This window comes from Saimiri boliviensis, chromosome 2 (genome assembly GCF_048565385.1).
Source record: "Saimiri boliviensis isolate mSaiBol1 chromosome 2, mSaiBol1.pri, whole genome shotgun sequence".
NCBI lineage: Eukaryota > Metazoa > Chordata > Mammalia > Primates > Cebidae > Saimiri > Saimiri boliviensis.
The window spans coordinates 191,210,150-191,275,625 of NC_133450.1; the positions used below are offsets into that span (position 1 = coordinate 191,210,150).

At 43.9% G+C, this 65,476-nt stretch overlaps 1 protein-coding gene across 3 annotated transcripts; it reads left to right on the forward strand.

Moving 5' to 3' along the window:
- Positions 1-15,513: 15,513 nt before the first annotated feature.
- On the forward strand, positions 15,514-54,985 carry ANP32B (acidic nuclear phosphoprotein 32 family member B). Of its 3 annotated transcripts, none has more exons than XM_074395082.1 (7): positions 15,514-15,578; positions 33,837-33,986; positions 37,473-37,595; positions 43,618-43,807; positions 50,768-50,886; positions 52,186-52,237; positions 54,537-54,985. In XM_074395082.1, exons 1-7 carry the CDS (start codon positions 15,531-15,533, stop codon positions 54,602-54,604), a joined length of 750 nt encoding a protein of 249 aa, XP_074251183.1. In that variant the 5' UTR covers positions 15,514-15,530; the 3' UTR covers positions 54,605-54,985. The 3 variants fall into 3 exon arrangements, with proteins under 3 accessions (XP_074251183.1, XP_039331052.2, XP_074251184.1); XM_039475118.2 differs by lacking the exon at positions 15,514-15,578 and adding an exon at positions 19,795-20,204; XM_074395083.1 differs by lacking the exon at positions 15,514-15,578 and adding an exon at positions 21,024-21,281.
- The last annotated feature ends 10,491 nt before the right edge of the window (positions 54,986-65,476 follow it).

A 65,476-nucleotide genomic window follows, 5' to 3' on the forward strand; every position in this document is an offset into this window, starting at 1 on the left:
ATTTAGCAGATCACCAATGTCATTAAAGTTGACTTTGATGTGAGATGGCTGCCAACAATTCCCAGAGCTACATAAGTCCTTGTCCATATCCAGATAGACAAAGGTCATTTCTAGAAGCCTCTCTCTCGGGAGCCCCTAGAGAATCTCTGTTTATCTAAACTGAGTCATATGCCTACGGTGGCTATGTGGGGCCTTGCCCTGTACCCCTTTCCCTGCAGATACTCCTGCCCTTCAGCTGCAGGGGATATTCCTGCTCTCAGCCTCAGGAAACCATTTCATGTTTTCCTAGGGTGCAGCCTGAGGCCAGTGACAGGCTGATGGGGAATACACTTCAACTTAGGACAACTCTGAAGGGCTATCCCAGCTCCTGACCTCCTAGTGGGACCTGATAAAGCTTCATTGTGACTATCCAGCAACTATTTTGCTAGTCAGCTTCTTTCTACACCCAACCCTGTCGTCTTCATTTCCCCACAGCTGTATGTCCTGAGAACACTTTTCAATAAACAATCTGCATGCCATGCACAGTAGTGCTGCCTATACTAGGTACAGATGCAATCCTGTACCAGCTACTCAGGAGGCTGAGGTGGAAGGATTGCTTGAGCCCAGGCATTCAAGTCCAGCCTAGGCAACACAGCAAGACCCTATCTCAATATTTTTAAAAAAATGAAATAAGAAAAAATAACCCTGTCTCAATATTTTAAAAAATGAATTAAGAAAAAATAAAAATAAAAACCTTTCTGCATGCACCTTCCCATCTTAAATTCTGTTTCTGAGGAACACAACCTAAGGCAGTGCTCACTTCTGAATAAGTGTGACAAGATGTGGGACTATGCTGATAAATTAGGATTAATTGCACACTCCATCCTAGAGTTGGAATCAACCTCTGTTGCTTAGAAATTAGCATTATAGTCTAGCATGTCATAGCTGGAAGAGTTTCAAAGATCATGCAGTCCCTCTCCTTTAGTTGATAGAAGACACGGAGAGGGGATGAAACCCACCTAAGTTACATAGTTAAACCAGGACCCAGACCCAGATGTCTTCATTCCAGAGCAGAGTTATTTCCACTGTAACCCATTTCCCATTTTTGGTCATTAAGCAGAAACGGCAATCTATCTGTCTCAAGGTGACAGGACTGCCTGGCTAATGGACCTCAACATTCTCACAAATAGGTGGTAGCCAATCTCTGCACCCCATTCCTTTCAGCAGCCTAGAATGCCTAATTTATAGAGATGTTTTTTATTCTGTTCATGTTTTTAAAATATTTTTTGAAACAGTAATGTGTTCATATGGTTCAAAAAGTATTTTTAAGTATAAAAAGTTATGCACTAAAAAGTTTCACTCCTACTTCTTCCCCATCCCACCTACTCCCCTCCCACAGGTGATTTTTCTTAATTCAGCTTTTATGAACCATAATAAGAACTTTGAAGTCAATTGTTCTGATTAACAGTCTGGAGGAGTGGAGATACTGAGATGTAGAGAACCTCAGTGAAAAAGGAAATACTGACCAAGTCCAAATTCAGTGTTCTTTCCATAATATCACTATGCTTTTAAAAAAAGACCCGAGGTTTGTGGTGAGAGCTTAGATACCAGAAGTAGGATGAAAGGTATAAGTTAGCCTGGAAGGCAGGCTAAGCTATTGAGCCAGGGCTCCTAAAATTCCCTGACTGGACATAGCCTGCAGAGGGGCTGATTGGCCCAAGCTGTGAAGAGAAGAGGAACTCAACAGGCAGGTGTCTGCATTGAAATAGGACTTGATTCCTCCTGCATCTTCATGTAATGCAGCTAGTCTGTCACAAAGCCTTGTCAAGTCTTCTTGTGAAATATTTACCCTATTTGTCCCTCGTTTTCTCTTGTCACAACAAAAAACATACTCTAGACTTCAGCCACTTCACACATGGGTTATTGCAACAGGCTTTTTTTTTTTGAGAGGAAGTCCCACTCTGTCGCCCAGACTGGAGTGAAGTGGCGTGATCTCAGTTCACTGCAACTTCCACCTCCCAGGTTCAAGCAATTCTCCTGCCTCAGCCTCCTGAGTAGCTAAGATTACAGGCGCCTGCCACCATGACCAGCTAATTGTTATATTTTTAATAGAGATGATAGGGTTTCACCACGTTGGCCAGGCTAGTCTCAAACTCCTGACTTCAAGTGATCTGCCCGCCTCAGCCTCCCAAAGTGCTGGGATTATAGGCGTTGAGCCACTGCGCCCAGCCGCCACAAGCTTTTAATTGGTCTTCTGGTACAGAAATAGCTTTAACCTAAATGAGCATGTATTGTATCCAGTTGCCATTTATAGCTTATGTGTAAATTATGCTGGTCCTTTAAAAAGCCTAGTTGTTTCAACTTCCAACTCCATGTAGTGACAACAACTCCATTAGCATGTTAGTTAAAAGGGCCAAAGAAGGCTTGCTGCAGCTCAGAAACAAGGCTGGTCACCAGAAAGATGAGACTTGCTCAGCAAATGGATAAACAAATTGTGGTGGCCAGCGGCGGTGATTCATGCCTGTAATCCCAGCACTTTGGAAGGTCGAGGTGGGCAGATGACCGGAGGTTAGGAGTTCGAGACCAGCCTGGACAAAATAGCAAAACCCCTACTAAAAATACAAAAAAAGAAAAAATAGCTGGGTGTGGTGGTACACACCTGTTATCCCAGCTACTCAGAAGCCTGAGGCAGGAGAATTGCATGAACCCAGGAGACAGAGGTTGCAGTGAGCCAAGATTGCACCTCGGCACTCCAGCCTAGGTGACAAGAGCAAAACTCTGTCTCAAAAAATAAAAATAAAAAATTGTGGTATATTCATACACAGGAATACTAATCAGTAAAAAGAAATGAGGCCAGGCACAGTGGCTCACACCTGTAATCATGTGGTTTGGGACTGAGGTGGGAGGATCACTTGAGGCCAGTAGTTTGAGACCAACCTGGACAACATGGTGGGACCCTGTCACTACAAAAGAGAGAGAGAGAGAGAGAGAGAGAGAGAGAGAGAGAGGAGGGAGAGAGGGAAGGAGGGAAGGCAGGCAGGCAGGCAGACAGGCAGGAAGGAAGGAAGGAACCTAATAATGCACCCAATAAACCGAGATAAATCTCGAAACATCATGTTGAGTAAAAGAAGTCAGATATAAGAGAATACGTGCAGTGTGATTCCATTCATATGAAGTTCAAGAAAAGGTAAAAATGATCTATAGGGGGCCAGATGCAGTGGTTCACACCTGTAATCCCAGGACTTTGGGAGGCTGAGATGGGAGGATGGCCTGAGGTTAGCAGTTCGAGACCAGCCTGCCAACATGCTGAAACCCTGTTTCTACTCAAAAAAGCCAATTATGGCAGCAGGCGTCTGTAATCCCAGCTACTTGGGAGGCTGAAGCAGGAGAACTGCTTGAACCCTGAAGGCAGAGGTTGCAGTGAACCAAGATTGCACCACTGCATTCCAGCCTGAGTGGCAGAGCAAGACCCTGTCTCACATAATAATAATAATAATAATAATAATAATAATAACCTATAGGGATATAATTTAGAATAAGGGTTGCCTCTGATAGGCATTGGAAGGAACACAGGGAGATGCTTTAGCAGTACTGTCTGTCTTGACTGAGGGCTTGGTTATACAGGTGTGTACTTTTGTCGAAACTCATCAACTGTATGCTTGAGATCTGTGCATTTTACCGTAACTATTCCCCAATGAGAGGGGAGAAAGAAAGAGTCCAAGCGCAGTGGCTCATACCTATAATCCCAACACTTTGGGTGGCCAAGGTCGGAGGGTTGCTTAAGCCCAGAAGTTCAAGACCAGCCTGGGCAACATAGGGAGACCCCCATTTCTACAAAATAATAACAATAATAATAATAAAATTGGCCAGGCATGGTGGCATGCACCTGTAGTTCCAGCCACTTGAGAGGCTGAGGTGGGAGGACTGCTTGACCCAAGAGTTCAAGGTTGCAGTGAGCTATGATCACATCACTTTACTCCAGGCTGGGCCACAGAGTGAGACCCTGTCTCAAATTTTAAAAAAAAAAAAGCCTGGGTGCGGTGGCTAACACCTATAATCCCAGCACTTTGGGAGACTGAGGCAAGTGGATCACTTCAGGACAGGAGTTCAAGACCAGCCTGACCAATATGGTGAAACCCTGTCTCTACTAAAATTACAAAAATTAGCCATAAAGGCACCTGTAGTCCCAGCTACTTAGGAGGCTGAGACAGGAGAATTGCTTGAACCCAGGTGGCAGAGGTTGCAGTGAGCTGAGATTGTGCCACTGCACTCCAGCCTGGGTGACAGAGTGAGACTCCATCTCAAAATAATAATAATTTAAAAAAATTTTTTTAAAAAAAAATCCCAGATGTCAGTTAAAAACAGCAGCTTCCTAGTAGTCTCCTATTGTCTCTCAATTCCTTACTAAAAACATCTGAAGATAATGGAAAATTAGGAATCCCCAGCACCATAAAAATCTGAAAGAAATCTGATGCCAGAATCTTGTCAGCATTTCTGTTCTCTGTTCTTCTAATGTGCACGTTGCAGCTGTATTAAGAAAAACTGACCCAATTTAGAGTACACATTATGCTTACCTGAATTTTATGAGTGGATGCCTGAGAAAAGGAAGGAATGCCCTTGGCTGCTCACACACCATCTGTCCTCTGCCCCTCTGAGACATTAGCCTGATGGGAACAGATCACTAAGGAGGCAGAGCACCTTTTCCCAGCACCTACACCCGAGGTCAGGACCCTCCTTTGCTAGCTTGCTTGCTTTTTCAACTTAAATCTCATTTGCTTCTGAGTAATACATGGGCAGAGTTTTAAATGTCAGATATAACTACTCCAGTCTGGTCCAGGTGTGGTGGCTCACACCTGTAATCCCAGCACTTTGGGAGCTGAGGCGGGTGTATCACTTGAGGTCAGGAGTTCAAGACCAGCCTGGCCAACATGGTGAAACCCCACCTCCACTAAAAATACAAAAATTAGCCAGGCATGATGGCACATGCCTGTAATCCCAGCTACTGGTGAGGTTGAGGTGGGAGGATTGCTAGAGCCCAGGAAGCAGGGGTTGCAGTGAGCTGAGATTGTGCCACTGCACTCCAGTTTGAGTGACAAGAGAAAGACTCCATCTCAAAAAAAAAAAGTCTGTTACCCAAAACAACAGGCCCCTGCCTCAGCCTTTCCCACCACACTTGTCATTCTCCAGACAGTGCTCCAGAGACTGTTCTTTTAGCGATTGCTTCTGGTGTTTACCTCCTTTTATATAAATACTACGACTATATTACCCTTTTTAAAAAATTTGACATTAACTATTGACTTCATACTATGAAAAATAAGACTATCTCTCTTCATCCTTACTCTCACACACTTTTGACTCCCCTCCTTTCGGCAGTGGTTACTTATGTTAATGTGACTCTGCATGTAGTGTTTACAGGTGATTTTAAGACCTACACATAACATACTATAATTATATTTCTTTGTACAACTTTTCATTTTTCCTGGCGTTAAGCATAACCCTTTTGTCTTCCTTTGGCCTAATTTGCTACATTTGTCAGAGCTGTAAAACTCCTCTCTCTTCTCAGTGTGGCTTACACAGGTGGGATTCTTGATTGTTATTTCCTGACATCCCCCCACCACCCCACCCCTGGCCACCCTGAGAACCTTCTGTCCTCTGGTTCCCATCTGCACGAAATTCTTCTCCAGGCCAGCTGTACAGCTACCATTGTGGGAATGTATTCTCCAGGAGCTTCCTGAAAAAAGGTACATGGAGGGTCAATATTCTGACACCCCGAAGGTATGAAAATGTCTTTATTGTATTCTCTCTCTTCAATGATAATTTGGCTGCAGAAGTTCTAAGATGATAACTTTCTTCACAATTTGGAAGAAGGTGTCAGTTGCTCCACTGTCTTCTAGTTTCCAATGTTCTACTAAGAAGGCTCATGCCATTTTGAATTCTAGTCCTTGGATTATGGCTTTCCCTCCCCACCTTAGGACACTTTTAGGATCTCTAGTTTTCCATAACTTCATTATGATAGGTCTTGGTGGACCATTTCGATCTGGAATCTCAAAGGAATAGCGTTGTATTATTGCTTGATAATTTCATTACTGTCAGCTATGGGTACTAAAAATACTGACATTTGAGGGTTCCTCAATGAAAATGCCACCCTGCCTCCTGATCACCCTAGGGGAATCCCACTAGTCTTTAAGACCTACCAGTGGACACAGAGTTCCCACAGAGAAGCACTTTTTAGTGCCTCTCTCATAAATATAAATGGATAATTAAGGATACTCATATACTCAGGAAAGACTCTACAATGAGAGCCAGAACTGTGTGTTACTAAAAATAAATCTGGAGTCTGGGTGGTGCGGTGACTCACGCCTGTAATCCCAGCATTTTGGGAGGCCGAGGCAGGTGGATCACCTGAGGTTAGGAGTTCGAGAACAGCCTGGCCAACATGGTGAAACCCCATCTCTTCTAAAAATACAAAAAAAAAAAAAAAAAAAAAAAAAAAAAATTAGCCAGGAGTGGTGGCACATGCCTGTAATCTGAGTTACTCTGGAAGCTGAGGCAGGAGAATGGCTTGAACCCAGGAGGCAGAAGTTGCAGTGAGCCGAGATTGCACCACTGCACTCCAGCCTGGGATACAAATGCAAAAACTCTGTTTCAAAAATAAACAAATAAATAGAGACCTGGAGAAAATGGAGACAATTCAGAGGTCAGAATAAAACTTAATGGGCCAGGCATGGTGGCTCCTGCCTCTAATCCCAGAGCTTTGGGAGGCTGAGGTGCGAGGATCACTTGAGGCCAGGATTTAGATACTAGTCTGGGAGAAACCAGCCTGCGCAACATAGTGCGACTCTATCTCTACAAAAAAATTAAAAATAAAGAAAAATTAGCCTGGTGTGGTGGCTACTCTAGAGGCTGAAGCAGGAGGATTTCTTGAGCCTAGGAGTTTGAGGCTGCATTTAGCTATGACCATGCCACTACACTGTAGCCTGGGTCAAAGCAAGACTGTGTCTCTCAAAAAATGAATACAAGATATATATATTTAATGTACATGTTAAATATAAATATATTTATGTATGTATATTTTTGTATATATGTTTACATACATAAATACATCTGTGTACATATTTAAAGATATTAAAATATGTTCACCTGAGCTCCATATGCTTGAAAGAAAGAAGATGTTAAGCAGGCCGGGCACGGTGGCTACGCCTATAATCCCAGCACTTTGGGAGGCTGAGGCGGGTGGATCATGAGGTCAAGAGATCGAGACAATCCTGGTCAAAATGGTGAAACCCTGTCTCTACTAAAAATACAAAAATTAGCTGGGTATGGTGGCACATGCCTGTAGTCCCAGCTCCTCGGGAGGCTGAGGCAGGAGAATTGCTTGAACCCAAGAGGCGGAGGTTGTGGTGAGCCAAGATCACGCCATTGCACTCCAGCCTGGATAATAAGAGCAAAACTCCGTCTCAAAAAAAAAAAAAAAAAAAAAAAGATGTTAAAATATGTTATGTTAATGGGATAAAAACAGCATGTTAGGAAAAATAAACATTAAAAAGAATAAGAAAGAGCCTTTGGAAATTAAAAATGATAGCTAAAAAAACCCAAATGTGGTTATCTTATTTTTTCTTAAACTAGTCACTTTCCCCAGAAAAGACTCCTCCAATCTCCTGCCTCTGGAGATTAGTCATTAGCCTTTGGGAGCCAGCTGGGTAAGGGGATTGGAGGAGTATGTCACCATTAGGATGTAGACTTCCAGTTCATCCCTGCCATTCTGTCTTCCCTGTCTCTCTTGAACTCTGATTAGTCAGATGTTGGACCTCCTGGACCGATTCTCTAGTTTTATATGTATTTTTTCTTTAGTATATTTCTTTATCTTTTTGTGCTACTTTCTGGGCAGATTTCCTCAATTATATCTTTAAATCCTTTTAGTGATTTGGGAGGGTGTGAAGATAAGCATATCAGTTCAATTTACTATGACAAACTAGAAATCCTTCTGAAACCATTCTACATCTTGGCTGATAGTATGTTCTTTTGGAGAAAGAGAGATAAGAAATGGGCCTGGGGAATTATATAATGGGTAGGACTAGTGGAGGCACTAGGCAATCTGAAAGATATGGTCTCCACTTCTGCATCCACAGCCACCCTCATCCAGGCCTGGTGTCCCTGAGTCCAGAGCCTCTCTGAGCCCATTTCTCCAGAAAGTAAATTTCTACTCTTCCGCCATTTGTCCACTGGTTTAGCATTTTCTAAAGTCTCCCAGAGGTACCGATATAGCCACAGACAGAAAAATAAATGAACAGAGAAGGAGGTTCAGAAATAGACTTACAGCTGAGCGTAGTAGCTCATGCCTGTAATCCCAGCACTTTGGGAAGCTGAGGCAGGTGGATGACTTGAGGTCAGGAGCTCGAGACCAGTCTGGCCAATATGGTGAAACCCATCTCTACTAAAAATACAAAAATTAGCCGGGTGTGCTAGCACATACCTGTAATCCCAGCTACTTGGGAGGCTGAGGAAGCAGAATCACTTGAACCTGGGGGCAGAGATGCAGTGAGCCAAGATCGTACCACTGCACTCCAGCCTGGGCAAAAGAGTGAGAAAAGAAGGGGGGCGGGGGCGGGGACAGAGGGATGGAGGGAGGGAGAAAGGAAGAAAGGAAGGAAAAAGAAAGAAGGAAAGGGGCCGGGCGCGGTGGCTCAAGCCTGTAATCCCAGCACTTTGGGAGGCCGAGGCGGGTGGATCACAAGGTCGAGAGATTGAGACCATCCTGGTCAACATGGTGAAACCCCGTCTCTACTAAAAATACAAAAAATTAGCTGGGCATGGTGGCACGTGCCTGTAATCCCAGCTACTCAGGAGGCTGAGGCAGGAGAATTGCTTGAACCCAGGAGGCGGAGGTTGCGGTGAGCCGAGATCACGCCATTGCACTCCACTCCAGCCTGGGTAACAAGAGTGAAACTCCGTCTCAAAAAAAAAAAAAAAAAAAAAAAAAGAAGGAAAGAAAGAAAGGAAAGAGACTTAAAATATGTAAGGATTTAGTATGTGATAAAGGTCACATTTCATGTTCATTGGGGGAAAAGATGGTTATTTAAGAAATGGTATTGGGCTAACTAGCTAGCCATTAAAATAAAGAAAATGAGATCTTTACTTCAAACCATATATTAAAAATCCAAGTAGGCTGGGCGCAGAGGCTTATGCCTGTAATCCCAGCACTTTGGGAGGCTGAGGCAGGTGGATCACCTGAGATCAAGCGTTCAAGACTAGCCTGGCCAACACAGTGAAACCCCTCTCTACAAAAACACACAAAAAATTAGTCAGGCACGATGGCAGGTGCCTGTAATCCCAGCTACTTGGGAGGCTGAGGTGGGAGAATCACTTCAACCTGGGAGGCACAGATTGCAGTGAGCCGAGATTGCACCATGGCATTCCAGCCTGGGTGACAGAGCGAGACTCCTGTCTCAGGGAAAAAAAAAAAAAAAAGTCCAAGTAGATTAAAAACTTCACATAAAAAATGAAACCAGAAGTACCAGAAGAAACTATAGGTGAATACTGATATAATCTTGGAGTGAGGAAGGTCTTTCTAATCATGACATAAGAGCATTAACCATAAAGATTGGTTTGATCCTAAATAAAAATGTAAATTTTTTTTTTTTTTTTTGAGACGGAGTTTCACTCTCTCGCCAGGCACCAGGCTGGAGTGCAGTGGCGTGATCTCGGCTCACTGCAATCTCCTCCTCCCAGATTCAAGCAATTCTCCTGCCTCAGCCTCCCGAGTAACTGGGACTACAGGCACACGCCACCATGCCCAGCTAATTTTTGTATTTTTTTAGTAGAGACGGGGTTTCACCATGTTGGCCAGGATGGTCTCGATCTCTTGACCTCGTGATCCACCCGCCTCGGCCTCCCAAAGTGCTGGGGTTACAGGCGTGAGCCACTGCGCCCAGCCAAAAATGTAAAATTTTTACCTGAACTGAAGCTTAGAAAGATTGGAGGAAAGGAAAAAAAAATGTAAATTTTTTCTTCATCTCCCACTGTGTGTGTGTGTGGGGTGTGTGTGTGTGTGTGTGTGTGTGTATGTTTACACCTATACATGGAGAGATATCTCTATCCCATAAACATTGTAAAAGCACCAAAAAACCCACAAAAAAAACCAAAAAACAAAAAATGGGGAACATAGTTTGGACATGTATATGTCAGACTAAGGGTTAACATTCTTAATATATAAAGAGGATTTATTAATAAATAATTGTAAAACACCAATAAGATACGAACATGCAACTTACAAAGAAGTACAGATGGCTTAAAAATACCTGAAAGACTATTTAGCTCTATTTGTTATAAAAAGAAGTACAAATTAAAATAACCAAAGGGGATATTTGCAACTTACCTAATGAGAAAGTTTCTCAGTTTTATTGGGATACAGTTATATATGCATTCACCCTTCTAAAGTATACAATTCAGTGATTTTTTTGTACATTCATACAGTTGTGCAGCCATCACCACTACCAAATGCCAGAGCATTTCCCTTCTCCCAAAAAGAAGCCCCATGCTCATTAGCAGTCACTCCCCACAGCTCCCAGCCCTTGGCAACCACTAATCTGCCTCTATGGTTTCGCCTATTTTGGACACTTCATATAGAAGGAATCATACAATATGTGGCCTTTTAGGTCTGGTTTGTTTCAGTTAGCATAATATTTTCTTTTTCTTTCTTTTTTTTTTTTTAAGATGGGGTTTCACCATAATGGCCAGGCTGGTCTTGAACTCCTGACCTCAGGTGATCCACCCACCTCAGCCTCCCAAAGTGCTAGGATTACAAGCATGAGCCACCGCGCCCGGCGTCAGTTAGCATAGTATTTTCAAAGTTCATCTATGTTGTAGCATGTATCAACACTTCATTCCTTTTTATACAATAGTATTCTATTGTGTGTGTGTATATATATATTTGTTTCCCATTTGCTGCTGTAACAAATTACCACAAATTTAGTAGCTTAAAAACAACACAAATTTATTATCTTACAGTTCTGTAGGTTAGAAACCTGAAACAGGTATTACTGAGCTAACACCAAGGTATTGTCAGAGCTGTGTTCCTTTTTGGAGGCTCCAAGGAAGATGCTTTTTCCTTCCCTTTTCCATGTTGTAAAAGCCATCCACATTCCTGGGTTTATGGCTCCCTTCCTCCATCTTCAAGGTCAGCATTCAAGTCCTTCTCACACCACTACTGCCTTCTTTTCTGTAGTCAAAATTTCCTCGTTCCGTCTTTTGTTTTCCTCTTAACTTTTAAGCACCTTGTGATTACAATGGCCTATGTGGATAATCCAGGATAATCTCCCCATCTCAAGATCCTTAATCACATCTGCAAAGTCCCTTGGGGGCCATGATTTTGCCTACCACACAGATACACCACATTTTGTTTATGCATTCATCGGTTGATGGATTTGGGTTATTTCTACTTTGGAAGTATTACAAATAATGCTGCTATGAATATTCCTTTACGAGTTTCGGTGTGGATTTATGTTTTCAATTCTTTTGGGTATTTGCCTAGGCTTAGAATTGCTGGGTCATATGGTAGCAATATGTTTAACTTTTTTTTTTTTTTTTTTTTTTTTGAGATAGAAGTCTTGCTCTGTCACCAGGCTGGAGTGCAGTGGTGCACTCAATCTCAGCTCACTGCAATCTCCGTCTCCTGGGTTCAAGCGATTCCCCTGCCTCAGCCTCCCAAGTAGATGGACTACAGGCATGCACCACCACACTGGGCTAAGATTTTGTATTTTAGCAGATACAGGGTTTCAACCTGTTTGCCAGGATGATCTCAATCTCCTGACCTCGTGATCCGCCCGCCTCAGCCTCCCAAAGGGCTGGGATTAGAGGCGTGAGCTACTGTGCCCAGCCAACTTTTTTTTTTTTTTTTTTTTTTTTTTTGAGACAGAGTGTCGCTCTTGTTACCCAGGCTGGAGTGCAATGGCGCCATCTCGGCTCACTGCAACCTCCGCCTCCTGGGTTCAAGCAATTCTCCTGCCTCAGCCTCCTGAGTAGCTGGGATTACAGGCACGCACCACCATGCCCAGCTAATTTTTTTGTATTTTTAGTAGAGACGGGGTTTCACCACATTGACCAGGATGGTCTCGATCTCTCGACCTCGTGATCCACCTGCCTCGGCCTCCCAAAGTGCTGGGATTACAGGCTTGAGCCACCGCGCCCGGCCCAGCCAACTTTTTTTAAAGTGTACAATTCAGTGGTTTTTAGTATACTTACAAAGTTGTACAACCAAACAACCACCACAATCTAATTTTGGAATGTTTTCATCATTCCAGAAAGAAACCCCATACCCGTTAGCAATCACTCTCCATCGTCCCTTCCCTCAACCTCTGGTAACCACAAATATGCTTTGTCTCTGTCTACCTTTTCTGGACATTTTACATAAATGGAACCACATAGTATGTGGCCTTCATGTCTGGCTTCTTTCACTTAGCATAATGTTTTTAAGGTTTACCCATGTTCATTCCTTTTCATGGCCAAATAATATTCTATTGTATGGATAACCACATTTTGTTTATTCATTCATCGCTAATGGATATGTGGGTTGTTTCCATTTTATGCCTATTAAGACTAATGCTGTGATAAACATTCATGTGCCAATTTTTTGTGGTCAAATATTTTCATTTTCTTGGGCATATATATATACCTAGGAGCAAAATTGCTGGCTCATATGTAATTCCATGTTTAATTTTTTCTTTTTCTATGAACCTGATATTGTAAACAAAACAATTTTCAAATTGTTTTCCAAAGAAATTGTTGGCTGGCTGCGGTGGCTCATGCCTATAATCCCAACACTTTGGGAGGCCGAGGTGGGTGGATCACCCGAGGACAGGAGTTCTAGACTAGCCTGGCCAACGTGGTGAAACCCTGTCTCTACTAAAAACACAAAAATTAGCCGAGTGTGGTGGTAGGCGCCTGTAATCCCAGCTACTTGGGAGACTGAGGCAGAAGAATCACTTGAACCTTGGAGGCAAAGGTTGCAGTGACCCAAGATCTAAAGAGGATGCACCACTTTCATTCTCATTGGCAATGCACAAGGGTGTGAGGTGATATGTCATTGTGGTTTTGATTAACATTTCCCTAATGATGATGTTGAGCATCTTTTCATGTGCTTATTGGCCATATGTATATCTTCTTTGGAGAGCTGTGTATTCAAATTCTTTGCCCATTGTGTTTTGAGAAAGAGTCTCGATGTTGCCCAGGCTGGAGTGCAGTGGTGCAATTTTGGCTCACTGCAACCTCCGCCTCTCAGGTTCAAGTGATTTTCCCACCTCAGCCTCACAGGTGCACACCACCACACCCAGCTGATTTTTGTATTTTGAGTAGAGACAGCCAGCGTTTCACCACATTGGCCAGGCTGGTTCTTCAACTCCTGACCTGAAGTGATATGCCTGCCTCAGCCTCCCAAAGTGCTGGGATTACAGACATGAGTCATTGTGCCCACCCTGTAATAATTCTTTGTACTTCTGAAGACAAGTGTCATCAGATATATGATTTGCAAGTATTTTCTCCCACCTCATGCATGTGCTTCTTTTCAGTTTCTTCATGGAGTCATTTGAAAAACAAAATTTTACATTTTGATGAAGTCCAATTAATCTATTTTTTTTTTTTGGTGTCCTATCTAAAAAAACTGCCTAATCCAAGGTCACCTTCCTTTTTCTTCTGAGTCTTAGTTTTAGCTCTTATGTCTAGGTCTATGACCCATCTTGAATTAATTTTTATAAATGGTGTCCAACATCATTCTCTTGCTTGCAGACAGCTAATTGTCCCATGTCATTTGTTGAAAAGACTATTCTTTCCCTCATTGAACTGCCTTGGCACCCTAGTTGAAAACTAACTGACAACAATTTTTTAAAGGTAATACCTAGTTTAGCCAAGAGTGAGGGGGAAGTCTTGTACACTGCTAACAGGAATATAAAGCAGTAGCCTTTGAAGGGCAATTTGGCTACATATATGCCAGTTTGAAATGTGCACACTCTCATTCAGGAATTGCACTTCTAGGAATTTATTCCAAGGAGCTAAATGCATTCAACAATGTTATATATAATGGTAAACAACTGGAAGTAATCTAAATGTCTATCGGTAGGAGACCAGGTGAGTAAATTATTCTCCAATCCCTTCAATAAAATGTGATGCAGCCTTTAAAAATAATGAAGTGGCCAGGTGTGGTGGCTCACACCTGTAATCCAAGCACTTTGGAGGCCAAGGCGGGTGGATCACCTGAGGTTGGGAGTTCAAGACCAGCCTGACCAACATGGTGAAACCCCATCTATAAAAAAAAATAATAAATGAATAAAAATAATGAAGTATATCTAACTTACTGACTTTGAGCAACCTCTGTAACTATTGCTTAGTGAAAATTTAAAATGTATTAAAAATGATTTATAGAATTCCATTTATGTAAAATTGCGTATCATATACATGCACCTATTAGCTTGGAAAGTATTCATAAAAATGTTAACAGTAGTCCCTCTAGGTAATAGGATTTTGGCTGGCTTCTATTTTCTTATTTATACTTTTTTGCCTTGCATGAATTTGCTACATGAATATGTATTGTCTTTTGCTCAGAAAAAGAAATTTTCATTTTGTAGAAGACTATCTTCAAGGAATATATATTGTAGATTATTCAATGACATGGAAATATGTCTATAATACATTGTTAACTAAAAAGCAGGTTATACTATCCCACTTTTGAAAAATATTTTTAACTGTAACATATATTTCCTAGGTATTATACTTTATTCACTTCTATTTCTGAAATTATCTCTTATAATTGATATGAATATTTGATGTAGTAGCTTCCCCCTCCCTCCCTCCTGAGAAGCTCTTACTAATGAGATGATGCTTCTCACTTTCTGAGACTTGAGAAAATGCCATGTGTGTAGAGACAAGACTGGAGGAATAGATACCAAAACATGAACAGTGCTTGGCCCTTTAAAAAAGCCTTAGATGTAAATTTTTATCTTCTTCTCTCTAAGTATAGTTTCCAAGTTTTCTAAAGTACATGCATAGATAAACATACAAAGAAGCCAGGAGCCTAGATACCCTTATTTTCAAGGATAAGGATATTTGGTACTTTTAGCCTTTATCACAATAAGAGACTAGCAAATTTGGGACCACGTAAGCCATCTTAGTACAGTGTCTACAGTGAGAGAGGAGTAAAGCAGAGGCCCACAGAGGGGTGCCTGGCTGGACAGGAGCAGGTAAGGCAAGCTGGAGAACAGATGGCAGAGTTCATTCAGCAGGAGCTGAACTCTTGGATCAGTCTCAGTTCTGTCTGGACAAGGAAATCCCTGTGAGGTATGAGAGGGAGGGTCCAGATGGTAGGGATGCTGACTAATTATGGTGACGGGCACTTCGATAGTTTCCAGTCTAGCTCAGGAGCATGTTCCAAGTTCCTCAACAGAGACCAAGGACTGTGTGAAACAGAAAATGAGCCTGACTATTTGAGACTTTAAAACGTATTTACCCTTCAGCCAAACAGGTAACACATGGAACAGAGATGGAGAACTGATGGCCACAGCAGAATGTTCCTAGCCCTGGAGGAGACCAGCAGACTCTGGGATGCTGCTTGGGTAAGGAAGGGACTCAGGCTTGCAGTGACTGTGGCTGGGGCACAGAGAAAAGTGACAGGCACAGCTCCTCCCACGTGATCGGGTCCAACCCTCCATAGTTCTAAGATGAGTAACCTGAGGCCCAGAGACGCTATGTGGTTTGCCCTAAAGCACACAGCCAGTAAGTGGTGGAGTGGGATTCTCATCTCACTGAAGTTGTTCTCCAAAAAGGGAACACCACTGAAGAAAGTTATATTAATACAGATTTATCATAATGGTAGATGGAAAAAGCAAGTTTCTAAAAAAATCTTCAATCTGATCCCAACACTTAAAAACAATATGTATAGTATATAAAAAAATTGCAAGGACATACAACTTAATGATGGTTGTATCTCAGTGGCAAGAACTTCTAAATTTATTTTCTATTTTTTAATTTTCCCTGCACAATGAGCAAGTAAATTTTTTTTCAGGCCATGTAGGGGAAAGTAACTGACAGCAAGTAAATCTTTTCAAAGCAGGAAAATATATATATATTTTTTTCAGAAGCAGTTGTGAGGACTAGTGGATCAAAGTAATGAGAATGAATTACAGTGAGCCCTTAATGACAGAGAAATCTAGCTTCTTAGTAGTTACGTGAATTTCAGCAAACCTACTTGGTTTTGCTGAGTCTGTTTCCTAAACACTAAAAGAAGGTGGATTATTCGTCCTGTCCCGGGGAGCTGTTGCTAGGATTAACTGAGAAGCAGTGTACACAAAAGTCCCATGCATGGTACTTGGCATAAGGATGGTGCTTAATAAATATTAGACCTGACTCTTGGTAGTCATAGCTTTTCCTTGCCACCCCAGGAAGGGCCTAGCACCTCCAGCTGGTTCAGATAGCAGAAAGGAACCTGGGCAGGTGCCGGTTACTGGGCCTAGAGCTTCCTGTACGACTGACACATTCCCCTCCTCTGTTTTGACCATGTGGATACTAAGGGAATCTCCCCCTTTAACCCATTTTCACTTATTTGCCTCACCCTCTCCCCTTGTCTCAATAACCTCAGCTGCCTAAATGGCATTCTTTTAGTACATGTGACTTTATTTTCAACATAACACACATTTGCAAAGCATCTACTATATTCTAAAGATGGACCCAAAGTCCTCCTCTCCATTCCTATCATGCAGAAATACTTGTCTGAGTTGTAATTAAGTTAGATCCTTCAACAACTACCATTAGTTGCCAAACTGCAATTATAGAGGCACACACAGTAAGTTGTGGAAACTCCAGGGAGGGGAAGAGCTATGTTCTTACCAGTGTATGTACACATGTATGGAAGAGGACAGGAAGAACGGAAGTGTTTAAGAGTAATGATTTCCTCACCCTATATTATACATCAGCTTCATATACTGTCATTACTAAAATGTGCCCATTCTGTTAAGCTGGTTTCAGAGCCAGTTAAATCAATGACCGAGTAGAGTTGTTCCCTCTCATCTTCAGAGTTATTAAAGTCTGTCCACAGCCACAAAGTTTGCAGGGAAGGCTTAGGTCAGCTGATCTGACAAGTAACATGCTGTTGCTGAGGTAGGTGGGTAGGATGCAGGTCCAAGGAATTACAAACTGGCTCAGAGTGTTCTGCTCAGACATTTTAGAGCTTTTTGGAATACATAGCCATTCTGATTAACAGGCAGTTTTAAGACTCAAGGGGTGCCAAAACCTGGCATTATTTGATATTTTTATTACTTACTGGTCAAACATTAACATCAATGCAAGTAAAAAGAAATTCATTCATAGTTTGGTCCAGCTGTTTTTACATTTCCTTATTCTCTTCCAGCTCTTGTTGAAATCCATAAATCCATGGACATAACTGCAGATTAGATACAACTGAATATTCTACCTCTTTCTCACACACAGATGCATACACAGAGTAATGTTAAGTGCAGCAATATACAAAACCCAGGCCCTGTGGCAACAGCCCCTTCAGGCCTGTAGACTGACAGTCCCGTAGAAAATGTTGGCAGGGCAATGAGACACACCCTGTTCTGCCTGTGTTATTTATGCCTCTGGCAGTGAAGCCCCTGACAAAGAAGCATGTCACTGGAACACATGCTCTTTGTTCACAGAGGTGCATGCCAGCACCGGCTGCGTAAGAAAGGACAGTGCTGTGTCTGTAGTCTCTCTTCCTTTGGCTCTTTTGCCTTCTATTTGCAGCACATTGTGGCTATGTTTATTAATTACTTAGTAGCTTAATACTATAAAACACGCATCTATCCTGTGAGCTATGTACCATGGGGAAAGAGTCCTTCATATCCTCCAGTGGGCCATAGAGGACAGAGTCTCAAGATTTGCCCTGATGCTAAGGATTAATACTACCTCCTCTAGGAGCCGCCAGGTTACCGATCTCTAGCACAGAGCTACCACATTTAAGACTCCTTCAGCACCCTCCACGGCTTTTCCTGCAAGAGGACACCTGGATGCTGTTTAGTATGAAAATCCCTCTGCAACTGTTTCCAACCTAGGGCACCAAAGCAGCCCCCCACCATGCTATGACTCCACTCTAGCCAGACTGATGATGTAGCAGAAAATGGTGGGCTATGGAGTCAGACCCATCTGGGTCTAAATTCTACTCGCTTCTTGCTGGACATGCAGCTTAAGGTTCCTGAGCCTAAGCTCCTCATCTGTAAAATGATCAAATTATCACCTATTTCAGAAAGTTGTCTGAGAATTAGAGAAATAGTATCAAGCCTCTTGGCCGGGCGTGGTGGCTCACACCTGTAATCCAAGCACTTTGGAGGCCAAGGCGGGTGGGTGGATCACCTGAGGTCGGGAGTTCAAGACCAGCCTGACCAACATGGTGAAACCCCATCTTAAAAAATTTTTTTAATTAAAAAAAAAAAAAAAAAAAGGCCCTTGAAGCAGATGCTCAATAATTGCTTGTTGGCTCATGAACCCGATTTGGTAGTTTTTGTAAAAGCCCTCACTGCATAGCCCTGTGGTTCTCATAACCTTAGCTACAGACCTCTTGTAACGTCTTGAGAACATCTATCTCCATTTTCCCTTGTCATAAAGAGGGCTGCTGAGACAACAGGAGTCAGGAACTACATACTAGAAAGTTTTTCTTTTCCCATATTCTTTCTAAAACTTTCACCTTCAAATGTTAACTCAGTATTTTTAAAATTGATACATAATTGGCTTACAACTAAGTTTGGGTTCTTTGCCACTAAATAAACTTAGGTAAAATAGAAAGGGGGCACTTTCTTAACTTCCATAAAACTTTAGGCTAATGTATAGAAGAATTTCATTTTTCTCTATTAAATTCTTAAGTTTTTGGTGCTTCTTGTCAGTACAATCTTCTCAGATTGTATTTTATTTGACACGTTATGTATTTACTTATTTTATGATGAATATAACGTTACTCCTCGGTGGTCTGCAAAGCACAGTCACCCAGAACTGGTACTCTAACCCCTGGGACCCTCTGAGCCAGACCATGACAAAGGCTGCCTGCCAGGTTTCAACGAAACTTAGACCACCAAGAATTTACACACCTCACAGGGGTGCCCTAAGGAATAAATGAGATAAAAAGTCTGCCGGGGTGAGGGAACCCAGAGGCCCTATTAGAAATGCTAATTGTTTCCTTCTCTACCTTCTTATTAAAATGTTAGAAAACCAGGAGACTAACTCTCCTGAACGGGTGGGGATGCTGGGCTGCTCTGTGGCTTAGCAAGCGGCCCCAGCTGCCCTACTGGGGCCAGCCGACCGCGATTCCGTCCCGAAATCCCGCGGTGGCCGTGGCGGGGGGGGTTCCTCGGCGGCACTCTGGACGCCACTCTGCCAAGGAGGCAGCGGGGTTCGCCTGTTGGCCCCAGACTGTGTGGGAGGCACAAGGTGAACCTCAAAGCCTCTGTCCCGGGCTTCACATCTCGCGCCTCCGCGGGCGTCGGGCCGGCCCCATGAACCTCCGCAGATGGACTGGGCTTTAGGGATCCCCGAAGCCGGACTGCAAGGCCTCTCGCCAGCCCTTGCCGCTCACCTCCCGGCCGGAGCCACAGACTCAGCTCCGGGGGCTGCGAGGTGAGGCCCGGGTGTGAAGGGAGTCTCAGCTCGGCGGGGGGCGGGGAAACCCCCCCAGAGGAAGGTCTTACATCAGCCGCCCACGTGCAATCGGAGGGAAGGAGGGAGGAAGTCACTCCTTTCCCGGGGCTGCGCCTTTCCCCCAGCCTCCGCCCCGCCCGCCGCGCGTCTCCCCGCCCCGTCTTTGGTGCAGTCGCGGCCGCCGAGCCGAGCGGCGCCGCGCGGTGCCGAGTGGAGCCGAGCAGCTGCCGCGCCGCGTCGCCGGTTTAAGCGCAGTGCGGGCCGCGGCCGGGGGCGGCAGTAGAGAGCCCAGTGCTGCGCTCCAGCCCCCTTTTCCCTCCATGGTTTCTCTCCGCTCCCGTGAGTAACTTGGCTCCGGGGGCTCCGCTCGCCTGCCCGCACGCCGCCAGCCGCCCAGGACCGCGCCGCCGGCCTCCGCCGCGAGCAAACCCTTCCGACGGCCCTCGCTGCGCAGGCCGGGACGCCTCTCCCCCCTCCGCCCCCGCCGCGGAAAGTTAAGTTTGAAGAGGGGGGAAGAGGGGAACATGGACATGAAGAGGAGGATCCACCTGGAGCTGAGGAACCGGACCCCGGCAGCAGTAAGCAGAGCCCCCTCCGGGCGCCCTCTCCCCCGATGACTTGCATGTAATGGTGGCCACCTGCGAGCCCGGGCCGAGGGTTCGCCGGCCCCGGCGCGGGGAAGAGCGCAGCTCGTGTGCTCGGACTGGGAAGGCGGGCGGGCGGGCGGGCGGGCGCGGAGGGGGGAGCGCGCGCGCGGGGATTAACTCTTTGCCGCCCGCGGGCCCCCGGGGCGGCCGGGGGAAGGCAGCGGTGTGGGGGAAAGCAAACTTTGCGCGCCTCGCCCGCCAGGGTCTTTCCCTGGAGGGAGCGCGTGTGCGAGTGGCCGGCGGCGAGGGAGGGAGGCGGGGGTTGTGTAACGCTGGGAGCCATGTTTGCAGCCTCCCGGGATGCGCGACCGGGCGGAGGCCGGGCCTGCCGAGGAGCTGCGCGGCCAGCGCCGCCTGAGCCAGGCCGGGTTCCGCGCGCCCCAGGCCGGCCGGGGAAGGGGCGGGGGCTCCTCCGGCCGGGGCTCGCAGTGGGCGCCGGCCCAGCCGAGGGCAGCGGCCGTGGGCAGAGGAGGGGGCTTTTTTCCTTTGAAGGGAGCGAGAAGCCCCCTCAGACGCCCGGGGGCCTGGGCGGGCGCGGCCTGGCGCGCAGAGCGGGGGAGGGGCGGGCCCGGGCGGCGGAGGTGGCGCAACCGCCGCCCCTCCCGAGGCCAAGTTTGAAAAAAGAACGCGGTTCCCGCCATTTTTCAAGCCTAAAAATAAAACTTTCTCCCGTTTCCCTCGCTCGGTCTTCGCCCTCTGCCTTGACCACTCCGGCCTCCCAGGGGCAGCCCAGGTCGGCCGGGGCCACCCGTTGTGGCGACGGCTTCCCCCTTCCCCCGCGCCGCGGCGACGGAGCCCGGGGCCCCTACCCTGCCCCGGGAGGCTGGCCCCTCGGTGTGGGCGGGATGTGGCTCCTCACGCCAGCCGGGGCGCGCCACAGGCCGCCGCAGCGCCATGTTGGCGGGTGCCCGTCTCCCTCCGCCGGGCGAGCCGACCCACGAGCTCGGCCTTGCCCGCCCGCCCTCGACGCTGGCTGTGTCGGCCGCTTCTTCCCGCGCCGAGCCCTCGGTCTGTGTCCCCCAGCCCCGCCCGGACTTGTGGCTCGCACTGGCGGGAGCCGCGTAGCGCGGCAGCCGCCGACTCATCCCCTCGCGGGCGCGCTGCCGACCCCCTCCCCCTTCTTAAAAGGGCAACGGCAAGCGGCCGCCCTCGCGCCGGGCCGGGCGCGCTGGGTTTCGGGCGGGCCTCTGCTGGGCTCGGCTCGTGGACTAGGCGACCAGGCGGCTTCTGGCCTCCCACGTGCTCGAGAGCTGCCCGATGCGGCCGGCCGCGCGCCATCCGCGGTGTAGGGACCCGACACCCGCGCTAGTGCCGCGCGGCCGCGTGGGCGTGGGTCCGGCCTGTGGGAATCGCCCCTTTCGTCTCCCGGGTTTGGCGCGGCCGGGTGCCCCCGTGGGCGAATGGTTTTCCCGCCGAGGGCCTCCCTCCACGCTCCGGGCTAGCGAGCAACCGGGTTTCGTGTCCTCAGGCGGCTGTGGTTAACAAGTCGCGAACTTGGGGGAATTCGTCGACCAGGGTTTACCCGGTGTGTTCGACGTTTATATCCTTGCTCCCTATTCCTTGAGGTCCCCAGTCACGCGGGGCGGGCCGGAATCCACCGCACGGCACTGTCGCTACCGGCGGGCCCGCGAGGGTGGGCGGCTCCGGGGTTCCGAGATGGAGGGTCGCGGGCGGGCATTCTTTCGACCTTCCGTCAGACATTTTGTGCCCGCCACGTGCTTGCCTGTCGCATGGGCGCCCAGCTCACGCCGGAAAACTTGAGAGGCGTTCTGGCCTTGAGGTGTTCATTCCAGACTTTTCCATTGCGGCGTAATTGCAAATCCGTAGAATATGGAGTAGCTAAAATTAGCCAAAGTGGCCACAAGAGAAGTACGCACGTGGGTCTTCAGAAATGCTTTAAAATCTAGAATGTGAATTCTTTGGGATATGTTCAAACTGAAGGTCTGTAAAATTCTCCAGAGTAGAGTTCCTTCTGGGAAATACAGTTGGTCTGCTGTTCCCTTTAGATGATGTTCTCATATATGAAGGAATATTGCTTTAAAAATCCATGTATATCTGCAGGTGTTGTTTTGTTTTGTTTTGTTTTTGAGACGGAGTCTCGCTCTGTCATCCAGGCTGGAGTGCAGCCGTACGATCTCGGCTCTCTGCCTCCCGGGTTTATGTGATTCTCCTGCCTCATCTTCCCGAGTAGCATTTTTGGTAGAGATGGAGTTTTTCCTTGTTGGTCAGGCTGGTCTTGAACTCCCGATCTCTGGTGATCCACCGGCCTCGACCTCCCAAAGTGCTGGGATTACAGGCGTGAGTGAGCCACCGCGCCTGACCGGGTTTTCATTATTGAGGTGATCAACTTAACTCTCTTGCCAGTCAGGCCAGAGCCATTTAATTCAGTTAAATTGAAATGTTTTCTCGGTCATACTATCCATATTTCAAGTGCTCAAATGTGACAAGTGACTGGCTCATGGGTGGTGCGTTGGGCACCACTGGCCTGCAGAATCCACTGCTTTATTAAGGAAACATTTGAAGCCTGAGAACCCATTGAGGTGGCATAGTACCTTTTGCACTTGGGAGAGTTTGTGAGGCCTTGACAGTGGGTTGCGGGAGCCTGCCGAGATTGTGGGGGTAGAGGAAGGTTCTCTTAGGGACTCCAATGGGAGATTGAGACCAGTAGGAGTTAGGTACCCAGTTGGGCGAATAAAACTGACCTAAAACTGCAGGGTTTTCAGGAAACATGCTGCATGTAGATTTTGAAGTGAATTCTATAGGGTTTAATTTTTTTTTTTTTTTTTTGTCTTTTTGTTTTTTTTCCTTTTTGTGGAGAACGGGGTCTCGCTATATTGCCCAGGCAGGTCTCGAACTCCTGAGCTCAAGCTGTCCTCCTGCCTCTGCCTCCCTAAGAGCTGGGATTACAGGCGTGAGCCACAGCACCCGGCCTAAAGTGTTTTCTACACAGGCATCGTCCTTAAAGCAAACAAAAAGTTCCAAGATCACTCCTTTAAAAATCACATTCAGCTAGTCCCATACCTTATTTGTGATGTGCTAAAACATACCATAAACACCACAGAAATTGGTGGCATTGTCAGCTGTTGCACAGTGGGCTTGGCTTCTGCGATCCAGCAGACTTGTCATTTGGGAAAACGTGAAGAAGCCATTCCCCAGTTGAAGGTAGTATGCTGTACTGTTGTAGTATGAATGGGATGCTCTGAAATAAATACACAGCAGTGTCCCATGGTTGACCCTAATGATTTTAAAGTCAAGTGAGATGACATTCAGCTAGTCCCATACCTTATTTGTGATGTGCTAAAACATACCATAAACACCACAGAAATTGGTGGCATTGTCAGCTGTTGCACAGTGGGCTTGGCTTCTGCGATCCAGCAGACTTGTCATTTGGGAAAACGTGAAGAAGCCATTCCCCAGTTGAAGGTAGTATGCTGTACTGTTGTAGTATGAATGGGATGCTCTGAAATAAATACACAGCAGTGTCCCATGGTTGACCCTAATGATTTTAAAGTCAAGTGAGATGTATGTTTGAAAAGGGTAAATGTGTTCTTTTGTTTAAGACTAGATGGGCTTTTATTGTGTATATGGATTTTTGTTTTTTAAATTGGAGTTTGAAGAAGACCCTAGTAACACTTTTGTTCAGTTGGGCTCATGTATTCTGACAACGGAATACAACAGGGTAAACACAAAAGTGTTACTAGGGTCTTCTTCAGTTCACCTATTACTATATCCCTATTCCTTATAAACAGAAATATGCTTATTTCCCTAAGGGGTGAGGGGGAAGGATTCTAAAGAAATAACAGAATTTGATTTTTTTTTTTCTAAGTCGAAAACAGCACTTATATCAGGGTGCATTCTCATAGTGGAACAAAATGGCTTAAGATGGCATTTTAAAGTAATCTTCATGAAAAATGGTGGTTACCATTTAAAAACATTTTATAGACAAAGATAGGAGACATTTTGTATGACAAGGAAGTATTTTATATAAAATATTGTCAGTTCAGAGAGTAAATTGAACCGTGCCGTAATATACCATATATACACCATGGAAATTGGAGGTCTTGTCAGTAAGATGAGAAGACACTGATATGGAGTAGCAAGATACACACCACATTTAGTTGTATTCTAAAATTAGAAAAGAATACCTGTTCTTCTTTATGTGGGATTTTTATCCTTCCATTAAACTGAACATGTGCTCTGTTAGATGCACCTCATTAACCACGCATCTGGGGACAATCAGCCTTCCTATCAGCTCAGAGTTTTTCATTCAAAGTTAGAAAGCCAAGCAGTTCCTTACTGTAGCTTGCAATCTATGTCCCTGCGAAATGCTGGTGTGCTGTATGCTGGACTATGACATTTCATATACCAGTCTTAATGTAGTTCCAGTTTACTGGGAAAAAATGTAGATTGTCTTTAACTTTCATCTTTTTTGGATCCACACTCCCTCCCCAGCTTTTGACCTCTTTTGTTGTGTCTACGGTGATGTTTGAGCTGAATCAGATATTCTAATTGGTTGCATAGCAACTAATTGGGGTTTTTTTTTTCCTTGTATAAGGAGTGCATCTTTGTTGAAGAAAACTAGATATAGGTAGGTCAAAAATACTGTAGATGTAGATAAGCAAAAAGAAGATAGACATCATATATGCCTTACCTACCATCTAGACACTACTGTATAGTCTACCAGAATGTTTGATTTTTGTCTAAACTTGGTTCATGCAAATAATCCTAGCTTGTTGCTTTTTTTTTCTTTTAAGAAAAAATACAGTGAACATCTTTACCTGTATGTGTCTTTATTTTATAGACTTAATGTCTGCATAGATCATAATTTAAACATCCAGGTTGTTCACAGGGATTTTGGGTGTTTTAAATACTGCTGAAATGAATATCTTATAATATGATTCCCCCGCCCCCACCCCTACCAAATTGCTTCTCAGAATGGTTCCCTTCTTTACATAACCACTAGTAGGATATGGGTGTTTCCTTCCTTAATGTCAACAGTTCTGCTACCTAAACACATTTGAAACCACTAGTATAAACCTCTTCTAGGCTGGGCACCAGTGGCTCATGCCTATAATCCTGGCACTTTGGGAGGCTGAGGAGAGTGGCTTACCTGAGGCCGGGAGTTTGAGACCAGCCTGGCCAACATGGCGAAACCCCATCTCTACTAAAAATACAAAAATTAGCCGGGCGCGGTGGCTCAAGCCTGTAATCCCAGCACTTTGGGAGGCCGAGGCGGGTGGATCACGAGGTCAAGAGATCGAGACCATCCTGGTCAACATGGTGAAACCCCGTCTCTACTAAAGATACAAAAAATTAGCTGGGCATGGTGGCACGTGCCTGTAATCCCAGCTACTCAGGAGGCTGAGGCAGGAGAATTGCCTGAACCCAGGAGGCGGAGGTTGCGGTGAGCCGAGATGGCGCCATTGCACTCCAGCCTGGGTAACAAGAGCGAAACTCCGTCTCAAAAAAAAAAAAAAAATTAGCCGGGGAGTGGTGGCAGGCACCTGTAATCCCAGCTACTTAGGAGGCTAAGGCAGATTTGCTTGAACGGTGTGGAGGTGGGGCAGAGGTTGCAGTGAGCCAAGCTCCACTTTATTCTAGCATAGGTGAAAGAGCAAGACTCTGTCTCAAAAATAAAAATAATTTTTAAAAAACTGTTCTTATTTTGAAAATATTCTTTTAAAATAACTGGTAGAGGATATGAACACTGGTTAACTCGGAAGGATGGAAATTGCAAGGAAGGCAGGAGTTACTTTCTATATTTTTTGGATTATTTCACTTACTATAATCACTATTACTCTAATTAAAAGAATTGACAACTCAGAATGATCTTTAAATCCTCCATACTTTTTCCTCCTTTTATGGCAGAAAGACTGGAGAGTATGAAAGGAAAAAAAATGTTTCCATATCCTGTGGCCTCAGCTCCAATCTCCAGGGTCATTCTCTTGACCTAGACTCATAAAGAAGGACCTCATAGACATTTAGGAATTTGCCATTTAGGACTTAAAATGTGTTTTGTCTCTCACAGAAACTGTTATGAATTATTGTTATATCCTCCAAGTAGATCTGAAAAGGTGTTTGGCCACAATATAGTTCAAATTTTTCAATGAAAAAGCGGTAGGAAACTACTGTTTTGCTGGTAACTGTAGAAAACAAATGTAAGAGTTAGATAGGAGATAGTATGGATTTTTCTTTTTCATTTTTAAATGTGTACCTTAAATTTGTGTTTGAGAAAGGCAAGTTTAATTGGAGGATGAGGGAAGAAGAGGAGTGAATTTGGCCCCAAAAGTTAAACTGTCCATCTACAAGCAGAATACCAGTTAACTCATAAGATGTATGCACAAATGAACAAGTGTCTGCCTAACTTTTATTCATTAGACAGCAGCCCTGGGAGGATTTGAGATATAAGAAGAAATTAGGGCCTTTTCTCCTTGGATTAGGACCTCTGGTTTATTCTGAATCTAGATGGGGAAGCTGTGGGATCATCTTGACCCCAGTCTCATTCACTGTCTCAAGCATACTCTTCCAACGCTGTTGTCTCCTTTGCAAGGCAGTCTGGATCTCTATACCTAGGAAGGAATGAGGAAGAGATGAGGGTTAGTTACCTCTGGAGATGCACTGAGAACCCCAGAGTTGATACAGATTATTTTAAACTGAAGACATTTGATATTCAACAGATGCAGAGAGAAGCTTATTGGAGTTTATCTGGCTAAAAGCAAATACATGTCATAAATGAGGGCTGACATAAATTCTCCCTTTGGAGTGAGTCTGTTCCCAGGAGAGAGGCCAAGAGTAAATCTCTGGAGGGGGAGGAGATAGTCTTATGGCCCTAAGAAAACAAAGACCACTCACACATATGGAGACAGACATTGTAAACTTTATCTCTCATTTGTTCTCCTAAACATCCCATTTGTGTTCCCTAAAGAAATCTGTTCTAGCCGGGCGCGGTGGCTCAAGCCTGTAATCCCAGCACTTTGGGAGGCCAAGGCGGGTGGATCACAAGGTCAAGAGATCGAGACCATCCAGGTCAACATGGTGAAACCCCGTCTCTACTAAAATACAAAAAAAAAAAAAAAAGTAGCTGGGCATGGTGGCGCGTGCCTGTAATCCCAGCTACTCAGGAGGCTGAGGCAGGAGAATTGCCTGAACCCAGGAGGCGGAGGTTGCGGTGAGCCGAGATCGCGCCATTGCACTCCAGCCTGGGTAACAAGATCGAAACTCCGTCTCAAAAAAAAAAAAAAAAAAAAAGAAATCTGTTCTTCCCTAAAGAGGTTTTTCTCCTCCTGTCCTTTCCTCTTCTAAGTTAGGTATATAAGCCCTAAATTCGAACTACTCAGTTAGTTACTACTAAGTGTGAGTACACATGTGTATGTGTGTTGCACATATAAATACACTTTTTCTGCACCTCAAATGCCACTCTTTTGCCAGTAAAAGGATATCTGAGCACGGAGTACCTTTTCACCAAGGTCCTGTTGAGAACTTCCAACTACCTTGAAGTTGGCTGATGGAACATTTAGACCTGCTATCCTTGGGTGCAGCCCTAAGTGCAGCCGTCCGGTGGTCTCTGCTTTATGCAGTAATGCCCATTCTCCTCTGTGCTTACTCCCCAGTTGGCTCACCTTCTCACTATGCTTCTAGGGATAGCATGTTTCTTTACATTCTCAGCCTTCCTGGAAAAGTCAAGGGACATGCCTTTTCTGCCTAGCCCAACAGCTCTCTGCCCTATTTATCCCAGTATATATTGTTGCCTAAAGGTCGCAGGTATACATTTCCTGAACTTCTCGCTGTCACTTAACAAACTCATCTACATTTGTATTCATCCTAACCATCTCTCTTAGCTGTCCCACCTCCAATAAGAATAGAATGACCTCATTTTTAATACACAGTTTTTGTTATAGTCAAACTGTTTTTTGGGGGGTGGGGGAGACAGTCTTGCTGTTGCCCTGGCTGGGGTACAGTGGTCCAATCTCGGCTCAACTGCAGCCTCCACCTCCTGGGTTCAAGCATTCTCCTGCTTCAACCTCCTGAGTAGCTGGGACTATGGGCACGTGCCACTATGCCTGCTAATTTTCTTTGTATTTTTAGTAGAGATGGGGTTTCGCCACGTTGGCCAGGCTGGTCTCCAACTCACTGACCTCAGGTGATATGCCAGCCTTGGCCTCTCAAAGTGCTGGGATTATTTATAGGTGTGAGCCACCATGCCCAGCCAAACTTTTTTTTTAAACTGGATCTCTGTCACCCAAGCTGGAACATAGTGGCATAATAATGGCTCACTGCAACCTGGACTTCCTAGGCTCAAGTGATCCTCCTGCCTCAGCCTCTCAAGTAGCTGGGACCACAGGCACGTGCCATCATGCCGAGCTAATTATTTACTTTATTGTAGAGACTAGGTCTCCCTGTGTTGCCCAGGTGACTCTTGGACTCCTGGGCTTAGGTGGCCCTCCCACTTTTGCTTTCCGAAGTACTGGGATTATAGGTGCTAGCCACAGCACCCGGCCTTGAACTATATTTTTTAGTATTGGTTATTTGTGTCTTTCAGAGCTTGTCTGCCTTTTTTTGTGTGTGTTTCTGCTGGGGTATTTATTTTTTTCTTACTTAGGGTAAAAACAATAGAAGAGGCCGGGTGCGGTGGCTCAAGCCTGTAATCCCAGCACTCTGGGAGGCCGAGGCGGGTGGATCACGAGGTCGAGAGATCGAGACCATCCTGGTCAACATGGTGAAACCCCGTCTCTACTAAAAATACAAAAAACTAGCTGGGCATGGTGGCACGTGCCTGTAATCCCAGCTACTCAGGAGGCGGAGGTTGCGGTGAGCCGAGATCGCGCCGTTACACTCCAGCCTGGGTAACAAGAGTGAAACTCCGTCTCAAAAAACAACAACAACAAAAAAAAAAACAATAGAAGATACCCTCAAGAACAAATAAATGCAAATAGCCAGAATTTCCATAATCGAGAGGTTACAAAAAGTTACAGTCAAATGAATTGGAAAATAATTTTGCAGCACTTAAATTTAACTACTCATTTAAAAGAGAAGTTGATGTTTTAAATAAAGAACTCTTAACTAATAGCAGACTCAAATGTTTGTATTCTTTCACTTAGCAATGGATTCTAAAGACACTGTCTTAAATACAGAAGACATTTTAAGTAAAAAGATATGGTAGGAAAAATTAAGCACAAATGTTCAACAGGGACTAAAGAAATACAAAAAATTAGCTGGGCATTGTGGCGTGTGCCTGTAATCCCAGCTACTCAGGAGGCTGAGGCAGGAGAATTGCCTGAACCCAGGAGGCGGAGGTTGCGGTGAGCCAAGATCGCGCCATTGCACTCCAGCCTGGGGTAACGAGCGAAAATCCGTCTCAAAAAAAAAAAAAAAAAAAAGACACAGACCTCTGTACAGTATTGCTGACAAACGTGTGACCCTTTTTTTTCCTCATTCAGCAGTTACGTAGGCTCATATTCAGTGATACAGTGGTAACCAGAATACACATGACCCTGCCATTATGAAGCTTAGTCTAGCAGTGCCTTTTTTTTTTTTTTTTTTTTTTTTTTTTTTGAGATGGAGTTTCGCTCTTGTTACCCAGGCTGGAGTGCAATGGCGCGATCTCGGCTCACCACAACCTCCGCCTCCTGGGTTCAGGCAATTCTCCTGCCTCAGCCTCCTGAGTAGCTGGGATTACAGGCATGTGCCACCATGCCCAGCTAATGTTTTGTATTTTTAGTAGAGACGGGGTTTCACCGTGTTGACCAGGATGGTCTCGATCTCTCGACCTTGTGATCCACCCGCCTCGGCCTCCCAAGGTGCTGGGATTACAGGCTTGAGCCACCGCGCCCGGCTTTTTTTTTTTTTTTTTTGGAGACAGTCTCACTTTGTCACTGAGGCTGAAGTGCAGTGGCACAATCTCAGCTCATTGCAACCTCTGCCTTGCAGGTTCAAGCAATTCTCCTGCATCAGCCTCCTGAGTACCTGGGACTACAGGCACATGCCACTATGCCTGACTAATTTTTGTATTTTTAGTAGAGATGGAGTTACCATGTTGGCCAGACTGGTCTCAAACTCCTGACATTAGGTGCTCCATCCCCCTTGGCCTCCCAAAGTGCTGGAATTACAGGTGTGAGGCAGTACACCCAGCCAGCAAAAACATGTTTTAACCCTAATTTGAGTCCTCTGGTACATTTTGATGACACCTTTACAATGGTTAAAGTGGAATTTTGCAAGTTGAAAGAAATGTCTTTTAAGAGGTGATTTCACTCCATGAGTTGGGAGGCAGTATGGCCAACGGTCACTTTACTTTTTGGATATTGGTGTCATTTTGTGTAACATCTTTGGATTATTTTGGACAGAATTATAGAAAATCTCCCAAGCCAAATGGGAACATTTTGATTGTATTGCAGCATACTGCTTTAGATGGGTGGGTGATGACAGTTGACATTTTAAAAATTTCAATGGATTGTTGGTTTTATGGTTTAGTGAACTAATGGTTTAGTTTCTTTTTTTTTTCTTTTTTTTTTTTGAGATGGAGTTTCACTCCTTTTGCCCAGGCTGGAGTGTGGTGCCATCTCAACTCACTGCAACCTCTGCCTCCCAGGTTCAAGTGATTCTCCTGCCTCAGCCTCCCGAGTAGCTGGGATTACAGGCATGCACCACCACCACTGGCTAATTTTGTATTTTTAGTAGAGATGGGGTTTCTCCATGATCCGTCAGGCTGGTCTTGAATTCCCAACTACAGGTGTGAGCCACCGCACCCAGCCTAGTTTCTTTTTAATACAGAATTTTAGAAATATACAGAATAAATACATGCTTGTAAAAAATTTAATACAGATACAAAAATACAGCAAAGGTCTCTGACATTTCCCATTCCCTTTACCCAAGGTTTACTATCTGGCCATTTATAATGTTCCAAGCCCTAGTTCCTACAATTTCATGAGGTAGGTACTGTTATGTCCACTTTATGGGAAACTGAGGCACAGAGAAGTGAAGTGATTCACACAAGGTTGTACGAGTTCTGAGTGGCAGAGGAGAACCAGGATTCGACCCCAGACATCTGTTTCCAGAGCCCAGCTTTTGTCAGAGTTGACCTATTTTTTCAGATGTGCTCATTTCTTTTCAGAAAAGGGAAGAATGCAGAGATATCTAAAGAAAAATGGAAAGAAGGAAGGAAGGGAGGGAGAAAGGAAGGAAGTAGATGTAAAAGGAGGGAGGGAAGAAGTATGTGGATGTAAAGAGTAAAAATGTATGCCTGGCTTCTGAAGAGGAGTAGACAGGGTAGTGAGAAGTGGTTAGACACTTACTATGCTATGGGTATTGCCGAGTTAAATCTGTTTGTTTCTCTGTAAATGGGGGAAGGAGAGTGGTGGTAGAAAGAATAAATGTTTACTTCATAATCGAAAGCAATTATTAGAGTAGCATTATTGGATTTTGTATGAGAGGATGAAGACGTTTTTTTTTTTTTTTTTTTTTTTGAGACAGAGTTTCGCTCTTGTTACCCAGGCTGGAGTGCAATGGCGCGATCTCGGCTCACCGCAACCTCCGCCTCCTGGGTTCAGGCAATTCTCCTGCCTCAACCTCCTGAGTAGCTGGAATTACAGGCATGCGCCACCATGCCCAGCTAATTTCTTGTATTTTTAGTAGAGACGGGGTTTCACCATGTTGACCCGGATGGTCTCGATCTCTTGACCTAGTGATCCACCCGCCTCGGCCTCCCAAAGTGCTGGGATTACAGGCTTGAGCCACCATGTCCGGCGAGGACGTTGTTAATAGCTCCTGTTCTCTTTTCAGAGTATCAGCATCTCCCATATACTTGCTTGATTAATGCCATTAAATATGGTAGGTTCACTAAAATTCTTTTTTTTTTTTTTTTTTTTTTTTTTTTTGAGACGGAGTTTCACTCTTGTTACCCAGGCTGGAGTGCACTGGCGCGATCTTGGCTCAACGCAGCCTCCATCTCCTGGGTTCAGGCAATTCTCCTGTCTCAGCCTCCTGAGTAGCTGGGATTACAGGCACGTGCCACCATGCCCAGCTAATTTTTTGTATTTTTAGTAGAGATGGGGTTTCATCTTGTTGACCAAGATGGTCTCGATCTCTTGACCTCGTGATCCACCCGCCTCGGCCTCCCAAAGTGCTGGGATTACAGGCTTGAGCCACCGCGCCCGGCTAAAATTCTTTACAAAGGCATTCTGCCTTTGTTGGTGCAGTTAAAACGGTAATTTGCATCACTGTGAGTAGATCATAGTGGACTAAAAAAGTTGCAAGTTTCAGGGTGATCAAGAATGGCAATATATGAATTATTGTGGTAGATCTGCATGTAGACTCTCAGTATTCAAAAATTCAAATCATCAGATGTGATGCTCTTTTTTTTTTTTTTTTTTTGTTTGAGATGGAGTCTCACTCTATTGTCCAGGCTGGAGCGCCATGGTACAATGTCAGCTAACTGTGCCTCCCAGGTTCAAGCGATTTTCCTGCTGTAGCCTCCCAAGTAGTGGGATTACAGGCACTCAACCATCATACCCAGCTAATTTTTGTATTTCTGGCCGTGCTGGTCTTGAACCCCTGACCTCAGGTGATCCGCCCGCCTTGGGTTCCCAAAGTGCTGGGATTACAGGCGTGTGCCACTGTACCTGGCCAGATGTAGCCTGAAAATGAAAATTTATTATTATTATTATTTTTTTTTTTTGAGACGGAGTTTCGCTCGTTACCCAGGCTGGAGTGCAATGGCGCTATCTCGGCTCACCGCAACCTCCGCCTCCTGGGTTCAGGCAATTCTCCTGCCTCAGCCTCCTGAGTAGCTGGGATTACAGGCACACGCCACCATGCCCAGCTGATTTTTTTGTATTATTTTTTTTTTTTAGTAGAGACGGGGTTTCACCATGTCGACAGGATGGTCTCGAACTCTCGACCTCATGATCCACCCGCCTCGGCCTCCCAAAGTGCTGGGATTGCAGGCTTGAGCCACCGCGCCCGGCTGAAAATTTATTATCTAACAGTTCCCTAGAAACATCTTTCTCACGTGGAACCCAGATTGATTTTTGTTTTGAATTAAGGACTCCTGCATCCTGGTTTCTTCCTGGTGTCAAGATAATCTTGGCAAAGATTAATAAAACCAGAGTTGGAAACTGTGTTGGTGCAGAAACCTCTAGCCAGAATCTCTTAGAGGTCTTGGTAGGAAAAATAAAGCTTTCCTCTTTTCTGTGGTCATCTTCTGGGCCTTAAGGTAGATTAGCCTAAAGAGTGTCTTCACTCTGTGTTAGCGTTTAAATGAAAGCTGCCCTTTGGGGAACAGACTGAGGAAAAGAAATGAGGGGAATACACTTACTTCACTTACATCTAAAGTATAGTGTCCGTTTCTGGAAAATGATTGTTTTATACTCGAGTAATATTCCAGCTTTGAATCTGTGAGTATGTTGCTACTGAAGGCTTAATTATTTTTTCTTTTTACAGCTATCATCTAAGTCGAAGAGGCTGCCCATATATATGGGTGTTTTTGCAGGATATTTATGGTAGAAGTTTTTGCATTCTTTGTTTTCAATTTTTTTTGAGAGCTTATTCTTTTTTCTTTGTCATCCACAGGTTCGAGAACTTGTCTTGGACAATTGCAAATCAAATGATGGAAAAATTGAGGGCTTAACAGCTGAATTTGTGAACTTAGAGTTCCTCAGTTTAATAAATGTAGGCTTGATTTCAGTTTCAAATCTCCCCAAGCTGCCTAAATTGAAAAAGGTAAGTGCTTTTCCTTTAACAGTAGAAGAGAATGATCCTGCGAAGGGAAAATGTGTGATTTTACCTGTAAGGAAGCACTTAGTATAGCAGAAAGCACATGGCCTTTGGAACTGGGCAGATACGGGATTGAATTCCGGCGCTATTATTTCCTTGATGGGTGATCATCTTCAGGTTACTTAATCTCTCTAAGGCCCAATTTCCTCACCTGTAAACTGGTGGTATTACCTGACCTTGCAGAATTGCTGTAATGTTTGGAAATAATGCATGTTGGATGCTCAGTAAATAGTAGTTAGGAAGAATAATTACTGTGTTTTGTAAGTAATTTATTTGTTAATTGTTATAAAACCAGTTCTTTATCATTTCGAAAAAAAGGACCAAATGCTATAGAAAAATGTTTTGTCAGTGCACATTTAACTGTCACAGAGTCCCAGGACGTCAGAATTGGAAGAAAGTTTGCTCTTCTAACCCAGTTCCTTATTTTATAGACACAGCAGTAGTCCCAGAAAAGTATAGTAATTTGCCTAAAGCCACCCACAGAAGTGGTTAGTACTAGAGCCAAAACTAGAACCCATCTCTCTCCTAACCTCATACCTTTTCCATTATATCGGAAAAGATGTGTGCTTATACAAGTATTGCAGAATTCTCTGCCATTTCAATATTCACTTTACTAGGAAACTTAAGTTGTACCTTGTTTAAAACTAAGTCACACATAGAAGGAAACAAAATCAAACTTAGGCAAAGGTAGGCTGTTCCCAGAGCTTGCTTGAGTTCTGAGATGGACAGTTTTTTTTGTATTGAAGTTTGTTTGTTGTTGTTTTGCAGGAAGTGGGATGGGTTAAGTATGATACATGAGGTCAGGCGCCAGTGGCTTACGCCTGTAATCCCAGCACTTTGGGAGGCTGAGACAGTGGATCACCTGAGGTCAGGAGTTCAAGACCCTCCTGGCCAACATGGCACAACCCCGTCTCTACTAAAAATACAAAAAAATTAGCTGGGCATGGTGGCACGTGGCTGTAGTCCCAGCTACTCGGGACGCTGAGGCACAAGAATCACTTGAACCTAGGCAGCTGAGGTTGCAGTGAGCCGAAATCACGCTACTGCATTCCAGCCACAGAGCGAGACTCGATTTAAAAAAAAAAAAAAAAAAAAAAAAAAAAAGTACATGAATTAAAAACTAGAAGTATTTTTATACTTGCATGGGTTATCAGGGACATTGGAAACTCTGATTAGCCCACTTAAACATAGGATGGCTTTTTAGCAGCTATTTACATAAGTCTGATGCTAGCAGATCCTTAGTGTGTGTTTTGTGTTCTGTTTTCTTGAATTACTATTACTCTCTGTACTCTGAGACTTACTCAGAAATTCAACCTCTCAGTGACCATATTTATAGGGACTTTGATAAACCTTTCTGAATTCTGAATAGAGCTTGCTTCAGTTCTGAGGACAGGATTTTGGTTTTGGTTTTTGTTGGTTTTGCAGGTGGGGAGGTTAAGTACATGAATTTAAAACTTTTAACATTTAAACATTAATCACTTCTTTTGCAGGGCTAATGAAAGGAAATCATACTTAAAGGCAGGTTGAGTGTTCTCATGACTGATAAGGACTTTATTTTCTTCCTATCCCAGAACATAAACTGTTTTTTGAGACAGAGTTTCATTCTTATTGACCAGGCTGGAGTGCAGTGGCATGATCTTGGCTTACTGCAGTCTCAGTCTCCTGAGTAGCTGGGATTACAGGCATGTACCACCACGCCCAGCTAATTTTTTTTATTTTTTTATTTTTTTTTTTTAAGTACAGAAGGGCTTTCACCATGTTGGCCAGGCTGGTCTCGAACTCCTGACCTCAAGTGATCTGCCTTCCTCTGTCTCTCAAAGTCTTGGGATTACAAGCATGAGCCACCACGCCCAGTCCACAAACTATTTTTAACAAGAAATAAGTACTGAAAAAAAAATGGTGTATAAATGTCAGAGTTTTCTAAATTTAAACATCGATTTCATTTCAAAATACATATGCTAATAAGTATATTGCCTTGTTATTCCTACTCCCTAAGATACTCGTGTTGAAAGGATGTGGATGTTACATGTTTATGTAGTATTTCTAACCACATGGTCTAAAATATGGGTCAAGAAGAGTGATCTGTTTTTATTTTGATTTACTGAAATCATTAATAAAGCTAACACTTGACTGTTGATTATAGACTTAGATTTTTAAGCCTAGACCATGACTAGATATTTCACAGAAAATATCCCATTGGAAGGGAAAAATGTTTTAAAATGTTACATTTTCCTGTTCTGAAATACTTAATAACACCTTAAGCAGCTGACTTGTTTTAACTCAGTTTTCAGCAAATACTTATATTTTTAAAAGTTACTCTACTTTGCATCATGTAGTACATTTCATTGCATGCCAAAAACTTCATGACACTTTCATGCTATTCTAGGTATGTAGCATAATAAGGAGGACATGCATATTTATGAAGCCAGCCTGTCTGGCTTCAAATCGTAAGCCCACTATGGTAACAGCTGTATGGTCTTGGGGAAGTTTATTTTTGTCATCTGTAAACAGGAGTGGTAATTCTGCCTACCCCATAGTGTTCTTGTGAGATCAGATGAGTTAAGGTCTAGTGCCTGTCGTTTAAATACTATGTAAGGGTTAATGTGACTACTGTTGTTGGCACTTTAAAATAGAGAATTAGAATCAGCTGTGTAACCTGAGTTTTCTTGTCTGCTAAAGGAAAAGCTTGAATTAGTTGTTTTTCACAATGCTTTCTAGGCTCCAATTCCTTCTACTTTAAGATTCTAATATTCCTTGGGGAAGGCTCATTCCCTCATTGTCACGCTACTTGCCAGTGCTACTTGACCTGCAGCTAAGAAATTAGAGTAGGTGTAATAAAGGCCAGCACCAGGTTTATGCAAGATGTGGACTCTAAGGAGCTGGTTTCATAAACCTGAGGCTGCTGCCTTATGGGCTGATTTGTAGGGCCCGTCTCTCTCTTGTGGCTTTCAGAGCAACAGTCCCTGATGGCTTCCAGGTGTAGAACTCCACAGTGTATGTCAGCATTGTCCAGAATCAGATTAGGTTTCAAGTGGACGTTGCAAGTTTTGAAGGTCCGCAAAATAAGCTGCTCAGAAGGCACAGACTATTAAACCATTTACCCTTTCTGGCAGGTATAGGGTATTAATACCTTGTCAAAAAATTCTAATTGATTTTGACCTACTTTTTAAGTTAGAAAATTTATTCACTGATGTTAGAGACTGGTTGTTGACAAAGCTGTTATTAGCAGCTGATTAGGAAAACAATACTTCTAACTTTACCCTCTCATATTAATTATTTGGATTTAAACGAAATGAACATGCATGCCTTAATAGAAATAGGAATTATTTGATCTTGATAAATATTTGAGAACTTTTTTATTTACAATACCTTAGATGATGTGTGTTTCTCTGTGTGTATTTGTGTTTGTGCTGTATCCATTTTCTCTTGCAGCTTGAACTCAGTGAAAATAGAATCTTCGGAGGTCTGGACATGTTAGCTGAAAAACTTCCAAATCTCACACATCTAAACTTAAGTGGAAATAAACTGAAAGATATCAGCACCTTGGAACCTTTGGTAAGTAGTTAAGAATTTGGAAACTGGGACTTACTGGTCATTTTCATTTTCATATTTTTTTATAGTGGGGGAAATTACTGGCAATAATAATTGGTTGAGAAAGTGGTGGTTGTTTACTTTTTATAGAAGTCCCAATTTTAAAGATCAGGGTCTTTCTAATTAGATGTATTCTTGTGTCTTTGCTCTCTCCCTGCCTGATATTGTGATGGCATACTTCAGAAGAGGATTTTTGGGGGTGTTTTGTTTTGGGTCCACTTCTGAAATTTATGTATTGACTATATAGCCTTAAACATGTCTCTTACAATTTTTTTCCCCAGACTGTCCAAGCCATTATGCACTTTTATACTTTAACAGAAAAGGCTATTTATATTGTGTGGCATACCTGAATTGTAGATGGAACAATAAAAGACAGCTCCATTTTAAGCTTTAGGTCGTCTAATTCATGACTTTGTGTTCTAGTTGGATTACTGTGCCTAGAGTTTTGCATGAAAACGTCAAGATACTCTTCAGTCTTCCATTTTGGGATAAGATATGAAAAGCTAAGTTTCAGTGCCACTTGGGTTGTAGACTTGCTGTGTGACCTTGGGCAAACTGCTTCTTCTCTCTGGGCCTCAGTTTCCTCATTTATAGCAGAGAGGATAATAATCTCTGCCTTACTTACCTCACATAGGAGTTCTGAGAATAAGATAAAGTAATGTACTTACTTTGCTTTGTAAGGTAATCTACTTACTTTGCTTTTTGTCCAGCTTGTGTGGAAGTTGTAGAGGCCAGAAAAGGGCTTCCAGAGGCAGGACTGGAGACAAGGAGCTTAATGTAGTTTGTAGGGCCAGCCCCACAGGCTGTCCTATTTGGCAGAGGGTTATATAGTATATAGGAGCTGTCTTTCAGGATCCAGAACAGACCCTAGAGCAGGCGTCCCCAAACTTTTTACACAGGGGGCCAGTTCACTGTCCCTCAGACCGTTGGAGGGCTGCCACATACTGTGCTCCTCTCACTGACCACCAATGAAAGAGCTGCCCCTTCCTGAAGTGCGGCGGGAGGCCAGATAAATGGCCTCAGGGGGCCGCAGTTTGGGGATGCCTGCCCTAGAGGGTAAGACATTTCTTCTATGTTGTTTCTGTCCTGATGTCAGAGTATATTAAAATATGTGGATTTCACATCAATTGTATAAAATGCTCTGTTGATATTTCAGGAGAAGACGGAGTTAAATTATACACCTTCTTTAATGAAAAGGATTTCCTGTCAAGAGTTAGAAGATCTTTTCCTTCCTAAATTATTGAGACTCTGCTCCAATACAGAGTCAATCACCTTTTTTTTTTTTTTTTTTTTTTTTTTTTTTTTTTTTTTGAGACGGAGTTTCGCTCTTGTTACCCAGGCTGGAGTGCAATGACACGATCTTAGCTCACCGCAGCCTCCGCCTCCTGGGTTCAGGCAGTTCTCCTGCCTCAGCCTCCTGAGTAGCTGGGATTACAGGCACACGCCACCATGCCCAGCTAATTTTTTGCATTTTTAGTAGAGACGGGGTTTCACCATGTTGACCAGGACGGTCTTGATCTCTTGACCTCGTGATCCACCCGCCTCGGCCTCCCAAAGTGCTGGGAACAATCACCTTTTACTGAATCTCTGTGTGTATAATATATGTATTCTTTTAGAGAGAGATGTTAGGCTAGGCTGGTCTTGAACTCCTGGCCTCAAGTGATCCTCCCACCTTGACCTCCCTAAGTGCTGGGACTATAGGCCTGAGCCACCAAGTCCGGCTGAGTCTCTTTATTTTTCCATTTCATTAAGTTGTCCATATTTAAGAGCTCATATTTCTCATAAATGTAATGCCTCACCAGTGCTCCATGAATTTTGCCCTTTTTTTTTTTTTTTTCCCTGTTACAGGTATGCCTAGATACTCAGGCTCTTACTAGTTTTGTTTCCTTCAAACCAACCCCCATTTCCAGTGTTTAAGCCAACATTTATTGACTTTTACTGCATCAAAGGACATGAACATTTGCCCATTGTATCCTTATGTAACCCAGAGAAGAGAGAATGACTGTCCTCTTTTTAGAGATGAGGCAGCTGAGTTTTAGAGAATGTAGTACATTTCATTGTAGTAAGTTGTAGTACATTGCTCCGGATAAATGGCAGAGTAGGGATTCAAATCTAAGTCTCGGCTGGGCACAGTGGCTCATGCCTGTAATCCCAGCACTTTGGGAGGCCAGGGTGGGCAGATCAGTTACCCGGGCATGGTGGCAGGTGCCTGTAATCCCAGCTACTTGGGAGGCTAAGGCAGGATATCACTTGAAACCCAGGAGGCGGAGGTTGCAGTGAGCTGAGATCATGCCATTTTACTCCAGCCTGGGCAACAGAGTGAGACAAAACAAAACCAAGTCTGCTGTGCTTTCCATAGCCCTTGGGACCTGTTCTTCTTTTTCCACCTGTAATTTATTTCATGCCCAAATTTCAACAGGAGCACCAAATTTTAACTGCTGATGCTTTCCCATTCAGATGGGCTACACCAAGCCTGTGTTTATTGGTTAGTGACAGACACACTAATCAAAGGTTGTTGTGAGCATAAAAAACTCTTCTCCCTTTTTTTTCCCCTAGTTTTTTTAAAAAAACAGAGTAGCATGCAGTGCCTTTTCACAGTTGATTGGCCATTACCTAATTCTCATGGCAACTTGAATTCTCTGATTATCAGCAGCCTTTTTCAGTGTTACAGCACACAGAGATGGAGCAGAAGCAAATACTGTGTGTGAGTTTTTGCTTTTTCCTGATCTGGTCAGTAATGTGTGAGAGGACCCTCTGATGGCTGTGAAAGTCTCAGTTCCCCAGGATAGTGGAAGGATGAAAAATAATCTTCATTGTTTACCATTTTTAGAGGATCTATACCCATACACTTACTGGGTGCTTTATGTTTTGTTGGTAATTGTCAAAAACAAACAAACGAAAAAAACTTTGCTATGAAGTGGATAGAAATAGTACGGCCCTTATTTTACGTTGAGGAAGCTAAGGCTTGGGTGAGGCTGAATCCCTTGTCCAGAGTCACACACCCTGTGTTGGAGCCATGGGGCTACACACCAGAGCTATTTCGAAAAGCCTGGGGTCCCACCATTCTGCTGTACTTGGCACTCGGACTCCTTGGAATTAAGTAAATCTGTAGGAGAAGGTGAAGGGGGGAAATGTTGGGTCCATTTTGACTTCCAGCAGTATTCTTCAGTGGGGAAAAACACCATCCTCATCCTCATTAACCACATACATTTTGAACACCGTCTACTTTGAGCCCAGTTCTTAACAGTCAATGCAATGATTGTGAATGCCTCTGCTTGCTACAGGGACATTAATCGAGAGACAAAGAAGGCATCAATTCAAACTTCCTTGGACACCTTTTTTAAGAGACCTGGGCCATCCAAACCATCCCCCAAAGCCCTTCTAAATTCTAAGAAGGCAAGCAAAATTATTGTTAATAAAATGTTTAATGTTTATTATGGCTAGTTTATTACCTTACATCAAATTTCTGGTATGGTAGAGTTGTAATTTTTTTTTATCAGTATTTACACATTACATTGGGATCCTGAATAATCTGTGTGTAGTGTATTTTGTGCCTATTGGGCCTTAAAGCACAATTTTACTACTTTGAACAATTCTAGAGTACCATAGTTATTTGGGATTTTTGTTGTTTACTTGCTTTCATTTCATTTTCCAACCTATTGATTGGCATGTCCAAATTACTTGATAATGGGTGCTTGTCAGGAAGTAGCCAAAAATCTCACATAATTGTACAGTTTCAGAAACAGAAGAGCCTTGGAGGCCCTGTATACTGTGGAAGAGTCAATGAAACGAGATAGAGAAAGGGCTTTTGGTGGTATTATAAAGCATTAGATAAATATCTGAGGTTGTATATCTTTTTGTACACCTGTTTCTAGGAAATCTGAAATACAAATGGCTTGTCCTTTAAGTGGAGAATTTTGAGAGAGAACCTTTTTGGAGAAGCTGCCCAAATGTACTTACGGTTCTATCTTAGCTGGCATAGAGTCCGCGTTTGTGGAGAAAAAGCCAGTATGCTAGCTAGCTGTCTGGGGTAGCACTGCAGCATTTTTTTCCTCTTTGGCAAGAAGTCATACTTGGGCTCCTGGAAGTCGGGGCCTGACCAGAAGGGAACCTAAACTGAAAATTACATGAAAACAAAAGCAGCTTTGACCAGAAGGGCTGGGGACAGCTTTCTTAAGACATCAGGGAACTCACTATATAAGTACATTGTTTGATCCACAGACTGTTGGATCATTGTACATTTGTGTTATGATGGGTGCAACATGTGCCTGTTGCTCTAACCCTGCTGTATTTATTCCCTGCATTAATAAAACAAGTGTGGGAGTCTCTTTCTTGATCAAGAAGATGAAGTTTCTTCATGTGCAGGGGTCAGTAGCCCTTTTTTCTAAGGGCCAGATAGTAGGTTCATTTGGCTTTGTAGCCTCTTTATATAGTCTCTGTCACAACTAGCCTGCTTGGCCATTTTAGCACATAAGGAGCCATACATAAACAAATGAGTGTGACTGTGTTCCAATAGAGCTTATTTCACAAAAACAGGTGGTAGGCCAGAATTGGCCCCTGGAACACGGGTTCCCAACCCCTGCTCTATAGCCTTGCGGCAGATTTTCACATTGTTTGATGTCTTCCTCAGAACTATCATAGATATCTTGAGTTCTGAAAATAAGGTTTTGTTTTGTCTGCATTTCTTCTCAAGTCCTTGTGAGTGTTGTAACAGCTTTCCTAATAAAGCAGCAAAGCCCGTTCAACATCAACATTTATTTTTTAGAAATTACTTCATGTAGCAGTCCTCTTATGTTTGTTTGGGTGTTTTTAGTACTATTTTCTTAAAAGAATACCAATCAAGTTTTTCTCTTGATTCAGAACCATTAAAGGTTGTGCTTATGAAACTATCTAGATATATGTACTTATCGCCCCTATTCTGAAAGGCACCAGGCTGTGTGCTACTTCATATTGGGTTTGCCTTTCATAGGCTTCTCCCTCTTCTACCTATGGGGGTCTGCTGTCACTTCCTGTTGCTGTCTCCTGACTTGCTTGTAGTAGTACCTCTGCCCTCTCAATCTCTTAATTTACCCTTAATCAAAACTTTAGTAAACCTGGGATTGAAATACTAGTAGACTGACATAATAACAAACGAAGATCTCAGTAAATATATAGACATTTTCCTGTGCACTTTCACTACTCAGAAAACTTGATTTGAGCCCCAAGTTTTTATAGCTTAACTGTTCTTAGACGAAACTGATGGTTCTAAAGAAATGAGGTATTGCAACAAAATTTCAAGGTACAGTAAATAAAATCAGAAAAACTTTACATCAAAAAGACTGGTAACATGTCAGTCTTTTTCCTAAAAACTAAAAAAGAAGAGTACAATATTTCTCTGTATTTCTGAAGTTTCAACTCTGCGCCTCTCTGCATTTTCCCCAGCCTGTGTTGACTCCTGTCTTCCCTGAAAATAGCTGCATTGCCACACTTTATATTTTGTATTTCACCCTCTAGTGTTTCATGTCTGTGCCCTAAGTAAAATTGTAAGTACCTTGAGATTGTGCTATAAATCTCTGAATTTTTCCCTATAATATCACCTCAGAACATTAGAGACTACTTAATACCACGGAAGTTTTTAATGGCCATCTGATTATGCAAATGTTAACATTTGTTTCAACTAAATGTATTAAACTGTTTGATTGTCTCATACTGTGAAAATAATCTGCATATAATAAAAATTATTTTCATTTTAAATTTCTTTAGACTGCTATGCTGCCAGAAAAACATAATAGTTCTCTGGGAGAGTAAGTAGAGAAAGAGAGAGACTAGTTAAAGTCTAGTAACCTAATATAAAGGTTGCAAAAGACTTGATGTGTTTTTCTACATACAAGACTGAGTGGGTAGCAGGAATTGAATATAGAGCCTAGAATTTTATCTCTTCAACAGATGGGTTTGTTACTTATATTCCTTTGGTTTAGGAGTTGTGTCTTTTGATCCTTTTCTTCAGAAAAAGTTAGAATGTCTGAAAAGCCTGGACCTCTTTAACTGTGAGGTTACTAACCTGAATGACTACCGAGAGAGTGTCTTCAAGCTCCTGCCCCAGCTCACCTACTTGGATGGCTATGACCGAGAGGACCAGGAAGCACCTGACTCAGATGCCGAGGTGGATGGTGTGGATGAAGAGGAGGAGGAGGAAGGTGAGTAGGCTCAGCATCCAGTGAACTTGATGTCTGCCTTTGAAAGCCTCTGATGAAAGCTCTTGGATGTTGGCTGGGCGCAGTGGCACATGTGTAATCCCAGCACTTTGGGAGGCTGGGGCAGGGGGATTGCTTTAGCCCAGGAGTTTGAGACTAGCCTGGGCAACATAGCAAGACCTTGTTTCTACAGAAAATAATAATTATAATAAAAATTAGTCAGGTGTGGTGGTGCATACCTGGAGTCTTAGCTGCTCAGGAGATTGGAGGTTGAGGTAGGATTACCTGAACCCAGGAGTTTGAGGCTACAGTGAGCCATGATTATGCCCTACTGCACTCCATCTCACATGACAGGCTGTTTCAAGCTACTTGATGTTCTTACTATTGAGGAAAATTGTGTGTGTGTGTGTGTGTGTAATTTTTTTTTTTTAATGTAGGCATTCTGTTAAATTTATAGCTAAGGCCTGTTAACTCCTGGCCTCAAGGGATCCTCCCACCTCAGCCTCCCAGGTACTGGGATTGTAGGGATGAGCCACTGAACCTGGCCTGGGAAGCATTTCCTGAAGCCTACAAGCTAGGTTAGGATGCTGTGCATGTGAAACTGTAAACCCCTTACTTACTCTTACAGGCTTGCCACTCTGCTGTAAGTCTTCCTACTTCAGGGGTTTCCAACTCATAGGCCACAGACCAGTACCACTCCATGGCCTGTTAGGAACCAGGCCACATAGCAGGAGGTGAAGGGTGGGCAAGCCTCATCTGTATTTACAGCCACTTCGTATTGCTCCCATTACTGCCTGTGCTTTATCTCCTGTCAGATCAGTGGTGGCATTAGATTCTCAGAGGAACTGTAACCCTATCTTGAACTGCACATGTGTGAGGGGCCTAGGTGGTGTGCTCCTTATGAGAATCTAATGCTTAATGATCTGAGGTGAAGCTGAGGCGGTGATGCTAGTGCAGGGGAGTGGCTGCAAATTCAGATTAACGTTAACAGAGAGGTTTGACTACACAGAGACCATAATAAATCAATTTCTTGCAGACTCCTCAAACCTATCAGTGAGTGGTAAGTAAAATTTAAGCTGTATCTGCTGGCAGGTTTTATAGTGGCAAGTGAGTTGGTGTATCTCGGTTGTACAGCTGCATCTGGTGGCACGCTTTAAGTCAGAATCTGATGCTTATTTTAGTCCATATGTGGCCTTCCCTTTTTTTTATTTACCATTTCCATCCACACCTCTTTACTGCACTGTGTATTTGTCTTAGCCCCAGTTTTGGTAAGCCCACAAGCTAACCCTAGCCAAAACAAGTAAAAAACAAGTATAAGTGGAGAGCTTTGAAAAGGGGGAAAGGCTCAGTAATGAGATAGCAGAAGACAAGACTGCCAATGAAAAAAAAAAAACTTCACTGAAAAGAAAATATCAAGAATGATACTTAAGGCCGGGCGCGGTGGCTCAAGCCTGTAATCCCAGCACTTTGGGAGGCCGAGGCGGGTGAATCACGAGGTGGAGAGATTGAGACCATCCTGGTCAACATGGTGAAACCCCGTCTCTACTAAAAATACAAAAAAAATTAGCTGGGCATGGTGGCACGTGCCTGTAATCCCAGCTACTCAGGAGACTGAGGCAGGAGAATTGCCTGAACCCAGGAGGCGGAGGTTGCGGTGAGCCGAGATCGCGCCATTGCACTCCAGCCTGGGTAACAAGAGCGAAACTCCGTCTCAAAAAAAAAAAAAAAAAGAATGATACTTAAATGACAGGTTCATTAAAACAGGTGATTCACATTCTCCAAGCCCACTTTGTATAATATGTGGCAACCAGCTATCCAACACAGCCATGAAACCTTCAAAACTGCCTCACTGGCTGGGTGCAGCGGCTCATACCTGTAATCCCACCACTTAGGGAGGCAGAGGCAGATCACCTGAGGTCAGGAGTTGACGAGCAGACTGGCCAACATGGTGAAACCCCATCTCTACAAAAATTAGCCAGGCATGGTGGCGCAGGCCTTTAGTCCTGGCTACTTGGGAGACTGAGGCATGAGAATTGCTTGAACCTCGGAGGCAGAGGTTGCAGTTGAGCTGAGATTGCACCATTGCACTTTAGCCTGGGCAGTAGAGCAAGACTCCGTCTCAAAAACAAAAAGTTACTCACCACATGGAGAGCAAGTACTCTGCATTTAAAAGACAAGCCTTTAGAGTTTTTCAAAAGAAATATATGTGAACACAAAGAACAGAAGCAATTATTGAAACCTACCACTTCATCAAATGTGTCTGCACTGAGAACATCTCATTTTTAGTGGCTAGCTAACTGCATTGCTAAAGTAAGAAGCCCTTTACTATTGAAGAGTTGATCCTGCCTGCTACTAAGAACATTTGTCATGAACTTTTAGGAGAGGCTACAGTTAAGCTGCAGTTCAAAAGGTAGCATGTGTTCCCTCTTTCGGCTAGCACCGAAACTAGACGTTGATGAAATAGCAGGGGAGATCGAGGCACAGTTGTTAAAGAGGATTGATGAGTCACTGAGGTATGCAGTGAAGCTTGATGAGTCTGCCACTGTTGACAACATGGCAACAATGCTTGTTTTTGTGTGATACATTTTCAGGAGGATGTACATGAGACTATGTTATGTGTGCTTCATTGACAATGCCACAGCTGCAGAACTATTGAAGTCTTTTGAATGATTAGGTATCAGGAAAACTGAATTGGTCATTTTGTGTCATATATGCACAGATGGGAGTGGCTGCCATGGCTGGACAGCTTTCTGGTTTCACTACTTGGGTCAGAGAGGTTGCTTCTGGATGTGAGTCTGTGTACTGTGTCACTCATAGAGAAATGCTGGCTAGCTGACAAATGTCACCTGAACTTAATGTCTTGTAGGATGTGATTAAAATTAACAGCCACATAAAAGTACATCCCGTTAACCCATATTTGTTTACATAACTCTGTGAGATGGACACAGAACACGTCTTACACAGAGCAGTGAGATGGTGTTTTAACGGTAGATCAGTGGCCAGAGTTTTTGAGTTACGAGGCCTGCTCCAGAGATTTCTTTTAGAATAACAGTTGCCACTGGCAGAACATTTCAGTGATACAGAATGGGTGGTAAAACTTTTTTTTTTTAAGTTCAGGGGTACATGGTGCAGGTTTGTTGCATAGCTAAACGTGTGCCATGGTGTTTTGCTGCACAGGTCATCCCATCACCAAAGTATTAAGCCCACCATCCATTATCTAGTCTTTCTGATGCGCTCTCTCCCTGCCCCTGACAAAGGCCCCTGTTTATGTTGTTCCCACCGCTCCATGTGTCCATGTATTAACATACAGTGTTCAGTTTTCCGTTCCGAGCATTCGGATTTTTGACGTGTTTCAAACATTAGCAGTGATATTGAAAGAGACTGAGCCAGAGCCTTCTTTCTCTCAGCTGGTGCATGATTACCTAACTCAGCTTTCAAAAGAGTTTGAGCATTACTTCACAACCACAAAAGACCCTCGAACTCGGAAGGACCCATTTGTGAAAAAGCCAGGTCAGTCGACTTTGTCCATGCTTGAAGAGGATTAAGTGGTTGAGATAACAAATGGCAGTGGCCTTAAAAGTATGGTTTGTGACAACTTCAAAATTTCCGTATATTTTGTATTAAAGTCAAGGTGGAATATTCTGAGATTGCCACAGAAGCACTAAAAAACCTGCTTCTGGTTCCAATATCCTATCTTTGTAAAGCAAGGTTTTCTGCAGTGACAGCAACCAAAATAAGATTATGGAGTAGACTGGACCTAAGCAACACACTTCGGGTGTCACTGTCTTCCATTGCCCCCAGAAGGGACTGTCTAGTTGCAGGGAAAACAAGCTCAGGGTTCCACTGATTCCACATTATGGTGAGTTGTGTAATTATGTCATTATATATTATAATGTAATGATAGAAATAAAGTACAGAATAAACATAATGCATTCAATTCATCCTGAAACTATCCCCCCACCCCCAGGCTGTGGAAATACTGTCTTCCACAAAACTGGTCCCTGCTGCCAAAAAGTTTGAGGACTGCTGTCCTACCGTACTACAGTCATCCATCATCTTGGGTACTTACCTCTTGATTCTTGGGCCTGGCACTTAGTAGGTACTTAGTACCTGCTTGTTACTGCCAACTAGAAATAAAATAGCTTTCCCTTCCATTTACATATGACTAGAGTTTAAGAAGGTAATGATTTCAAATAACCAGAGGTTAGATTCCATTTGTCATTAATAAGGAAAATAATCTCTGATCATAACATAGACTTAAGAGATGATTTTCAGTATTTTTGGCATTTGATCTAGGATTTTTATATAAAGATTTTTTTTAAAATGCTATTTTCTATCCAAAATATTCTTCCTGACTAGCTTGTGTTTTTCTTTGCATGTCGAGTTTGTTTACTCTGAGTCACTTATAGAATAAAACGCTTCTCACTTCAGGTGGCTTAAAGCTGCAGTCTCCAACCTTTTTGGCACCAGGTACTGGTTTCATGGAAGACAGTTTTTCCACAGATGTGGGGAGGGGGAAGAGGGTAGCTGGGGGCGGCGGCTGAATTGTTTCAAGATGAAACGGTTCCACCTCAGATCAGGCATTAGATTCTCATAAGGAGTGCACAACCTAGGTCCGTCACATGTGCAGTTCACAAGAGAATTCGTACTCCTATGGGAATCAAACAGGTGGTCTGACAGGAGGCGGAGCTCAGGTGTTAATGCTCACTGGCCTGTTCCTCACCTCTATTTGTGCGGCCCAGGCCACAGACCAGTACCAGTCCTGGGAGTTGGGGACCCCTGGCTTAGAGGAAGCAGAATGATTAATTTTCACATCAGTCAGCATGAAGAATACTTGGTTGTGATGTTGCTGAAGTTGGTGGTATTGTTCTAGTTGAAGCATTATTTTAAATACTTCTTTAAAAATCAGCACATAAGCCGGGCGCGGTGGCTCAAGCCTGTAATCCCAGCACTTTGGGAGGCCGAGGCGGGTGGATCACGAGGTCGAGAGATCGAGACCATCCTGGTCAACATGGTGAAACCCCGTCTCTACTAAAAGTGCAAAAAATTAGCTGGGCATGGTGGCACGTGCCTGTAATCCCAGCTACTCAGGAGGCTGAGGCAGGAGAATTGCCTGAACCCAGGAGGCGGAGGTTGCGGTGAGCCGAGATCGTGCCATTGCACTCCAGCCTGGGTAACAAGGGCGAAACTCCGTCTCAAAAAAAAAAAAAAAATCAGCACATAAGACAAATTGCCGAGAAAATGGAGGTGGAAAAGCATCAGGGAGTTTGGGTGCAATTAATGGTATAATACTCTGGAAGTGTTCTTATAGCTTTGTTTTGAAGCATATTGAAATAGGCAAAAATCAATGAGTTACAGGGAAGCAAAATGGACAGAGAATAGGACATCTCACTTATTTCCAAATGTTACGTCCTTTTCTCCTTTCTACAGTTTTTCCGTTTCTCCTAAAAACCATTTGTGCTTGTTGTCTATTTAAGTTCACCTCAACCAGATAGAATACCCACATGTGCAAGAGCCTGTAAGGGAGAGTTCCTGAGAGCAAAGACTGGTCAGGCAACAAATATTCGAGCATTTCCTATGTGCCAGGCACTGCAGAAAATAGTGGTTTAAAAAAAAAAAAAAGAGTTCCTATCCTCTTGGACCTTACAGAGAAATGTTTTGTTTTGATCATAAATAGGCTAAGGATGGTGGCTCACACCTGTAATCCTAACACTTGGGGAGGGTGAGGCAGGATGATTGCTGGAATCCAGAAGTTCAAGACCAGCCTGGCAACATTGCCAAACCCTATCTGTATAGAAAAAAAAATTTTTAACTGAAAATCATAAATAATAATTACAAGTAAGCAAAGTGTTCTGTAATGGAGAAGCATTGTCACTCATGTGATAGCCTGTGACCTGGCATTGAGAGGTTATCTTGAGTAAACTCGACTGCCTAAGGAAGTGATGTTGACTGAGACTCCAAGGTGGAGTCTGAGTTAGCCAAGCAAAGAGAGATGGAAAGAGCATGCAGAGACCAAGAGGCAGGTGAGAGTATAGTGAGCTGTAGGACCCGAGAGAAGCAAGAACTGCTGCACTAGAGGTCTGCGCAAATCAGGTAGAGATGCAGATGCCTCTCAGCCTCCTGTTCCCCAAGTCACAGGGTTATTTGGGTGTTTCTCGGGTTCCTGATTTGAACAGCTGACTGTGACTGTGATGGTACTATTACCCAAAAGAAGGTACATGATTTTTTTTTTTTTTTAACTTTTTACTGTGGAAAATTTCAGACAGTGATAAAGGTAAAAATACAGCAAAACGTGCTGGGTGCAGTGGCTCATGCCTGTAATCCCAGCACTTTGGGCGGCTGAGGTGTGGATCACAAGGTCAGGAGTTCAAGACCAATTTGGCCAACATGGTGAAACCCTGTCTCTACCAAAAATACAAAAATTAGTCGGGCATGATGGTGGGTGCCCATAATCCCAGCTACTTGGGAGGCTGAGGCAGGAGAATTGCTTCAACCCGAGAGGTGGAGGTTGCAGTGAGCCAGGATCGTGCCACTGCACTCCAGCCTGGGCAACAGAGCAAGACTCTGTCTTGGGGAGGGGGTGGGTGGGGATATATGTAGCAAAACAAACCTCCATGTTCTTATCACTCAGCTTCAGCAATTATTGGTCATAGCTGATGTTGTTTTATTCCTGCATACACCCTTATCTTCTTCCCCAGTCCTTATAATTTTGAAGCAGATCTTAGCCATTGTATCATGTCACCAGTGAGAATTATAGTGTTTGTCTTGTCTACCAGGACTTCTAGCTTTCTGACTTTATGGGACTGTTGGACAAAGGGACTGAGCTGTAGCACATTGTAGAAAGTGACTGCAGTTCGTGGCCTTACCAGCGTTTGTTCTGTGAGCCAGCCCACAGATCCCCAACACCTTGTGCCTTTTGGACCACTGGGGATATTTAATGAATCCTATTTGGACTGTTTTCAGAAGGAGATGATGAGGAAGATGAGGAGGATGAGGATGGTGAAGAAGAGGAGTTTGATGAAGAAGATGATGAAGACGAAGATGTAGAAGGGGATGATGACGAAGATGAAGTCAGTGAGGAGGTCAGTGCAGCTGTTTTCTACCCTGCTTCCTATTTGTAATTCAAACAAAAGTGGGAGTTTAAAAAAGATGGCAAAGAAGAGAAAAACACCTTTTGAAGAAATTAGTATACCTGTGAATAGATTTACAATACGAATCTGGTTTAGTTTTTGTCTGCCTTTAAATAACTATTAAATGAAATGACTACTGGCTGTGCAAGGTGAGTTTTGGCCCTCTCCGGGGAAGGAACGAGTTGAGTATTCAGGGTGGTAAGAAAACTGGAAATGTTGAAAATTGATGGTATGTCTGTTCTTTCATTGAATTGTAGGGAAGTATATGTTTACCAAGTCTAAACTTTTTCTTGTGTATTCAGTAAATATATTCCCAGTATATTAAAGAATTAGGGGTACAAAATTAAATGAGATTGTGTCCTGCCCTGAAAGAGCACATAGTCTAGTTTATGGGACACCCAGTAATAGAGTATACCTGAGGAAATCAGTGCTATATAAGGGCAGGAGAAAACAGTGTCTTGACTTTGACCCTCAAAGAGGTTTTTGGGAAACAGGCAGACAACAGTAGTTAGCAAAAAGCATGTTCTTGTAGTATAAAAATAAGTCTTGGGGTTCGTGTGCTCTCATTAGGTGTATGATTGACATTAAAGTCCTGAAAAAAGCTTTGTATATGAATGAGATAGAGAAATTTTTGTCTAGGCCGGGCGCGGTGGCTCAAGCCTGTAATCCCAGCACTTTGGGAGGCCGAGGTGGGTGGATCACGAGGTTAAGAGATCGAGACCATCCTGGTCAACATGGTGAAACCCCGCCTCTACTAAAAATACAAAAAATTTAGCTGGGCATGGTGGCATGTGCCTGTAATCCCAGCTACTCTGGAGGCTGAGGCAGGAGAATTGCCTGAACCCAGGAGGCGGAGGTTGCGGTGAGCCGAGATTGTGCCATTGCACTCCAGCCTGGGTAACAAGAGCGAAACTCCGTCTCAAAAAAAAAAAAAAAGAAAGAAAGAAATTTTTGTCTAAATACGTTTTGAAATTTGAGATTTTAAGATCATTTCTTGAATTATCCAAAGTCATATAATTAAACATCTAGCAAATGAACTGCTTCTAAATTTTTTTTTTAAGAAAAATTGTAAAATAATGCTGATTAAGGAAAATCAGTGGGTCTTGGTACATCCAAGTAGATACAAATAAAATTACAGTTTCCTGCTTAATACTGTTGCATTTATTTGTACTTCTTGGTTTGGCAGAATTTGTACTATTTGCCCTTCTCAATTTGGCAGAATTAATCTGATATTATACTGTTATTCTCTAGGAAGAAGAATTTGGACTTGATGAAGAAGATGAAGATGAGGATGAGGATGAAGGTGGGTCTAATGCATGCATTTTGATCATTCTCAGTTAAAAATTAGATGAAAACATCTATTATTTAGAATTTGATACCACCGAGAAGAAAATAAAATATCCTTGGCTCTGGCAGTCTACACACACATTCACGTTCTTGTCTGTATCATCCCATTATTGTGTCTGTGCTAGTGCAGGCTTCCTGCTGCTACAGCAGTTACTCTTGTCTGATTGCAAGGGTCCTGTTGGTCTTCAGTCCCCATGGCATTTTTTTGTTATTTTTTTTTTGAAATGGAGTCACACTCTGTCGCCCAGGCTGGAGTGCAGTGGTATGATCTCCGCTCACTGTAGCCTCCATCTCCCAGGTTCAAGCGATTCTCTGCCTCAGCCTTCTGAGTAGCTGGGATTACAGGCATGTACCACCACACTCAGTGAAGTTTTATATTTTTAGTTGAGGCGGGGTTTCGCCATGTTGGCTAGGCTGGTCTTGAATTCTTGGCCTGAAGTGATCCATCCACGTCAGCCTCCCAAAGTACTGGGATTACAGGTGTGAGCCACCACACCCAGCCTGGTCCCCATGTTTTAAATGGAGGGACCATTTAAAGCCATTTGATTTACTGCCAAGTGTGAGGTTTCTGTGTTTGGAGTTAATTTTTTTTAAAAAAAGTTTAATAGTTGAACCATAATTTTCAGGATATATAAATAGATATACTAGTTTCCCAGTTTGATCAGTGTTAGTCCTTTCCCTACCACAACCAAGACTAATGGAATAACTGTTACTTAATACTATTAAAAGTTTGCCAGCCTGGACATCATAGATCCTGTCTCTACAGAAAATTAAAAAGCTGTGACTAGGTATGATGGCTCATGCCTGTAATCCCAGCACTTTCAGAGGCCAAGGCAGGTGGATCACCTAAGGTCAAGAGTTTGAGACCAGCCTGGCCAACATGGTGAAACCCTGTCTCTACTAACACAAAAATTAGCCGGGTGTGGTGGCACGTGCCTGTAATCCCAGCTACTCAGGAAGTGGAGGCAGGAGAATCACTCAAACCCAGGAGGTGGAGGTTGCAGTGAGCCAAGATCACACCACTGCACTCCAGCCTGGATGACAGAGCAAGACTCTGTCTCAAAAAAAAAAAACTGGGCATGGTGGTACATGCCTAGAGTCCCAGCTACTCGGGAAGCTAAGGTGGGAGGATTGCTTGAGCCCAAGAGGTTGAAGTTGCAGTGAGGCTATGATGGTGCCGCTACACTCCAGTCCCAGTGACAGAGCGAGACACTGAAAATAAACGTCTCATAGTTGAGTCTCAGAGAATCAGGTGTTCACTGTGCTGCTGGTTCATGCTTTCTCAGCATCCACTTTGTCAAGCTCTCGATTACATTTATATTAGATATTACCCTGGTTAGGACCTTGTCACTGCCTTTAAGAACCTGTATGAAACATGATTCAGCATAGTTAATTTCATTAAAATAACCATGGATTTTATTAGTTGAAAAGATTGGTCTATGTGTAAGTCTGTGTCTTGACTACATAAATACTTTTAAAAGTCCCTTTTTAGTTAATATTAGAAGTGTTTTGTGTGTTACTTAATTATCAGAATAACCTTTTAAAGTCAGTACCATTGTCCCCATTTTACAGTTGAAAAAGGCTTAAAAAGAGGTTAAGTTTGTCCAAAATCACTTGAAAATGAGTATGGCTTGAAGACATGCTAGATAGCTCGAGGAGGTTGGTTTGTTTTGTTGGAGACAGTTTCACTCTTATTACCCAGGCTGCTGTGCAGTGGTGGGATCTCGGCAACCTCTGCCTCCTGGGTTCAAGCAATTCTCCTGCCTCAGCCTCCCGAGTAGCTGGGATTACAGGTCTGTGCCAGCATGCCTGGCTAATTTTTGTGTTTTTGATAAGAGATGGGGTTTCACCATGTTGACCAGGCTACTCTGGAACTCCTGACCTCAGGTAATCCACCCATCTCAGCCTCCCAAAGTGCTGGGATTATAGGCATGAACCACTGTGCCCAACTAGCTCAAGTTATTAGTGTGCATTTTAATAATTGATAGATTTGTAAAAAGAAACATTTAGAAGAAAACACCTTAAAATTGAGGAAACTGGGTTAACGTTCCTGTGTGAGTTGAGTTGCTGTGCATTCCACTTTTCTTGGTTCTGTGGTCACCACTTAAACTTCCTATATCACCTGTATTAATCTGATCAAGTTTACATCGTTTTATCTCCTAACAGTCAAACTTTATTGTTGTTGCCGCCATTGGCAATAAACTAAGCAAAATGCCTTTCTAACTGTCCTAAAGTCAGTTTTTGTTACTTTACAGAGGAGGAAGAAGGTGGTAAAGGTGAAAAGAGGAAGAGAGAAACAGATGATGAAGGAGAAGATGATTAAGACCCCAGATGACCTGCAGAAACAGAACTGTTCAGTATTGTTTGGACTGCTCATGGATTTGGTAGCTGTTGGGAAAAAAAAAAAAAGGTAGCTGTGATACAAACCCCAGGACACCCACCCACCCAAAGAGCCAAAGAATAGTTCCTGTGACATTCCGCCTTCCTTCCATGTAGTCCCTCTTGGTAATCTACCACCAAGCTTGTGGACTTCACCCCAACAAAATTGTAAGCATTGTTAGGTTTTTGTGTAAGACTCTTGCTGTAGCGTGGATAGCTGTGATTGGCGAGTCAACCGTCTGTGGCTACCAGTTACACCGAGACTGTAACAGCATTTTTACTTTCTGTACAACAAAAAAGCTTTGTAAATAAAATCTTAACATTTTGGGTCTGTTTTTTCATGCTTTTCTTTCTAATGAGTTTTTTGTTTTACATTAGGACATTTTATGTGACAACTGCCAAGAAAGTATTTTTAAGAATTTACGTGAAATAAACACGTTACTCTTTGGTAAAGCCTAGTTGTATGCTTACATTTTTAAATTATACTCTCATTGTAAGCTCATGTTAAAACATATCAAAGAACTGGTTTTTTTATTATTAGTTTTTGAGGGGAATTGCACAAGTGTGTAGGATCTTTTATATATAATCCTCATTGATGACTGGGAGTAAATGAAGCAGACTTTTAAAAATAATATTCAAAATGGAATGCTCTGGTGCCCTGAAAACCAGTAAAATAATATTAGGTTCAAGTGTTACGTGAATTAAGGGAAAGAAGATAGTAAAAAGCAAAAGGCCTTCACTAGAGTCCCAGGAAATCTGAATTATAGTTCTGGCTCTGCCACTGATTTTCTGTGTGACCTTGTGTTGACTCTGGGTCACTTCCCAGTCTGTAAAATTGAAGGGGTGTGACCAAATGGTTTCTGAAGTCACTTGTAGCCTGATGTTCTGTGACCCTTACTGACAGGAAGGTCTGAAGAAAAAAAATGGGCTTTGCACTAGGCTGAAACATGTAAGGTTTGACTGATGGGTGAGCAGGGTATGGTTTGTTGTCAAGACAGGCGTGAAAAGGGGAAATGACATGTGAAAAGCCTCACCAAGCATGGGGTAGGCACTGCCTGAGGCCAGCTCAGGTTTTCCAGAAGATGCTGATTTTCTCTATTATTACAGATCTTAAAGAAAGGAGAAGGATATTCTGTCTGTATTCAGGGATTAACCATTTAGTGAAAATAGATGTATGATGGCATCAATACAATTATTGATAGTGGAATATTTCAGGATTGTTTTAGTAAATCTTAGCTATAGCTACTGGAATGACTTGAGGTTTTTGATGCATGTAAAAGCAATATGTAAAATTGGAATTGAGTTTGAATTTATAATTAGCAAAAGTCAGCCTCAATGGAGCCCCCAAATACTGTACTTTAAAATCAAAGTCTCCCAGAGACTTTAAAATGGAGTTCCTTTTTGCAAAGAAAATCCAAGAAAATGAAATTTAATTTCTGATTTTACTGGTATGACTTTATTTTCCCCAACCATAAGGCCATTTTAGCAAACCTTCAATACATTGCAAAATGGCTTCTTCTGTAGTCTAGGTGTGTCCTTAAGGTTTTGCTTACTTGTCAGATGTCAAACACAGTAACTTAAAATGATGATTTTCCCGTATCTACCAAGCCCATTGGCTAGGCAAAAGGGAAGGGAATTGGGTTAAAGCGAGAAGCCTGCCCTTGGTGCTCTTAGTAACTAGTTAAGAAGAAAAGACATCAACACAAGTAATATTTACTAGGACTTTGGAGCAAAGGGTTTAGGTAAGTTTTAGTGTAGTTAAGAGGCTGGACAGGTAGCACCCAACCTGGAGGGAGGGAAGCTTCTTAGAAAAGTAGTTGAGCTGCACATGCAAGTGTGAATAGCATTTATAAACAGGAATAGATAAAAGAAGGGAGTATCTTGGTAAGCAGAGGTTAGAGGTAGGAAATTGCTAAGTACAGACACATGAATAGATGATGATACTGGACAAGTCATTTGAGCCCTTCTAAAGGGTTTTGAAGGTCAAACCCTTTTTGTACATTATAGTAAAATGTTGATTTGACCTACGTGGCCAGTGAGGATGCCTCTGACATGGTTAAGAGGAGTAAGTTTGTGGTGATGAGGTCACACAGCAGACTGTTTTTGGAGTTGTCTCCCATCTGAAGGAGGAGAACATTGAGAGGGTTTGCTTCCAGCTTCTGCAGTAAGGCTAGATGGCTGGTTGGTCCTGACTGGCTGCTCCGAGATTGGTGGAGATGTGTTCCACATACACACCTGTTAGGTGTGTGATACACTGGCATGTCATCTTTTGGAAGCTATGATGATTTAAAATGTTGAAGCTAGCCGGGCGCGGTGGCTCAAGCCTGTAATCCCAGCACTTTGGGAGGCTGAGGCGGGTGGATCATGAGGTCAAGATATCAAGACCATCCTGGTCAACATGGTGAAACCCCATCTCTACTAAAAATACAAAAAATTAGCTGGGCATGGTGGCGCGTGCCTGTAATCCCAGCTACTCAGGAGGCTGAGGCAGGAGAATTGCCTGAACCCAGGAGGTGGAGGTTGCAGTGAGCCGAGATCGCGCCATTGCACTCCAGCCTGGGTAACAAGAGCGAAACTCCGTCTCAACAACAAAAAAAAATGTTGAAGCTATTGTTTGTAGAGATGGAGAAACGGGCACAAGAGAGGATCCAGAACTGGCCAAAGTTGTCCTTGTGAAGTAGTAAAGAACCTAGCCTAGAAACCATGGCGCCTTTTTTCCAACCTGTGCTCTTACCAATAGTTCACTCCTGCTTCAGGAGTCCAGCGCCTGAAGAATAATACTGGCCAGTGTGGAAACGTGCAAACCACCTTGTGTAAGATACTGAACCCTACCCGCTCCTGTATCACCACCACCAGGACTCCTGGTACATATTCCAGGATAGGTACAGGAGACTTGAGTCCTGTTCCTGGCATTCCTATTTGGGCTACACTACCTACCCCATCACCGGAGAAAAGTGAGACAGAAGCACAAAGGGGTTGTACACTATGCTATGACCTTCCAGTTTTCTCCAGCTCTGTTGCATTGTGCTGACATCAATTTTAATGAGCCTGATGATACCACTGTGTTGACAGTTTGGAAAGGGCATCAAGTTACTAGCAGACTTAAGCTTCAGCCAGCCCAACAGTTGCTCTGCAGGAAAACCACCAAGATTGCAGTGGGTGTGGAAATTCTCAGAGCCAGTTAGGTCAGCTTGATAGTCTCTGATCAAGTGGGTATTTTATATCTTGTCCCAGGAGTGTTGGGAGGGCACACGGAGAAAATACTACTCTTGCTCTATTGCTTGTCGTTGTTGGAGACAGTCTGACTCTGTTGCTCAAGCTGGAGTGTACTGGCACAGTCACGGTTCACTGCATCCTCAACCTGGACACAAGCGATCCTCCCAACTCAGCCGAGTAACTGGGACTACAGGCATGTGCCACCATGCCTGGCTAAATATTTTTCGTAGAGATGAGGTCTCACTATATTGCACAAGCTGGTTTCAAACTCCTAGGCTCAAGTGATCTTCCTGACTTGGCCTTCCAAAGTGCTGGGATTACAGGCATAAGCCACCACACATGGCCAGAGTTAACTCTCTTTTCAATTAAGGGGACTTGACCCCTGGCTAGAAGGGGCCTAGGGTGTCTGTGTTTAAGATAGCACTCCCCAACCCCAGCCCTGGCAGAGGAAGAGTAGAGGTATAGTGAAGGAGGCCTCAAACTGAGAATCTAGAGATCCATATTCTAGCCCCAACCTGGCCACTGGATGGTATTTGCTCCCCTCCATCACTTCCCCTTTGTGAGCCTCCAGTTCCTCAACTGAAAATTGGAGGCCCAAACTAAGTGAGTTTGCAGCTGTACAAATGTGGTGGTTTCAGCTGTACAAATCTGCATGTGCTTCACTGTGAGCCTAACCAGCCACAGGGATACTACTAGTTGCTCATGCTCTTAACTCCCAGTTACCCCCTCAAGGAGTAGGTAAGGGTTTGGGCTAGTAGAAAATGTCAGAGCTGGGCCGGGCGCGGTGGCTCAAGCCTGTAATCCCAGCACTTTGGGAGGCTGAGGTGGGTGGATCACGAGGTCAAGAGATCAAGACCATCCTGGTCAACATGATGAAACCCTGTCTCTACTAAAAATACAAAAAATTAGCTGGGCATGGTGGCGCATGCCTATAATCCCAGCTACTCAGGAGGCTGAGGCAGGAGAATTGCCTGAACCCAGGACGCGGAGGTTGTGGTGAGCCGAGATTGCACCATTGCACTCCAGCCTGGGTAACGAGCAAAACTCCGTCTCAAAAAAAAAGAAAATGTCACAGAGCTATGTTTAGGCTGATGGAATTGAAAAGGATAGACCAGTAGCAGGGAGCCACATGAGAGCTGCACTGACTTCTGTTCAGGAGGTGTCTTCCAGAAACTGCCATAGAAATACACTTAAGTTGTCAGACTAGTCGGTCATCTACTTAGCATTACAGAAGCAGGTTAGCACATATATCTGCCATCAATGGCCAATGATTGAGAGGAATTTAGTCCTCAACTTTTCTGAAAAATAATCTGTATTCCCCTTTTACAGATGTGGAAACTGAAGGGTTTAGAGATGAAGTGCCTTGCCCAATGTCATGTAGCTAGTAATGGTGGCTGGGCTGGGATCCGAACCCAGCTCTGCCCAAACCCAAAGCTGCTATATGTTGCCTTATGTCTCTCCTTAGGGCTCTCACTCCTGGCTCAGTTCTGATGAGAAAGTCATTGCACCTATTTCTCCCTTAGTCCAAAGTAGGGAACAAAGTAGACACTAGCTAACAAGACTCACTGGTTCCAAAGGTTCAAGACAGGGCAAGAACAGAGCTAACATTTTCAGAGCTGGAATCATAAAATGCTTAGGGAAACAGGCAAACAGCGAGCACTATAAATACAACTGGCTGGGCACGGTGGCTCATGGCTGTGATCCCAGCACTTAGGGAGGCTGAGGTGGGTAGATCACCTGAGGTCAGGAGTTTGAAACCAGCCTGACTAACATGGTGAGACCCTGTTTCTACTAGAAATACAAAAAATTAGCCAGGCATGGTGGTGGGCGCCTGCAATCCCAGCTACTTGGAAGGCCGAGGCAGGAGAATCACTTGAACCAAGGAGACCTAGGTTGCAGTGAGCTAAGATTGCGTCACTGCACTCTAGCCTGGGCGGCAAGAATTAAACTCCAACTCAAAAAAAAAAAAAAAAAAAAAAAAATTTAAATAAATAAATAATACAGCTACCACTCATAATTTCACACTGTTGGAGGCAGCCCTCCCATATACCATCTTAGAGAACTTGCAAAAGACCTTTGCTTCTGGGAACTCAGCTTTCTCATTTATAAATTGGTAGTGTCCTGCCCACTCTCTGAGCCAATAAGCATGACAGTGCAGGACACCCATGAGGAGTAACTTAAGAAGAGCTGGGAAGAGCCTATGCCATGGGCCTCTGTCAATGGCAGACTGTGCTAGTGTGCAGCCAGCCAGGACCTGAGCACATGAGAAATCCCAGGAAGTGGTTCTGCATAGCTGGTGCTAGACCAGCTTCACCTGGGAGTGACAGTAGCACTGGGTGGGTGAGAAGCCAGCATCTGAGCAGCGTGAGTGACCCAGCACTGGGGAGTCTGACAGTGGGTGAAGGACCTGCCACCCCAGGAATGGGAATTCCTATCCAGCCCGTGGCTTTGTCCATTCCAGTGACTGGGTAAGGGCTTGATCTGCCCTTAGGCTCCCTTTCTGCTGTGACATGGGGCCATTGTTTCCTGCTTCTGTAGCCACCTAGTTCCCCCACCAGCTAACTCCAGATCCTACCTACAACCACCCTGCCAAGTTCAGGTCTACCAGCCACTGACCTGCCTGAGCCCTACTTCTGACAAAAGGAATGATGGCCCCTGATGTGCACATGGCTCACTGCAGTATACAGGCTCTTTCATATGCATTGTCTTATTCAAAGGAGGCAGTGTAAGGATCTGACTCCATCTTTTAGATAAGGGAACTAAGGCTCAGGTCACTTGCAAAGTCCCTGAGTACAGATCAAGGCTGACTTCTTTCCCTGCCTCCCTTATGCTACTCTTGCGAAAGGCTGGGGGTGAGGCAGCTAAGGGACTGCTGGGACTCCACTTAGGCGAAGCTTGTCTCAGTGGATGGGAACTTCTGAAACCTAGAGCTTTCCACAATGCAGGTGCTTTCAGCAAGTGTAAGACAAACGAGGCTGAGGAAATCCAAGTTCCCAGTGACAGCTTCTACTGAGTCTGATTGGGTCTGCATTACTGACCACCTGAGAGCCCTCAGTGCTGGCCCGCACTCCCAGCTTGTCCCCCACCACTGCTCACTCAAGTGACCACACAGCTGGTGCTCTCAGCAGCTTCTAGCTCAGGAACTTTCTCTAAATTCCCAGAGCCTGCAGAGCACTCCTGGCATCGTCCCACCCCAACCTGCTCTTAACCCACATTTCAGCCTTTTCACACAGTCCCCACATGCCTTAGCTGGATGTCTGCACATTGTCACACTTTGACTTTGTTCACGCTGCCTCCTCTGTCTGTCCCTACCTGCACCGGCAAAATCCATTCCAGTGTTCCAGCCCAAGAACCAGAGCAAAGGCACTATCCCAGACAGCCTGGCAGGCAGGAGGCTTCCTTCCCTGGATTTCTCGTTGGATGACTGTGATGACTCTTTCTGGCCCTGGCCCTGGCTGCTCTGCCCCCTGTCCTACCTCCCCTGCCAGATAGCACTCTGGGCCATGTGTCTGATTCCTCTTGCTGGGCCCAGTACACTGGTACTCAGTGAATGTTTCCTCAGTGACCAAATGTATTCATTTCCTGGGGCCACTATGACCAAATACCACACACCAAGTGGCTTAAACAACAGAAATTTGGTGGCTGGAAGTCCAAGATCAAGGTGTCAGCAGGGTGGGTTCCTTCTGAGGCTGCTCCAGGCCTTTCTCCTTGGCGGGGGACAGCCATCTTCTCCTTGTGTCTCTTCACATGGAGTTCTCCCTGTGTATGTGTGTGTCTATGTCCAAATTGCCCTTTTTTTGAAGTAGTCTTGCTCTTGTGGCCCAGGCTGGAGTGTAATGGCATGATTTTGGCCCACTGCAACCTCTGCCTCCTACGTTCAAGTGATTCTCCTGTCTCAGCCTCCCGAGTAGCTGGGATTACAGGTTTGTGCCACCATACCCGGCTAATTTTTGTGTTTTTAGTAGAAGGGGGGCTTCACCATGTTGGCCAGGCTGGTCTTGAACTCCTGACCTCAGGTGATCTGCCTGCCTCGACCTCCCTAAGTGCTAAGATTACAGGTGTGAGCCACTGTGCCTGGCCCCTTTTCCTTGTTCTTTTTTTTTGAAACAAGTTCTCTGTCACCCAGTCTGTAGTACAGTGACATGGTCACAGCTCACTGTAGCTGCAAACTCCTGGGCTTTAGTGATCTTCCCGCCTCAGCCTCCTGAGTCACTGGGATTGCTGGCATGAGCCACTGCATCCTGCCCAACTACCCTTTCTCTAAGGACACCAGCCGTCTGGGATTAGGGCCCACCCTAATGACCTCATCTTAATAACTCTCCTCTGCAATGCCCCTGTTTCTGAACACAGTCACATTCTCAGGTACCAGGGGTTAGGACTTCAACATACAAATTTTAGGAGGGCACAATCTAGCCCCTAACACTAAACAAATGAGTTGTGAAAACCTCTGGACCAAGAATGGCACCCTCACAGTCTGGTGTTTGGACACAAGAGTGATGTGAGTAAAAGGGGGACTTGGGAGCGCAAGTCTGGAGGGCAGAATCAAGTCCCGGTTTGTCTCCTAACCGTTTTGTGATCTGTGTAAGTTATTCCAAACTGTATTCCTCTTTCTTTTTTTTTTTTTTTTTTTTTTTTGAGACAGAGTTTCACTCTTGTTACCCAGGCTGGAGTGCAATGGCGCGATCTCGGCTCACCGCAACCTCCGCCTCCTGGTCTCAGGCAATTCTCCTGCCTCAGCTTCCTAAGTAGCTGGGATTACAGGCATGCGCCACCACGCCCAGCTAGTTTTATTGTATTTTCAGTAGAGACGGGGTTTCACCATGTTGACCAGGATGGTCTAGATCTTTCGACCTCGTGATCCACCCACCTCGGCCTCCCAAAGTGCTGGGATTACAGGCTTGAGCCACCGTGCCCGGCAAAGAAACGGGAAGTGTGAGATCACTTTTTTGTTTTTTTGTTTGTTTGTTTGTTTGTTTGTTTTGAGACGGAGTTTCGCTCTTGTTACCCAGGCTGGAGTGCAATGGCGCAATCTCAGCTCACCGCAACCTCCGCCTCCTGGGTTCAGGCAATTCTCCTGCCTCAGCCTCCTGAGTAGCTGGGATTACAGGCACACGCCACAATGCCCAGCTAATTTTTTGTATTTCTTTAGTACAGACGGGGTTTCACCATGTTGTCCAGGATGGTCTCCATCTCTTGACCTCATGATCCACCCGCCTTGGCCTCCCAAAGTGCTGGGATTACAGGCTTGAGCCACCGCGCCCAGCCTGATCATATGATCTTTATTTCTTACTTAATTCATTCTGTGTCATTCCATTAGTTTGTGGATTGTGTCAACGGGTAAAAGGTTTGGACTGTGGGTGTCTAGAATTATATCCAGCCCTTCTACATTAATTCTTATGAAAAAATATTCTTTTACCTTTTTTACTGTAAGATGAATTTCTCAGAAATGTAACCATGATGCAAATAAACGCTCTAACTGTTGTGCCAAAAGTTGCAATTAATAAACCCAGAGTCTTGTTCTCAACCCAATTCTAAAATGAGGGGTTTCTCTAAGATGCAAATTCTAACACACATGAACAATCTTCTCATATAAGGTTGATGGTTTCTCTAATACAAAACTCCCTCTTTTTTTTGTGGGGAGGGACAGAGTCTTGCTCTGCTGCTCAGGCTGGAGTGGATTGGTACTATCTCAGCTCACTGTGGCCTCCGCCTGCTGGGTTCAAGCAGCTCTCCTGCCGCAGCCTCCCAAGTAGCTGGGACTACAGGCATGTGTCACCATATTCGGCTAATTTTTTGTATATTTAGTAGAGACGGAGTTTCACTATGTTGGCCAGGCTGGTCTCAAACTACTGAGGTCATGATCCGCCTGCCTCGGCCTCCCAAAGTGCTGGGATTATAGGCATAAGCCACCGTGCCCGGCCTCTAAGACAAAACTCTTAACAGTTTGGATATAAAGTGGCTATACTAGAATGTATTCAATTTCTTTTTTTCTTTTTTTTTTTTTTTTTTTGAGACAGAATTTCTCTCGTTACCCAGGCTGGAGTGCGATGGCGCAATCTTGGCTCACCGCAACCTCCGCCTCCTGGGTTCAGGGAGTTCTCCTGCCTCAGCCTACTGAATAGCTGGAATTACAGGCATGTGCCACCATGCCCAGCTAATTTTTTGTATTTTTAGTAGAGACGGAGTTTCACCATGTTGACCAGGATGGTCTCGATCTCTTGACCTCATGATCCACCCACCTCGGCCTCCCAAAGTGCTGGGATCACAGACGTGAGCCACCACGCCCAGCCGAATGTATTCAATTTCATAAAATTCTCTAAGGCTTGTAGCTCCATTAGAAACAAAACTCAAAGTATCAAAAAACCCTCAGAAAACTAGGAATAGACGGAACTTCTGAATTTGATTCAGAACATCTACAAAACCCTGCATTTAATACTACACTTAATGGTAAAAAATGGAATGCTTTTTTTTCTGTGATGGGGAACGAGGCAAAGATATCCACTCTCACCTCACCACTCTTATCCAACACAGACCTGAACATTCCAGGCAGTGCAATAGGCAAGAAAACAAAAGAAGACAAGAGAAGAGGAAGACGGGTAGGGTAGGGGCACATGTTTCAGAAAGCCAAAAATAAAAATAAAACAGTCTGTATTGGCAGATGATATAGTGATGTAGTAGAAGGTCCCAAAGAATCTACACACACACACACACACAACTCCTAGAATCTCTATACTCATGAATACATGGAAACCAAAATTAAAAATAAAATAGCATTTATAATCACTCAAAACATGGAATATTTGGGTGGAAATCTAACAAAACATGTATAGGAGTTCTATGCTGAAAACTACAAAATGCTGACGAAGGAAATCAAAGAATATCTAAATAAACTGAGAGGTAAAACTGTGTTTATGGGTTGGAAGACTAAGCATAGGAAAGTTGTCAGTTTTTCCCATATTGGCACACTTCCTATCCAAATTCCAAAAAAACATATTTCTTGCAATTTTTTTTTTTTTTTTTTTTGAGACAGAGTTTCGCTCTTGTTACCCAGGCTGGAGTGCAATGGCGCGATCTCGGCTCACCACAACCTCCACCTCCTGGGTTCAGGCAATTCTCCTGCCTCAGCCTCCTGAGTAGCTGGGATTTCAGGCATGCGCCACCATGCCCAGCTGATTTTTTGTATTTTTAGTAGAGACGGGGTTTCACCATGTTGACCAGGATGGTCTCGATCTCTTGACCTCGTGATCCACCCGCCTCGGCCTCCCAAAGTGCTGGGATTACCGGCGTGAGCCACCGCGCCCGGCTTCTTGCAAATATTGACAAAACTTTTCTAAAATTTATGTGGAAAGGCAAAGGAACTAGAATAGCTAGAATAATTTTAGATAGTTATTAAAATTCAGCTAATTTTAGAGAAAAATCAGTCTACCTAATTTTAAAACCTGTTATATGGTCACAGTATCACAACAGTGTGGTGCTGGGCCAGGAATAGCACATAGATCAGTGGAACAGAACACAGAACTCAGAAATAGTTTCACGCAACTACTTTTGACAGCTGACTTTTGATGAAGGTGCAAAAGCAATCAATGGAGAAAAGAATCTT

Coding starts and splice junctions, on each gene's coding strand:
- ANP32B (XM_074395083.1), top strand. CDS start 21,168: ATGTTGGCGGGTGCCCGTCTCCCTCCGCCGGGCGAGCCGACCCACGAG. Junction 50,887..52,185: donor AAGATGAAGTCAGTGAGGAG/GTCAGTGCAGCT, acceptor GTTATTCTCTAG/GAAGAAGAATTTGGACTTGA. Junction 52,238..54,536: donor AGATGAGGATGAGGATGAAG/GTGGGTCTAATG, acceptor GTTACTTTACAG/AGGAGGAAGAAGGTGGTAAA.